General features: G+C 39.9%; 3 protein-coding genes across 6 annotated transcripts in view; 1 reads left to right on the forward strand and 2 right to left on the reverse strand.

The window, feature by feature from the left end:
- Window positions 1-6,490: 6,490 nt before the first annotated feature.
- On the reverse strand, window positions 6,491-21,886 carry plac8l1 (PLAC8 like 1). Of its 4 annotated transcripts, XM_037545778.1 has the most exons (4): window positions 20,786-21,175; window positions 15,809-15,945; window positions 12,568-12,703; window positions 11,249-12,147 (listed from the first exon to the last, which is right to left on the reverse strand). In XM_037545778.1, exons 1-3 carry the CDS (start codon window positions 21,012-21,014, stop codon window positions 12,572-12,574), a joined length of 498 nt encoding a protein of 165 aa, XP_037401675.1. In that variant the 5' UTR covers window positions 21,015-21,175; the 3' UTR covers window positions 11,249-12,147; window positions 12,568-12,571. The 4 variants fall into 4 exon arrangements, with proteins under 4 accessions (XP_037401676.1, XP_037401675.1, XP_037401677.1 ...); XM_037545779.1 differs by lacking the exons at window positions 11,249-12,147; window positions 12,568-12,703 and adding an exon at window positions 6,491-7,835; XM_037545780.1 differs by lacking the exons at window positions 11,249-12,147; window positions 20,786-21,175 and adding an exon at window positions 21,679-21,886 and having other exon boundaries at window positions 12,179-12,703.
- A 3,930-nt stretch (window positions 21,887-25,816) lies between these two features.
- lars1b (leucyl-tRNA synthetase 1b) lies at window positions 25,817-53,180 on the reverse strand. The gene is made up of 32 exons (XM_017701109.2): window positions 53,046-53,180; window positions 51,360-51,481; window positions 51,179-51,266; window positions 50,978-51,058; window positions 50,725-50,862; window positions 48,442-48,603; window positions 46,482-46,594; window positions 46,336-46,399; window positions 46,163-46,230; window positions 42,976-43,201; window positions 41,964-42,051; window positions 41,316-41,392; window positions 41,153-41,206; window positions 40,902-41,042; window positions 40,701-40,778; window positions 39,821-39,906; window positions 39,283-39,348; window positions 38,125-38,207; window positions 37,411-37,549; window positions 36,024-36,236; window positions 35,533-35,590; window positions 35,344-35,407; window positions 34,310-34,493; window positions 33,305-33,395; window positions 32,805-32,945; window positions 32,106-32,246; window positions 30,664-30,774; window positions 29,608-29,718; window positions 27,512-27,616; window positions 27,098-27,193; window positions 26,516-26,648; window positions 25,817-26,363 (listed from the first exon to the last, which is right to left on the reverse strand). The coding sequence occupies exons 1-32, from the start codon at window positions 53,049-53,051 to the stop codon at window positions 26,158-26,160; spliced, it is 3,534 nt and encodes a 1,177-aa protein (XP_017556598.1). The 5' UTR covers window positions 53,052-53,180; the 3' UTR covers window positions 25,817-26,157.
- Window positions 53,181-54,120: 940 nt separating this feature from the next.
- Window positions 54,121-71,521, forward strand: part of rbm27 (RNA binding motif protein 27) — a 21,968-nt gene continuing 4,567 nt past the window's right edge. The window contains exons 1-17 of the mRNA XM_017701108.2: window positions 54,121-54,316; window positions 55,024-55,142; window positions 56,214-56,344; window positions 56,818-56,888; window positions 57,777-57,985; window positions 59,805-60,098; window positions 61,837-62,064; window positions 64,589-64,747; window positions 65,585-65,731; window positions 65,971-66,112; window positions 66,556-66,709; window positions 67,909-68,112; window positions 68,655-68,783; window positions 68,874-68,999; window positions 69,121-69,195; window positions 69,497-69,664; window positions 69,892-69,951. Of these exons, the coding sequence (XP_017556597.1) occupies window positions 54,258-54,316; window positions 55,024-55,142; window positions 56,214-56,344; window positions 56,818-56,888; window positions 57,777-57,985; window positions 59,805-60,098; window positions 61,837-62,064; window positions 64,589-64,747; window positions 65,585-65,731; window positions 65,971-66,112; window positions 66,556-66,709; window positions 67,909-68,112; window positions 68,655-68,783; window positions 68,874-68,999; window positions 69,121-69,195; window positions 69,497-69,664; window positions 69,892-69,951 (2,475 nt within the window). The 5' untranslated portion in view covers window positions 54,121-54,257. The remainder of the gene's footprint in view (window positions 54,317-55,023; window positions 55,143-56,213; window positions 56,345-56,817; window positions 56,889-57,776; window positions 57,986-59,804; window positions 60,099-61,836; window positions 62,065-64,588; window positions 64,748-65,584; window positions 65,732-65,970; window positions 66,113-66,555; window positions 66,710-67,908; window positions 68,113-68,654; window positions 68,784-68,873; window positions 69,000-69,120; window positions 69,196-69,496; window positions 69,665-69,891; window positions 69,952-71,521) is intronic.

Raw genomic sequence — 71,521 nt, forward strand, 5'->3', positions numbered from 1 at the left:
TTCATTGATATTGTTCTTCAGGGGTGGGACCACACTTTTAAATGTGGCGAGGGCAAAAGCTGAGGAAATTCATGCTGTTGAAATCTGGCATCACATCCCTTGGGTTCCCTACGCATATCACAGCATGACACAGGCCAGTTTACCATTCTTACCCACAAAGGGCCGGCGTGGCTGCAGGTCTTCATTCCAAACAAGCAGGAGCTCAGGTCTTCCTGCTAACCAGCTCTTTGAAGACTGAGGCCTACTAATTAAACAGGTGGAATCAGATGTGCTTCTGCTTGATTGGATTAAAAACCTACAGTCAAACTGGCCCAAGACTGCAGTCAGGTAAGCCCTTGTGAAGTTTACAACACCAAAAACTTTTTCTGTAACTGTTACTGTTACTGGCAAAAGCATACTGTCCTTAAACCATTGGGTGTATTAGGTTTTATCTTCAGTATCTTTAGTCATGGAGCATAATTGTACTATAATCCATTGCATTTATATATATGTTTAAGTTGCATTGACGCCAGGCTTTTTACCTTATTGTTTTGTTTTACAACATTAGGTTAACCCTTTATTGCATGAATTATTATGGGCAGCCCTGACGGAGTCCAACTCTCACTGGGAACGAGTCTGACTTACTGCCAGCCATGCAAACCAAACTCCTGCTTTGTTTGTACAGGGCCTGAATGGCTCGTAGCAAAGAGCCATGTACCCTGTACTCCTGAAGCACCTCCCACAGAATACCCCGGGGAACACAGTCGAATGCCTTCTCCAAATCCACAAAGCACATGTGGACTGGTTGAGCAAACTCCCATGCACCCTCCGGAATCCTGGACAGGGTGAAGAGTTGGTCCAGTGTTCCATGATCAGTGCGGAACCCGCACTGCTCCTCCTGAATCCGAGGTACGACTATAAGCCGGACTCTCTTCTCCAGTACCCCTGCATAGACCTTACCAGGGAGGCTGAGGAGATTCCCCTTTAGTTGGAACACACCCTCCAGTCCCCCTTTTTAAAAAGAGGCACCACCACCACAGTCTCCCAATCCAGTGGCACTGCGCCCGATGTCCACGCAATGTTGAAAAGGCGTGTCAGCCATGACAGCCCCACAACATCCAGAGCCTTGAGGAACTCAGGACGGATCTCATCCACCCCTGGAGCCTTGCCACCAAGAAGCTTTTTAACTACCTTAGTGACTTCGGCCTCAGTAATGGACAAGCCTATTCCTGTGTCCCCAGACTCTGCCTCCTCACTGGAGAACATGTCAGTGAGATTGAGAATGTTCCACCACCCAATGATGCCCAATTTTTCGTAAAATTGAGAGAAAGTAATTGTTGCCATATGGCAAAACCATGCAATAGAGAGTTAAATGGCACAAGTACGTAACTTTTCCTCAGGAAAAAAAACTTTTTTGAGATACATAATGTGCCCTTAAAATCATTGTTTGGGAGTACATTCACAATCTTTGTAGCTTGAATAACAAATAGAGACCTGAACAGTGGCTTTATTTCTGAAAGCATAGTTGGTGTTAACCATCTGTATAAACCTGTTTACAGGTTTGCATGTAAAACCATGTATTTGTTTGTTTGTTTACTTTTTAGTATAATTTAAATACTTTGGCATTGTGTTGAAAATACATGATGAACAGACCAAGAGAAGTGGCTGAAAATCTTCCATAACAAGTTAAGAATGTTTTCTCCTTCTTGTATAAAGCAACCATTTTGGAGATCTGTGGTTTAGTTTCTACAGCAAAGCTACATCATTACATTAGAACATTAGAATATTTTCTTGCCACTGTCACCTTCGGCTTGCCAACTAAGGGGCCAAAACTCAGATTTCTCTCAAGCTGCTTTGTAACAATGTGAGTAAAATGTGCTATACACATACATTTTGAATGGAATTGAGAGCTGCAGTCCTATACAGTTCATGTTTTTCCAGTTCTGTGAAACTAAGCTCGACTCATGAAGGCCTTTATGATTACCTCATGAGTTGAATTAGGTATGTTTTATGAGGTTGGGTGATAAACCCTGCAGAGCTGTGGCCCTCCAGGACTGGAGTCAAACACTCCTGAGCTAAGGCTACTGCTTAGCGATTGGTTTCTTGTTATACTAAAGCTTCATCCATGAGGCCACTGCAAGTAGAGGTCTGATTAAATGCCATCACCTAACTAAATGTCACACAACACAACCCAATACTTATTTTTAAAGAAAGTGTATTCAGCAAAAAATGAATACCAGATTTCTTCAGTCATGTTGAGCATATGTCGTGGGTACCAACATTTCCACAGGTATATTCTTATGGACCACTAGAAGACCGTTGAAGCATTTGTCACTGTATCTCTTCTCACCACTCATCCTAAAAATGTCCGTTGGTGTGTGCTTTTGCCTTGATCTTAGAATGGGAGGAAGTGAGACCTGGAGGAATGACTAGAATATTCATGGGATCACCCACAGTTCCTGACCTCCAGTCCTCTTCACTGTGTGTGAAGATATATAGCAGCTGGGTGTTGCACCACATGCTTTAAAGAAAGTGAGATGGCGACTGCTCAGGAGAGAAAGGTGACTTCAAACAAACTCCCCAGCCGGCAAGGAGAATCAGGCAGTCAGTGCTGTCAAGCGATAAGCTAGCCTCTTTGGTAAAGAGGAAATGGACCACAGAGCAGGGCAGAAAAGATTCAGCAGATTTTAAATCCATGCCATGAATGGTGCACATGCAGAACAGTTAAAAAAGAGAAAGAAGAAATAAAATGAAAAAGTTATCGCTGATGACCAATGCAGCTTCAGAAAAGTGCTGCAAGGCATGCTTTGGCAGCAAGGTTTCACATGGCTTTTGGTTTAACCTGAATTTTAGCATTGAATATGGAGGCTTGTATGATTACTATCTGTAGGATATCTGTGCTGGAATGCAACATGCAAAGAAGAACAGGCCACGTTCAGTTTGTGGAGTAGAGTGGTTATTATTGAGTGATTTCCTATTTATAGTAGACAGCCAGGCCACGACATCATAAAATAGCAAAATAGTGTTCAAATGAGGATGTCCAGTAAGCAGTTTATTGAAGTGCCCTATATAGCCAAAAAAATGAGAACACTATTATTAGTTATTGAATTCAGGTGTTTCAGCCACAGCCATTGCTAGCAGGTGTATAAAATCAAGCATATAGCCTTGCAATCTCCAGAGACAATTACTAGCAGTAGAATGAGTCGTAATATAGAGCTCAGTGACTTTAAACATGGCACTGTCATAGGATGCCACCTTTGCCACAAGCCAATCTCTGAAATTTCGGCTTTGCTAGATCTGTTGCATCACTCACTGCAAAGTTCCAAACTGCCTCTGGAAGCAACATCAGTGCAAGAACTGTGCATCGTAAGCTTCACAGAAGCTGCACACAAGCCTAATAACACAATGCCACACATTGGCTGGAGTGGCATAAAGCACCCCCGCCACTTGACTCTGGAGCAGTGGAAACATTCTCTGGAGCAATGAATTATGCTTCACTATCTGGCACTGTTTGGGTTTGGCGGCTGCCAGGAGAACACCAGAATGCATAGTGCCAACACATTTGGTGGAGGAGGAATAATGGTCTAGGGCTGTTTTTCAGGTTTACGACTAGGTCCCATAATTCCAGTGAAGGGTAAAATTAGTGCTACAGCACAAAAAGAAATTTTAAATGGTACATTTTGAGCCCCGACCTCAAACAAAGTGAACGCATTTGGCATAAATTGGAGTCATCCAACATCAGTGCGTGACCTCACAAATGCTCTTTTAACTGAATGTAAAAAAAAATTCCCACAGACACATTCTAGTTCTGTGGAAAGACTTCCAAAAAGAATAGCAGCTCTTATGGGGGGTGGGGCAGCTTCACATTATTGCCCATGGTTTTAGAATGGGATGTCCAACAAGCTCATATAGGTGTGATGGTCAGGTGTCCACAAACTACATAGTGGTTCAGAATCTAGGTTCCTGGGCTGGAAACGAGGACTTTACTTTCATTTTATCAAACTGTTCAAAGTCTTAGATAGGAGATTTTTGATGTCCCCAGTAGATTCTTTAAAGGCATATTTCTTTAAAAAGCACTTGAAAAAAAATGGTACATTTAAAGGTGCTGCAAGTACTTTCATCTGTATAAGGCAGTCCTGCTGACTAATAGATGTTAGAGCAGGAATGTTCCAAAGAGAAGAAATGTTATGAGCAACCTGCCATCATTTCAGATTTGCAGCAATTTTAAAGATAAATAAGATAATTTCCAAAATGCTTTCAATCAGGGCTGTTCCTGGCTATAACCAGTATAAGCAGTCACTCAAGGCCCCCTCAATCCACCGGTGGACCCATATGTTTTTTTATATAATTATAACATTATTTATTTAAATGTATTTGTAAAAAATTGCAGTGCCGTTTCTGTACATTGTTTCTAAGAAAATTAATTAAGAATTTTTTGGTGTTCTATTCGCACACACAGAAGAGTTTGATTGGGTTGGGTGTGTTGTGCAGCCCCCCCAAGGCTGCACAACACACACAGGATGCCCTTAGGGTGCAAAGTTCAGAAATGGCCTTGCTTCCAGTGTACTTAATTGTATTCAGAAATAAAAAGCTGCAAGCTTGTGAAAAAGTAACAAGAGACTGAAATTACAATGCGTGCTTTCAGGTTAACTGGGTCTTTGTAATTAACAGGAATATGATAAAATGAATGTTTCTGACTGTTGCCCCTGCCAGGCATATTTACCAGGGGTTTAGAGCTTTGGGGTTCAAACTTTGGATTTCCCAGGTTCTTTACTTCTGATATCAAGAGCATGGGCCAACCCTTTTGTGGAGTTGTGGCCTTGAAATACAGAATGCATAAAAAAGCAATGTCTCCAGCTCTCATCTCTTCTTCAGTCGCTCTGATGCAACCCAAGAACAAACCTAAAACGTAGCAAGGGCCTTGTTAAAAACCCTGACAAAAGCTTTGGATACCCATGTTTACTCTGCTCTTGAACTTCTTGCACCAAAGGACAACAATAAACAGGGCTCATGAAAGGAGCTGTGCGGAAGCACGTGGAAAATCAATACTGTACTTGATTAAAAATAAATAAATAAAGCTGCCAGTAAGATTCAGTACACTTCCGCGGCCTGCTGCTTTTAGGATCTGCATTTCCCCTGGCTTGGCCAAAGGATGCAAAAGTACATTAAACGTAGATATTGGTTGCAATATAGACACATAGCCACAATAATGCTTCAGGACTAATATGAGGTTTGTGCTGATTCTGCATAAAAGCGATTATATCTCTCAGCTTGTTCTCTCACTCATCTCCTCAGTCTTCACTTTCATCCTTCAGCAACTTCCCTCTGCATAGCAGGACAAATTTCATAAATTCAGTTGTGGCAGAGGTGGCATTCTATGGCAGTACCATCACTGAGCTGATCAGTACGACCCATTATACTACCAATATTTGTCTATTGAAACTGCAAGGCTATGTTGAGGAATGCTCAAAAAACACCTGTTTAGAACATTCCACGGGTGAACAGGTTAATTGGAAACAAGTGAATGTCATGACTGGGTATAAAGGGAGCATCCTTGAAAGGCTCAGTCTTTCACAAGTAAGGATGGGGTGAGGTTCACCACTTTGTGAACAACTGCATGAGCAAATAGTCCAACAGTTTAAGAACAACATTTCTCAACATGCAATTGCAAGGAATTTAGGAATTTCATCATCTACAGTCCATAATATCATCAAAAGATTCAGAGAATCTGGAGAAATCTCTGCAAGTAAGCGGCAAGGCAGAAAACCAACATTGAATGCCCGTGACCTTTGATCCCTCCGGCGGCACTGCATTAAAAACCGACATCATTCTGTAACGGATATTAACCACATGGACTCAGAGAAGAAAAGGCCAAAGAGGAAAAGGACTGTCTGGATTGTTATCAGTGCAAAGTTCAAAAGCCAGCATCTCTGATGGTGTGGGGGTGTGTTAGTGCCCATTTAACTTGCTCATCTTTGAAGGCACCATTAATGCTGAAAGGTACATACATGTTTTGGAGCAACATATGCTGCCATCCAAGCAACGTCTTTTTCAGGGACGTCCTGCTTATTTCAGCAAGACAATGCCAAACCTCACTCTGCACGTGTTACAACAGCGTGGCTTCGTAGTAAAAGAGTGCGGGTACTAGACTGGCCTGCCTGCAGTCCAGACCTGTCTCTCATTGAAAATGTGTGGTGCATTGTGAAGTGCAAAGTACGACAGCGGAGACCCCGGACTGTTGAACAACTGAAGTTGTACATCAAGCAAGAATGGGAAAGAATTCCACCTTCAAAGCTTCAACAATTAGTGTCCTCAGTTCCCAAACGCTTATTGAGTGCTGTTAAAAGGAAAGGTGATGTAACACAGTGGTAAACATGTCCCTGTCCCAACTTTTTTGAACGTGTTACAGGCATCAAATTCAAAATGAGTGAATATTTGCAAAAAACAATAAAGTTTATCCATATATTTCCATATTTCCATATTATCCATATTCATTTCCTTTGAATGTAAGTAAATGCAAAGAGGTTTTATTCCAAGCGATTTGGAGAATGTCTTTTCTATTCAATCATTACACACACAACAGAACAGCTGCTGAGCTCAAATGCTGTAGAAACGTTTCTCTTTGAACAGTGATGATATGCAGCAATATTGTACTGGATTTAGCAATCATATCTGTCATGAACTGGTAGATACAATAGATATACAGACCTCCAGTTGTATTGTAGTAGTCCTTTCAGAAATGCAGGTCTCTGATGCTAGAAATTAGTGTGTTCTCCATGACACTGAAGTCAATTAAGCCAGAAACATAATGAAGTGGTTTCCTGGACAAAGATTTTTCTCAATCTTACAGCCTGTCTCATTTTAAGAGGTTGATATCAGACAGTTCTGACATGCTGGACAACGCAATTGTCTGTGAATAATGAATAAAACTTTAACATCTAATAAAAAAGATTGCAAATCATTACTCATAGATAAGTAACCAAGAACCCAAGCCAATCTTGCTCTGCTTCTAGGCCAGTAAAGTCCAGAATAGCTGCAACAACTTTTATACGCCTTTATGCCGAATGTTACTCCATCTGTCCATCTGAAAAGCCTTGGCATTCGGTTCTGTCAGAACACTGAATGGATGAAAGTACTCAAGTAACATATTTTCAAAGGCAGTTATGTAAAATTGCCACTCTTTCTGTCTCTCTTTTGCTCTATAACCAGCTACGAACATTCTGAATGGTACTGGTGATTTTAGATGCTTAGTGAGAATCCTGGCACATCTCCAGTTCCTCGTAAGAGTGTGTGCCTTTGTGGCTGTTCCTGATCCATTACGTCCTATCACTGTTGTGTCATTAATCCCCTTGGGTGGTCTGTTGTCAGTGTTCTATTTTTGACGACCTTGCTGCCTAGACCTAAAATATAACCCACCAAAGACGGTCACCAAGCATGATTTTGTCATCAGAACAGAGATGCTCTTGGTAATAAATGAAGATATTTTTCAAATGGTGAGCACAGTTTCTTTGAAGGTGACCAAAGTCCTAATAAGGCATTGCTAAAACAGTGTCATGACCCACTGAAACTCTAAGGAGCAATCTAAATGGAGCTTCTCCACAGTAAACTCTTCTTAGGCTATGATTCTGCTTCAGACCGTTTTTGAGCATGGTCATATGAATTGCTGTAGTTTCCTCACAACGACAAACCATTAGTGCTAGATCTGCACTAGTCACCAGGAAGGGGCCAGTGTCTCTCCTGTGACCTATTCTTCACTGAATGGCCAGAACCACCCAGATTACAGCTACCGCCCAGCCATGAATCAACTGCGGAGGATGAAAGGATTGCAGCATCAATCAATGCAGGACCTTGGAAGCCTGTGGAGAAAGATAAAAGGCACAACGCGTGACCAAGTAGGTTTGCGCACAGTGCTAACAAACCTTCTACAGTACAGAGGGACAAAGCATCAAAGGTGTTGGGATGATACGCAACTTCAAAGTACACTTCCGCTGTGGTCTGCTGTGGAACAGTGGTCCTACCAATGCTTATTTCACTGTAAATGTTGGACCACAGTATCAATAGAATGATTTATATGACTATAATTCATTCTGATTTATAGGACTAGACGCCATTCCTGGTTGTGCATCCCAGTACCCCTATATCCCTTACATATATGGATTGTTTTAGCTACCAGCACATCAGCAATCAGATATATATCCCTGAAAACCTTGATTAAACAACACAAACAGCACAACAGCAACCTGCCCTACCAGTCAGGCCATTGCAAATCAGGGGAAAGTGATGGTTCTGGGGGTCACCACTGTAAAGAAAATTCCAGTATGAATTCTTGCATTTCAAGTGTTTTGATATTTTAAGATATTATCAGTCAAAAATTCTATTTCTGTGTTTTATGTTCTTATGAGGCATTGTTTATGTCCTCTTTCAGAGAAGGTTTTGGCTTAAAATGAAACTTTTATCCATTAATGGTGGATTAAGTACATTTGCTTTACATAATGTTGCAAGGCAAAACAGAACCAGAAGAAAATGTATTTTTTCAGGTTTATAACTATATATCCATGACCAACTTTACATTTAAAACTCACAAGAGACATGTAGGTTCACTGGTGGTTTTGGATAGTGAATAAAATGGCTATATTTGTGTTGTAGACATTGTGACCCCTGGTTCCTATCACCACCACAGTAAAGAAAATCTGACTTGGTAAAAAGAAAGAACAGCATTTCACATCAAACCACTCTCCACTGCATGTTTACATTTAGATCTAATTATGCATTTTAATAATTTCCCCGTAATGAATCTACAAATAAAATAGCACACAACGTTAATACTACAGAGTCAAAATAACGACCCATAAATAAATCGTGCAATATTCATGAATGCAGTTAAATTTATTCTCCCCTCAAAAAGTATATATATTCTGTAAACTTTGTCCAACCTTGCCCAGTTCCTGTGAAAGTACGCATTTGTGGGCAGAGTTTGCACAGGTCAATTCACCTGCATGAGTTGCATGCTTCTGGATATGGAACAAGAAGCTTGACCTTGCTTCATGCCAGTTTTTCCCTATTCCTCACTACATAACTTGAGGCCAGTAGAGGTGATAGACCTCAGTCCCTGAAGAATATCTAAACTATACAAAACCACTTCTGCACTCCCTGTATATCAAACCAACAGTGTGTTTCAGGCTAAAGGCATGACCAAGCTGAGAAGCAAACCCCCTCCCTTTGGCAGTATGGCTATTTGTCCCCAGTTTGCTACTCAAAGAGGGAAAAAAACAGCCTGCCTTTTGGGTCTGTTGGCTAAATCCAGTCCAAACAAGTGTTTGTCTTCCAGCTACAGAAGATTTTTCCCCCTCCTCGCTATAAAGCTCTCTGCTTGGTTGTGGAACATCTGATTGGCCCTCGCTCCAAGAAACAGCACGCTACACCAACCCCCAGGTGGCCTTGCGGTTGCCCTGGATGGAACAGTCACCAAGGGGATGCCTCTCCACCAAACACTCCTCTCTCTCACTCACACGCATATGCACGTCACGGACACAAAATCTCCCCAACAAGGGACATGGGAAGGAAAGTGAAGACACAGCTGAGGGGTAAAAAAAAGTGCACTTCTCCATTTTTCTCTTTGCTCTGTTGACTCAGTTCGTATTTCAGCATGGCCGCCCCATGGAAGACACAAACTGAAATGTATAGGCCTTGAAACAAATTTGACATTCAGCTAGGAGTTGCAAACTGCTTCTGTGGAATATGGAAGTGTAACAAGAGGAAGCTGAGCCTGCTGTTGTTTTTCTCTGTTTTCCTCCCCTTTTCCATTCCTCTCTAGGCTTGAATCAACAGCACCGAAGGCTCTAGTGGTCTCCCTGCCCAGGAGGCGCAGAGAAAGCCCTCAGCTGTACCTACTACAGTGTACACACATTTTTGTGGCCTGCAGAGGAAAGGAGGGAAGGTGTGTGCATGTGAGTGAGTGTGGCAACAGTGCCCTCCACTGGAATATACACAGATAAGGCTTTAGTAGCGAAAGGGAGTGAGATGTTTGGTCAGCCTATGTGTGTAAGATCTACTTACAGGTCCTCACTGCTTCAGTCAGTGGCTTAAATATGAAGAACAGTGCTTGGCCACAGCACAATGATTTGGAACAATAAATCCAGGTACAAGTCTTAATTTACAGTCAACATTTTACAGTGCCATATTTTTACACATTTTATATTTAAAATAATATATTTAAAAGAAAAGATGTTTAAATAGGCCATTGATGAAAAAAAAAAGTATGTTGAGCCTCATTTTCACCAACAGCTGCACAGTGGTTTGGAGGTATTGAGGCCCAGTTCCCTATTTACAAAAAAAAAGGGGTTTAATTCATGTACATTTCTGGATGGACTTCTTGAGCAGCTTGCTGTGCGCAACAGGACTCTCAAAATATGGACTTCCTTCTACTGGACACACTCTGCTGTAGATAACATTTTGTGTTTCTCAGTTCACAGTACAATAGGACTTGTTGGTAGGTAATGTTTTGTTTTATCCAAACATAGTACACTGTATAGTTACCAAAAAGTCCACCTTTTATATCATATACTATCAATCAAAAGTTTGAACATACATGTTTTTTTTCCAATTTATCACATTTTAGAATAACGAATACATCAAAGCTTCTATCTGATACTTCACATGGAATTGCTAGAATCTGAAATATTAGTCTTTTATCAAATATCCAATACCAATTCTACCCACTAGCTAGGTCTCCCACAATTACCTGATCCCACCAGTGGCAGGAGGGTGAAGGCTAACACAAGCTTCCTCTGAGTCTTGTGAAGCATGCTTGCATGTCATTGGACAGCTTGGAGGATAACGCTAATCACAAGTTCTGTTATGCCAGCTAACAGATGCCTGTGCTGACTAGCATTGCGCTGAATGATTGTGGGGCATTCTACCCAACCAGACAGGGCGAGGTCAGCTGTGCTCTCTTGGACTCCCAGCCATAGACATCTGTAGCATTATCAGAGATCGAACTACATTTGAATATTCATATTCAACTCTGAAACATTAAAGTCTTTAGACCAAAAGACATTCCAGAAGATTGTAATACATACGATCAAGTGTCCAAACTTACGACTGGTGGTGTAGGTCCAAAACACATTGGGCCTCATTCACAAACATCTGTTTTTATGTTTTTTCTTAAATTTATTCTTGAGAAAGGTCCTAAAAAGTCTACGTCAGAATCATTTTGTGTTCTTAAACCGCAGAATTGTTTGCACCTCTGTGCTCTTGAGTGTGTGTGGATTCTACTCTTATCTGAGAATAAATCCCAAATAACAAAACACTGGTGAATGTCAGAATCTTTGTGAAAACTGTGTAAGTGAGTTTAAAGAAGACATTTCTTCTTAAGAACAGTTGGTGAATGAGGCCCAAAGTTCCAGGAGGTTTTGTGTTACATTCATGCACTCTTTAGCAAACTTCCACCATGTTTCCTCCATAGTTACACTCTAGAATCACTCTTATTCAGATTTCAATGTAATATGTTTTAGTACAAGCCTGTCTAGATCCTTAGCTGTCACTAAGTTGATTCTACACTTACCCCTTTGCAGGATGAATTGCCATTAGCTGTATTTCTTCCATGTGTAAACCACTTTGCCTGACTGTGAGTTAGTGGAAGCCCATGTCATTGACCATACTGGACATCAGTAGAACTCTGTTGTGAAGATCAGGTAAATACAATTTCTATTTATATGACAGGGTAGGTCAAACCTATAATATAACCTATGATTAGAACTTATAATCGCACTACACTATACCACCAGTGGTTGTATAGTGGGCACCACTTCTGCCTTTTACATAGACTGGGGATCAATCCCTCACCAGGGCAAGCACCCTACACTATACCAATAAATGTCCTAATACTCCCTTCGCCTACCTGTATGGAATGATCAAATTGTAAGTCACTCTGGATTAGAATGTCTGCTAAATGTAGAACATTATCATTATCCAAAAGTGTTCACACACATTACCTATATACCAACTTGATTGTTTCACAGTAATGACAAGGTAATGTAAAATTGTGAGCAAAACAAGATTATATATAACTGTCCAGAGAAAGATAACATTTTAGGAGCATTTCATTCTACAATAACTGCAAAGGATTCTCAAAGCTTCCTCAAAACGGTGTTCGCTGCCATTGCCGGTCTAGGTGAAAAAAGAAAATTGCACATAAATAGTCATTGATGCATCACATTACACAAATGGATTTTATTTCACAAACTAATTTTAGAATAACATTTGTTTTGCATCAATAACCTGACGTGCTCCTTAATAAGTAGGGAAAACATATTCAACAAAGTTAACATTTGTAATGAAATAACCTACCAAAACACAGAACAAGGGACGGCATTCTGATGACACATCTACATTGAGCATTCATAAACAAATCCCCTGTTATCCATCCATTTGAAATGCCAGAGACATCTGTCTTTAACCAGGTAGTACTGGCAGGTCTCTTAATAAAACCCTGTCTGTTATTAAGAGTTACATATATACATGCCTGTCCCTCACACACATTTTCTCTTTTTCTCTCTCTCACTCTCTCTCTCTCTCACTCAATCTCACTCTCTCAGGAGCACTCCAGTGCAGTAGAAACAGAGTATATCTGACTCTTCAGCCTCCTCTTCATCTCCCGGTTCATCTGACAAAGAGCCAAAGGGTAGCAGAAGCATACTGTAGCCCAGTCCTCACACACATTGCCCTACAGACACAGATGGTACAGATACATGCAGACACAAAGAGAGAAGTGGATTTTAAAAGTCTAAAAATTAATACCATAGGCCATGATCTTCTTCTGAGTTTAGTGTATGCTGAGATGATTCAATACTCACCACTTATTTTCAGTGGTGTTTGTGTGCTAGTTACTCCTGTAGCTAATATTAGAATCAACAATCCATACATTCAGTATCAATTGCACCTCCATTGCAAGCAGCAACCATAGGGGCCCAAGCATTTAATGCAATGTTTGCGAACGTCTCCTTGTCTAATTTGAAGTAGCCATTATAGATAAGATATGCTAGAAGTGTCTCAAAGGGCAGTGGAATTCTTAGTAGACTTCATTTGAATAATTGTATTCATGTAAATAAAATGGGGACTTTCTATTTTAAGTATGATTTCACCTTTAGCAGTTGCATGTTTCAAATTGATACGTGATACGTCTAATAGTTAAATGGGCAAACTACAAGAACACTGGAATGACAGTGGCCAGAATTGAGTTAATTAACAAGCACTGCCATGACTTCACTTTTGATGAGGTCGGCTGTCCATTAGTTGAACCGTCTTTGTTATTAAGATATAGATGGTAAAAGTATGGTGTTATGCATTTGGCATTTCTTGAGAGGAGATCAAAATAATTCATATAGCCTACATCGGCAGAGCACAATGAGTGTGGTCCTTTTATTATAGCTAAAACCACAGTTTCACAAGACATCATTCACAGTGAATACCACAGCTATCAGCTAATTTATCTCAGGATGGGCTTTCAGGAACCTACCTTAAAGATATAAGGATTCAGAGAAGGCTACAATAGTGACCCCCCTCCACTCCCCGACATAGCAACTTTACCCACTTTGAATGTGAAATCCAGTGTTGATTCTACATTTAGTAAGTTTCTTGTCATTATATTTTTTAGCAGCCCAGCATGTTTTTTTCTTCCACAGTACTAGAACCTGCTAGAATAGGTTACTAACCGGATTCCGCCAGGTTTTCTTAGCTAAGCAGGAGAAGGGGGCAGAATAATATAGTGTAGTGGAAGCACTTGAAAAATGACTAGTAGGATATCAATGTCAACACATACAAGTCCTCTGCTCCACTCTGCTGTTTTTCAAACATGATTTCTCAGGAAATTATGCCATTGCTAAAACAATTACTTTTTGTTACCATGTTCTACATATTTGGAATGCAATGAGCAAATGAGTTTTTAATATATAATGTAGAACTTTCACTACCAGGGGCAGCCGTGGGCTGGAGGTTAGGGATCTGGCCCTGTGACCGGAAGGTTGCCGGTTCGATCCCCAGGGCCGACAGTCCATGACTGAGGTGTCCTTGAGCAAGACAACTAACCCCCGACTGCTCCCCGGGCTCTGTGGATAGGGCTGCCCACCGCTCCGGGCAAGTGTGCCCCCTAGTGTGTGTGTTCACTAGTGTGTATGTGGTGTTTCACTTCACGGATGGGTTAAATGCGGAGGTGGAATTTCCCCAGTTGTGGGATCAAAAAAGTATCACTTACTTACTTACTTATCCTACCAGTGTATAAAGTCCAGCTCTATCTTGCACAAGTATTCTTGCATACATGGTTTTAAAAGTATTCTTCTGTATTCTGTAGCTTGAAAATGTAGATGCTCAAAGGAATGGTTGACTGAAAAATCTACATTAAAAATTACACAATATTCTCCTTAGCCCACATAACCATTTTGCTACCATTTTAGTGTTAGGATTCCTAACAATGAACAAGACTTAAGTGTAAGAACAACATTTTAAATAAAAAGTTTATCTTGTGGTACTAGGCAGCAGAAACAATTTAGAAGACATCAATTTCTTTTAAAAAACTGAGATCAACTGAGATCATCACAAATATGGCATGACGTGAAATGGCAGAAAAAGAAGCTTCACTTGAAATGTTGGAACATTGCTGTGAGGATTTGATTGCATTCAGACACGAGAGCATTAGAGAGGTCACGTACTGATGTTAGATGATTAGTTCTGAATCACAGCATCACTCCAACTCATCCCAGAAGTTACTACAATGCTTGGGATTGGGAATGTTGACATTAGGCTCATGTGTGGCTGCTGCACATCATGCTATTAATTGAATGTGCTTTTCTATGGAGATTATACAAGCTGTGTGTGCAGGGAAACACCTGCATCTTGTGCATACTATACATACTTAAAAATGATGGTTCTTCAAAGGTACTTTAGTAAAGGAAATGGTTCTACACTGGACCATTTACACTTAAAGACCTCTTTGCATGATTAAAGTATTCTTTGCATCATGAAAGGGCTCTTCAGATAGCTGGATAATGTGCTCTAGATGGTTCTATATTGCGCCCAAAAAGGTTCTTCTACTGTTTCGCTGTCAAGTTTGTAACAATAAAAGAAACGTTTTGGGTGCTATATAGAAACCTTTTCAAAAAGGTTTCATGTAGGACCACCTAGAGCACATTTCAAGCACATTTTCCATCGTACATACTTATTGGTTCTGCAAGTGTTCTTTATTAAAGAAAATGGTCCTATATGAAACTATGAAAGCTCATGGAACCCTTTGAATGAATAAAGGGTTCTTAGCACTGTGAAAGGGTTCTTCAGATAGATAGAGATTATGGTATAGATTGTTCTATATAGAACCTTCCTGAAAAGAGTTCTGTATAGCACCAAAAGCACTAAGAACTTTTTTTGGTGTTATATAGAACCCTTTTCACCACAGCATATTCACCAACAATCTGAAGAACCTCTTTATTATGTAAAAGCCCTGTAATCATGCAAAGAGTTCTTGAGTTCATGGTTCTATATAGAACTGTTTTCTTTACCGAAGAACCCTTGAAGAACCATCTCTGTTTGAGTGTAGGACAGTGTATACACAAACACATTCTGATGTGCCTGAAAAGCTTTTTTGCTAGATGTGAAGGTCTTTCTGCATCATTGAATTTGAAGAAATGTCTAACCTGCATCATGATTTGCTCTGCAATATTTTCAAAGTTCAATATACCACGGCCAGGCTTCTGATTGAATTCAGTCCTGCATTGATTTGTCACGCTATTACTCTTTTCTAACATTTTTAATTTAGCATTTTTCACATGTGAATACCCACCCTGATTTTAAAACGTTCCCTGATGCCAACACGCATGGCAAAGGTGGAGCCAGGTAGCAGAGGCAGGCACAGGCACTCTCCAAACTGATGAGCCAAACTCAAATCCAAACAACAGGGCACAAACGTTCCCACCAAACCTATTGGAGAGAAAAATAGAGAAGAACAAAGTCAAGAAAGAGATTGAATTGAATTTTTATTCATTAGCATTTTCATACTGATACTACAATTGTGAAGAAGTAGCTGTAACTCCAATAATCATTATACTACTTACAGGTTAAAATTATAGCTTGAGCATCCCAAACATCCAACAAAGTAATTGCCACAGGGGTAGGGGTCTAATATGTTTATAATACCTTATAAAAATGTCACGTTTGAGTAAAGGTTTGTGAACATTCTGGAATGATTTGGCTTTATACATGAATGGCTCTTCAGACTTGATTTGATCTGAGTCATATAACAATAAACAAAGTCTATTCTGTGTTCAGTCTCATTCCCAAAGTGCTGTTGTGGCTGCAGGCTTTCATTCCTAAAGAATAGAAGCACATGTTTAAAGACTGGCCACCTGATTTAAAGCTGCATTATGTAAGATTTGGGGATTCGGAGAGCTCTCTGTTCGAAGAGGAACATTTTATAATGTTGGTTGTGCTTCGGACCCCTTCCCTGAGTGGATTAATCTGATGTTTCATCAAGTATCGAAACAAGACTTGGCGAAGGATGTGTCTTCTGAGCGAATGAGCTACTATTATCATCAATTCTTTATCAGTATAATGTATAACATATGATTTTGCGTTTGAGATCTAAACAAACATGAGGGACTTTCTTTTTAACTCCTTTGTGTGAAATCCAACCCGACACCTATGACTTTCAGAGTATTATTTAAGGCTTTACACACTGACTTCCAGCACATGCTGTATTTTAGCACATTTTCTTTTCTCCTGACTTAGTAATGCTACTTCTTTCAGTTTAACAAACAAATCTTACACAGTGCTGCTTTAACAGCTTTAACTGCTTGTTTTGAATGGTAACCTGCAGCCACGTTGGCCCTTTGCAGATAACAGTCAGGATCATTGATGGTAAATTGCACCACCCTCTAAGACAGTGTTTCCTAAACCTATGGTCTGTGATGTACATTGCCCTGCACATTTTAATGTTATTTCTTCTCCCAACACACCTGATCCAACGACATTAATGACCCCTTACTATGCTGAAGTGGCTGTGTTAAAGCATGGAAAGCACTAAAATTTGTAGGCAGTGTGCCTCTTGGACCATGGTTGGGAAACACTATTGTAATCGAATGAGCTCCGGTTGGGTTCTGTCTGGGTTTGACACTGCTGTGAACAGAAGACCTTTGGGTTTGGTATCACTATAACATCAAACATACGTTCAAGAGTTCAAAAGGGCTCAAATAAAAAATAGTTTTTTTAGAATTTCAAATGAAAAATTGTGTAATCTTAAGGATTGCAAAAGAATTTCTACTGGCATCGTTCGTCAGTCAACAGTCAGAGTTTACACGTTAGGAATTCATCAATGATGCTCTCCCTAGGAGTGTACATTCCACAAAGATCAGTGAAAGGACATTCTTTACACTAAAACAGTTTGATAAAGAAGCCTGTGGCACGGATATTCAGCTCCAGTCCTGAAAGGCTGGCATCCAGCACAGTTTGATATTTTCCTACTCTGACCTAGTCCGTTTATTGCCAGGTTGTGTAGGGAATTACCAAAATACTGGACACTAGCTCTCCAAAACTGGGGTTGAATACCTCTTTCCAGTGGTCACAGCCAAGTATCTCTTGTACCTGATATGGTAAAACATGATCATTAGTCTATTTTAACAAAACAGAATGAATGTGTAGCAAAACATTGCAATTCTGTTCCACTTCAACATCAATAAAGGAACAAAATACTATGGACAGATTGCACAAGTTGAAGTGTTTGGTAAATGAACACGGTCACATTTGGACACTTTGCAGAAACACTGCATACCAACACTAAAATCTCATCTCTACTGTGAAGCAGGAGAATCCCAATTACAATTAAATGTAACAAGCTGTAAGATACATACACAGAATAGAGTGGTTCAGAGACGAGCAGAAGAAATGAAATATTTTAGAATGGACAAATTAGAGTCCTGAACTAAATCTCACTGAACTGCATGAAATCACCAAACCATAACACAAAATACCAATACCACCAATATAAATAATCACTCTGCAGGATTAAGCAGCAGCTACAGAAAGCACTTGGTTGAGGATATGACAAATAAAAGAGGGTCTACTAGTTCCAAATGTATGACTTTATATACAGAATATTTTCACAATAACAGCATTGACTGAGAGGGAATTCAAATGATTTTCTCCAAATTTCAGCAATATTCAGTCACTGAGGTGTTTATGTGAAATTGTGTACTGAACAGAAAACGACCCACTTAGATTTCTTTACAACCTGTTAAATGCAGCCATTTTACAACCCCATTTCCAAAAAAGCTGGGACTCAAAATGTAAATAAAACCAAAATACAATTAAACCTTATATGTCATTGAAAACAAATCAAATGTTGAAACTGATACATTTTATTGTTTTTTTGAAAAATATATTCCCATTTTGAATTTGATGCTAATAATATATTTTTTTTAAAAAGTTGGATCAGAGGAAACAAAAGGCTGGTAAAGTTGTGCTAATGTAATGCTAAGAAAAAAAAACAGGTCAGTAACATGATTAGTTATAAAAAGAGCATCAGAGATGCTGAATCATTTAGAAATAAAGACGGGGAGGGGTACACCCTATGCAGGTAAAAAGAATTTTTGCTTTTCATCATCTATAGTACATAATATCATTAAAAGATTCAGAGAATCTGGATATATTGTATACAAGGCTGAAAACCAGCATTTGCTGGCCATGATCTTTGGGCCCTCACGGGGCACTGCATTAAAAACTGAGGTCGAAATCATTGCATGGGCTCAAGAACACTTCTGAAAACCACTGTTTATAAAAACAAGTTTGTTGCTGCATCCATGAATGTAAGTGAAAACTTAAATGCAAAGAAGAAACAATATAGAAACAGGATCCAGAAACGCTGCTGCCTTCTCTGGGCCCGAGCTCATTTAAGATGGACTGAGGGGAAGTGGAAAAGTGTCCTGTGGTCTGACCAATCAAACTTTGAAATTCTTCTTGGAAATCATGGACACTGTGTCCTCTGGGCCAAAGACCACTCAGTTTGTTATCAGTGCACAGTTGAGTAAATTAATGCTGAATGTTTTGCCAACATATGCTGCTGTCCAGATGCCATCTCTTTTCAGGAAAGGCCTTGCTTATTTTAGCCAGACAATGTCAAACCACATTCTTTATGTATTACAACAGCACTGCTCCATATTAAACATCTGCAGTCCAGACCTGTCACGCACAGAAAACATTTGGCTCATTAATAAGTGAAAAATATGATAAAGGAGACCTCTGTTGAGCAGCTGAAATCCTATGCTAAGCAAGAATGAGAAAGCATATCACTTTCAAAACTACAGCAATTGATCTCCCAAATGCTTGCAGTGTTGTTAAAAGTAGAGGTGATGAAAAATAGTGGTAAACATGCCCTGTCCCAACTTTTTTGGAACGTGTTGTTGGTATTAAATTCAAAATGGGCATTTTTTTCAAAAATCAACATTTGATATGTTGTGTTTGTATTATTTTCAATTAAATTTAGGGTTTAAATCACATCATTGCATTTTATTTTCATTTACATTTTGCACAGCATCCCAACTTTTTTGGAAATATGGTTGCATTAACTATCCAAAATTACCAGGGAACCGACACATCTTCTGAGGTTTATGTTATGGGTACTATTTCATTCAATTAGTGACCAGTGTCCTAAGGGTAACTCTCCACCTTGAACAGCTTTTACAAAAAACTACAGTAAAATATGTCTCCCTAGTTACGTGGGGTTGGTAAATGTATTTGTAACCATTTCTGTAAAAGCTTTTTGTGATGTAGTGTTTAGAAGCATTCAACACTTCAGACCTCTGCTTCCTATCAGCGCAACTGTGCAAACTTCTCAATCAAACCATTAAAGTATTTCACATAAAACCACCCTTTTCCCGGTTTCCCAAAAGCATCTTGCAGCAAGCATTAAGATCATCTTTATTGGTAGACAGCATTCATTGTGATGCTCACTGTACCATTTAGGAATCATCTCCATACTTTGGTGAAACCCAGCCTTGAATGTGTTGGTTTGCAATCTTAACAACTTAGGCCTATATTACAGAAATTGGTGGAAAGTCTCTTCAAATCATTAATTAAAGATGGCATATAGGTTAATCAATGCTTTATTATCGCTTTCATGAAGAAGATTTTTAAGGACATCTAGATAATTCCCAAAAGAGCACAAATTCTCTCTCACAATTTTACCTTTTTTAACTGCTGTTTCTCTGTAGCATTTAATGTTACATAAAAAAAACTTTACTGAACGTGTTATGAATCAGTTTTTTGAGGACTTACAATATGTATTGTGGAAATTGAGTTCTTTTCTAGTCAACATTAACTCCTTTATACCTGATGCAAATATTGCGCATTTTGGTTTCCTGATCAAACTTCGGAAAACATGAAAATTCTGGTCCGTTTACTTCATGATATTTCTTTTTACAAATCTCAAAAAGAAATCAATTTACCCTAAACTCATTTACCCTGATATGTACAATCTAACACCACCTTAAAGGAATAAAACATGCAACATTTCGAACAATGAATGGAAGGTAAAAAGCACCGATTAACTTGATGATATCTGCACAATGATAAACGGTGGACTTGGCCTTTTTTTGTCTGAATGACTTCTTTGTCTAAACCTTTACAGATCACAGATTACAGGTCAGTTTTACAAAAGTAAGTCCATTCTTTCAGACTGAAAAGGATAAAGCTACATTTAGGTGGTCATGTATCTGTTTACCACAAACCTCTTCTCACAAAGAGAAACCTACTTTTGAACACATCTTACATGAGCTGCTGTCACTGCACACTTCAAAAAGCCCCGTGCTCCAGTCCCCTCCTGTTTGTGTGATGGTGGTCACCGTTGTGGTGGTCACTCCAAGGCCTGGCTGAGTAATCACAGGAAGTTCCATCCTGTCACCGTGTGGTGACCAGCTTCCTGCTCCACGGCCTCCAGTTTCACGTCCACCTGAGTCTTCCCTCTTGTGCTCAGAAGACAGAAGAGGTAGCTGCTGCATGGCAAAACCACAGAGGCACAGCCTGGTGTCACAGGCAATGTGCTTTCGAGGAGCAAACGGTATCAGCCCAGTACAAGAACATACACCTGACCTGAATGTTTTGACAGTGTTTTGACAATGTTACCCTCCACACGAGTGATGGCTCCTGATAGGGGGCGAACACTTACATGGTGGTGGGTGTTGGGGCGTCGGCGCATAACAAATTCCTCAGGCTGACAGGGGGCTGAGGGAGAAGACAAGGGTGAGTTTTCCCATAGTGACAGGGGTGTGCTCCTTCAGATAGCTGCCTGGCCAAGGAGCTAAACCAGCCAGCTGCTCTGGACTGATAAGAGACCAGCTTCTTCCGAGTGGCTAATACACAGCCATACAGGCGAAAGCACACTCAAATTAGAGAGGAGAAATACACAATGGAGAAGTGTAGACGCAAGACATTCAAATCACAACTCCAAAGCCAATTAAGATGCACACAAACAGCAGACCATACAGCTGACTTGCTCAAATAAACATCCACCTCAACTCAATAAATTGGCATTCAGCACAAAACAGCACACAGTGGGCCTCCCAGACTTACATAACTAGCCTACTGAGCAATCCACATTCATACAACACAAGAAGAGAGACAGAGAGGAAAAAAAAAATACCACCAGTGCCATAAAATACACACCCAACAATGGATTTACTACCATAGCTCCTGTGTCTGAAGCTACAGCTCCTTGGCAAAATGCTCCTTCAGTATTCACTCAGATGAGGCAAAAGTGCATGTCCTCTTGAGGTTGACGTCTCGCTTCATTTCCTGTTTCTGTACGCCCAATGCACATTAAACAGATCACATCCATTTTTTCCGTGCTACATCAAGCTGTGCCTCCAAATCTGCTGTGGGTTTGCTTACAAGAAAACAAGCAACAACTCACTGGGATATCCCATAGAGGTTCACTACTAACGTGGCAGACAAAGATATGTTAGTATAGTGCACTGGGTAACACCTCTGCCTTCTATGCTACAGACTGTTTAAGTTTCAGTTTAAGTTTCAAGTTTATTTGTCATTTGCACAACACGTCAGGACATTTATGCATGGAAATGCTTGTGGTGAGGCTCAGGTAATCACTCTACCGAAAGCAAATAAATAACAGTAAAATATAAAAAACTAATTGAAATATATTAAATATACGCAAAATATAGTGAAATATACACAGAATATAGAGACAATATACATTTTAAAGTGGCGTAAGTGACTCAGTATTATTGTTCTTTAAAGTGACTTAGTGTTAGGTGTTGTTGTCCACAGCAGAGATATGATATAATAATAATGCTGACAGAGTGACTGAGTGAAATGGTAGTTGGGGACGGACCCATAGCTTCACAGCTTGTTCAGAAGCCTGACAGCCTGTGGGTAAAACTGTTCATTAACCAGGTTTTTCTAGCCGGGATGCTGCGAAATCTCCTGCCTGATGGCAGGATGGTGAACAGGCAGAGTGCTGGGTGACTTCTGTCTGACCGGATCTTTTTGATCTTCCTGAGGCAGCGGGACTGGTAGATTTCCTGTAAGGCTGGTAGTTTGTAGTCTATGATGGCTTCTGCTGTCCTCACCCCTCCTTTAAGGGCCTTGCGGTCACAGGCAATGTAGCTGCTGTACCAGACAGCGATGCAGCCCGTGAGGATGCTCTCTATGGTGCATCTGTAGAAGTTGGTGAGGATCTGAGGAGGCAAACCAAACTTCCTGAACCTACGCAGGAAGAAGAGACGCTGACGGGCAGGTCTCAAAATAGTGTTGGTGTGGAGGGACCAGGTGAGGTCATCAGTGAGGTGTACACCGAGGAACTTCACACTGCTGGCTCTCTCCACTTCGGCTCTACTGATGAACAGGGCAGAGTGACCACCCCTCTGCTTCTTCCTGGAGTCCACAATCATCTCCTTTGTTTTGCTCATGTTGAGACAGAGATTGTTGTCATGGCACCACTCTGACAGGGCGCTGACCTTGTCTCTGTAGGCTGTTTCATCTCCATCAGTGATGAGGCCTAGGATGGTGGTGTCATCAGCAAACTTGAAGATGATGTTAGATGTGTGTTTGGCTACAGGAGGGGGCTGAGCACACATCCCTGGGGAGCCCCTGTGTTCAGAGTCAGTGTGGAGGAGAAGCTGTTCCCAACTTTCACCACCTGGGGTCTGCTCGTCAGTAAGTCTAGTATCCAGTTGCACAGATGAGAGTTCAAACCCAAGTCTGTGAGCTTAGGAATGAGTTTGGTGGGGGTGATTGTGTTGAATGCTGAGCTGTAATCTATGAAGAGCATTCGTACATATGTGTTCTTTCTGTCCAGGTGTGTGAGAGCAGTGTGCATCGTTAGTGCAATGGCATTGTCTGTGGATCTGTTGGAGCGGTATGCAAATTGGTGAGGGTCCATGGTGGCTGGAGGCGTTGATCAGATGTGAGCTTTGACCAGCCGCTCAAAGCACTTCGTAACTGTAGATGTCAGTGCAACAGGGCAGTAGTCACTCAGGCAGGTGACAGATGATTTCTTAGGGACTGGAACAATAGCAATTTCCTTAAAGCACTTGGGAATCACTGACAGTGTTAAGGAGAGGTTAAAGACGTCAGTGAAAACCTCAGCCAGCTCGTTGGCACATGCTTCAAGTACACAGCTGTAGATGCCATCAGCACCGGGTGCCTTGCATGGGTTGACTGCCCTGAAGGATCTCACCACCTCAGACGGGAATGGCTAGAGCACAGCTCTCCTCATCTACTGGAAGTTTCTCAGCAGGTGAGGTGTTAGCTGCCTCAAAAAGAGCATAATGAGCATTGAGTTCATCTGCAAGTAAGGAGGAAGAGCCCCTATCCCAGATCACACCTTCTTACTAGTCAGTGATGGTGCGCAGGCCACTCCACATACGTCTGAGATCAAAGCCAAGATTCCACTCTGTCCCTGTATCTCCTTTCGGCCAACCCGATGGTCCTCTGAAGGTCATATCCAGCCTTCTTGTAACTGGTTTTGCCTGTTTAAGTCTTTGTATGCAGGCAGGAAAAGAATAGAGGTGTGATCAGCTTTGCCAAAGGCAGGGCAGGAGAGGGGTTTGTAACTGTCCTTGATTGAGGTGTAGCAATGGTCAAGAGTCTGTTCTCCTCGGGTGGGAGATTTAATGTGCTGGTAGTATTTGGGCAGAACCTTCTCCCCAAACACAATAAAAATAGCCTCGGGGTGAAGGTTCGTTCAAAACCTCCAATGCACGTGACTCATCTCCCTGAGGTGGGATGTAGACTGTAGTGAGAATGACTGAGCTAAAGTCTCTGGGCAAAAAGAGTCGAACTTTGACCGTTACGAGTTCAATCGCTGGAGAGCAGTGACTGGCTAGAACCACTACATCTGTTCCCCATCGAGAGTTCACCAAAACACATATCTCTCTGCCCTTACCAGAGTCTAGAGCTCTGCCCTGGGGGTAGATGGTGAAGCCGGTGTTGTGCCGAATTCGGCACTCTTGCCGCGAGATGCACCCCCTCACTGCTTTTGCTGAACAACTTTCATTTTGATCAACAAACACAATAAATCGCTGTTTTACAGAGCAGAAACACCCCGTTTCCCTGTCATTTTCTTTCTTCTGAGTCTACAATGAAATGACTTTAGATGCAGACTGGTGAGAAACATGACCTGATAAGTAGGTGAAATTCATATATTTTGTTGACAAATAAAAGCAACGTACAAGTGTTGCTGCATACCAGATCAATGCAGACGGCTATGCTGTGGAATAAGTAAGCAGAGGTCAGCAGTATGTGGGCTACACTACACGTTTGCGAGTCATTGCACTTTAGAAGAACATCTGGGGTGTTTCTGTTCTGTAAAACAGTGATGTATTGTGTTGTTGATTAAAATTAAAGTGATGTTTTTGCAAGTTCTTCAAATATATGAGAACGATATGTGTACAGTAAAAGCGGATTACGTCCGCTTTCGAGCAAAAGCCTGCGCGCGCGATGACGTGAGGGAGTGCATCTCGCGGCAGGGGTGCCGAATTCAGCACAACGCCGGCCGATGTGACGCCGTTGTTCGGAGAGCCGCGTCTCTGTGAGCGCTAAAACGCAGCGGCTGTCGATGTCGCGCTGAAACCTGATCCGCGCGTTCAGCTCGTCTATTTTGTTCTCCAGCGACTGGACATTTGCGAGCAGAATACCTGGAGGCGGAGGGTTGAAGCTCCTCCTCCTTGTCCTGCATAATATCCCGGCGCATCTGCCCCTCTTGCGCTTCCTCCTGCTCCGCCGGCGCGCGCGTAAGGGTAAACAAAGAGGCAGAGAAGTCGCTAAGGGGCAGTCGCGCGCGTCCGAATGGGCCAGCACCCTACACTATACTAATAAGAGACCTTGGGCAAGACTCCTAACACTACCTTCGCTTGCCTGTGTAAATCGATCAAATTGTAAGTCCCTCTGGATAAGAGCATCAGCCAAGTGCCATAAATGTAAATGTAGACGCGTGGATTAATTCGTAGTCACCAAAAAATAAATCCAAGACCTATGAGGATTCCTTTATTTTCAGCACATTCCATTCAACATCTACATGAAATTTTATGTGTGAAAAATGTTGTTTGAAATCAACAGAAAAGGGAGATGTTTCTTATTGAATATTCTTACAGTCACAGATTAAAACAGAAGTTAGAGAAGTTGGTCTGAACTGAAATACTGAGGAAAAACTGAAAATAATGTTCCAATTAGGGAGATGTGATGTACTATGACATAAGCCACGATAAACAGGACATGAGACATTCTTATATCCTATATGTAAATAACAGCAACCCCCCCCCCCCCCCCCAAAAAAAAACAACCCCCCCACCCACAGAAAAAACAAATAAAAGAAAAAAAAGAAAAACAGCGTTGACCTGAATGGTCACTGTTACAGTCAAGTGTGGCTTACCATGTTATTTTCACCAATTGCAGTCCCTGCTAACCTCAGAAAGAAAGAGTGGTTTTGACTTCTTTCCAGGCTATTTTAGCCTTAGTGCTCGACATGAAGACTAAGTGCTAGCTAATGCTAAACAGCCATTTAGGACAAACTATTTCTAGACGGCAATTAGAAGAAACTTTAGAAAGAATTGACCAATTAAAGGAGTAGAAACTGTAGAAACTGCGATGGCTGTCTTCACCCCCCCTCATTAAGAGTCCCAAATCTCACTGGACTAGGTAGATAAGAGTGTCTCCAATGTCCACCTTGAGGCCGTTGTCACTCAAATGTACCTTCTTGTCCTCCAAGTTGATGTGAAAAACAGACTTGTCTGAGATGGGGAGTTTACCCTGCTCTTCTTTTCCCAAAACAGGCACCCTGCGGGGGCCAAGCACTGGGTCCTCATACCGCATCAGCTTCACTTTGGATAAGTCTGAGCAAGACGAAAGCTGGACTTAATAACACTGTCCACAAGACAAAAGATTCCCAACTAAACACAGTCATCTGATTTCACCTACTAACATACCTGGGCCAGGTAAATACATTTTCCGAGAATTTAAAAAAGATGGTAATTTAAAGACTAACCTTTGACGGCTCTATTGGTTTTGGAAAGTCTGCGTATAATGCTGTCCTTGGTGTCTCCTTGGCGGATGTCGATTCGGGTAGAAAAGAGACCGTTGGATGGCTGAGGGTTCAGAAGGGACACAGACACTCCAGGCTATGGGAAGGAAAATAAATAAATACCTTGTAAATAAATAATAAAGATTTATAATGCTTTACTAATAACAGTCTGTGGTTTATTAAATATTATATTTATACAGAAGTCACAAACACTGGTATACAGCTTTTAAGCCTTATCAATGACAAACCCTAGGTGTATATACAACTATGTGCTTGCATGTGCTGTTGTGAAAAATTCATTAGATAGTATTACATCCTTTTTCTATTGTTCCAGCTTGTAAAAACACTGCAACCCTGGCACTGACTCAGAGGTTAGTGCCTGAATGACAACCAGAACTGTGTCTCAGCAGCATTAACAATGCAGAGAACGTTGCTAAAATTAGCCCGCTTATCTCACAGTGTGTAGTGGCTGATCAGCCATTAAAAAGAAGAAACAATAGACAAGGCCTTTTTTGTGTGGGTGGGCGGTTGCTGCAACAGCCATACCTCAGATCTGAAGACACTAAACGGTTTCCCCGGGCAACAGTCCTCCTTTACTTTGTCGTCAGCCTCAGAGGCAAACAGCACGTCTATGTGATCCAGCTACAGGCAAAAACAAAGAGAGAGGGCTGTAACAATCCCTGCTTAAATGTAACAAATTACTTAAGTACATAATTTATACAGATGAAAGTGGCACATACTTTAAATTAGCTGATTATGTTTGTGGGAGTAATTCTTTAAGCCTTATGAAGAGACAGGAAAGTGCTTAAGAGGAACAGTCAACTAATTATTCATGTTATTCTGCTAAAATGCAAGCACTTCAAGGGGTTTGGGCTTACGCAGTAATTTATGGTGCTACATCAGATTCTTGACTACTTTTCAGAAATACTGGCTACTCTGCACTGCTGCCCGCCTGCCTACCTCCAGAGAGTTCGTCAGATACACGATGTTCTCCAACAGAACTGCTCGCTCATCAAACTCTAGCTCCAGATCCAGGACCCTTGGTCCGCTCTTTTCCAGGTTGTCCTGTCAAAAACACACACACACCAAATTTAACAAGTGTTCTGGTGCTTCTCCTCTACAGCTCATAGATACTGTGAAATATTAATTACACTAGGGCTATCAAAGTTAAGATCAACGCCACTGCAAAGTAACCACTCCTCGAGAGCCACTGTAACATGAACACACAAGCTGTAGGAACAAGACCTAGAGGCCAAAATTGCAGAGGAGCTGGAAACATTGACATGTATGTATGTATGTATGTATGTATGTATGTATGTATGTATGTATGTGTGTGTGTGTGTGTGTGTGTGTGTGTGTGTGTGTGTGTGTGTGTGTGTGTGTGTGTGTGTGTGTGTGTGTGTGTCTGTCTTTCTGTCTATCTATCTACCTATCTATTGCTCATTGGTTGAAACAGGGAGCTAGTGCTGGAAAAGCATTTCCCTAGTTCCCTAGCTGGTCTGAACAGCATTTTACAGGCATTGATTAGTTGGCCATACTTCAGAGTGAACAACGTTTACCTTTCAGAATTAACCATAATATCAGCATATCCATTATTGCAATTCAACATAAATCCAACAGGTGGCAACAGTGTATTAGTCAAGTTGAAGCCCATCTGTTCAAATGCTGTGTGTAGCCCTCTCCTTCAAATACAGCTTAGTCACTTCTATCACTTGTGTTTGTGGTTCATATGTCTAGACATGTGTAGTGAATTGATTCTAATTTTATCATTTTTAGGGTTTTCACTTTGTTGCTTTTATTTACTTTATCTGGCAAGTTTGCCATTTTTATCATGGAACATTTCCCTCATTCACTCACAGAATTCCCCACAACAAACAGTTTAAGACTATAACCTTCTGCTTTTAGCATCACCCTCACTGGAGACTAGTGGTACTTGGCTAAATATCACTACACTTGCATATCGCTGCTGTTGGGAAAGACGTCTGGTTCCACTGACTTGCATTAAAAGTAAAGTAGGTTTTTTCCTTCTCCTGTAAAGTTACCATTTTGGACATAGAAGGTTTTCTTCCCGAAAACAGCGATATCGTTATTGCCCATTGAAAACCATGCATCTCCATTTTGGCTGATTTTTTTTTCTACATCAATTCAACTCACCAGTTGTCCTTTACATTATGCAAAAAAATTAATGAATGCATGGACCAATAGAAATGCTCTAAAATCACTTGGGACAAAATCTTTTTACTTTTACTTGCACTGAAATGTTTTTTTTCTTCAGTGTTTTTGCTTTCTCCTGTAAAGTTACTATTTTGAAGTGATGATATCGGAGATGATTCATCAAATTTGTCAGTCCCCCATAGTGACCCCATAGTCCAGTGACTTACTGGACATTTTGCACAGAGCATTTCTTATTGTCCAATATTTTAAAGTGCTCCCCTGATCTATAAGGCTATTTGCTATTCTCAAACCCGAGCCAAACACGTTACTAATGTATGTTTTTGTGGCATGCTCCCGCCCTCCGGGCCCCGATGGCCGAGTGAGCCAGCAGAAACACTCAGCGGCAACGTATCTGGGGGAGGACGCCAGGGAGAGAGCCGCGAATGTGGAGGGGGCGGAGCGTAAAGCCTGAGCTGCCCCAGCATATGCGAGTCACGGGAGTGATGGCGGGAGGAGGGTGCTGGTGCCGACCACTAGAGGCACCAGAGGAGCCCGGGCCCCTCCCCCTGTAATACAGCGTGGCCGCTACGCTCAATCTAGGCGGCTGAGCTGCCAGCTAAACAGAGCGAGAGGGACGAGCAGCAGAAAAAAAAAAAAAAAAAAAAAAAAAAGAGACTGAAGAGCTGAAAAACTCAAGACAAAGACTGAAAAGTCTAGCTTAAGCCACCGAAAGCCACTGGCTTAAGCCAGCATTGGGTTGGTTTTGTTTATTTTGTTTGAAAGTAAAGTAATGGCTGCTGCTAAATCCTGCCTCCAGCGTCCTCCTTCAGCCCGGGGTAGCACATGCCATGCTACAGTTTTGAAGGATGCAACTTTTCTTTGAACAAATTGTGAGCTTATACCTTTATCATGGCCACAAATGGCATCAACCGCTTCATATATTTCTTCAGTTCTGGCATGGCACCCAGCTCCACAGCAATGACCTTGTTGTCAGGCAAAGTTCCATTGTTGTTCTAGGGATTCAACAAGATGTGATACATACAATGAAATCCAAATCACCCAACATCACCTTTCACAGAGAAGCTGACATTTCAAACAGTACCAAAAAACAACTGAGCTTTTTGAAGAAGACACACTCCTTGCACATGCTGACCTATGAAAGACTGCAGTGAAGTCTGACAGAAGAAAGATGATCCTTCGAGTGAGCCAGTTTACTATACTGGTGAATTTTGGGACAAAAGCAACAAAAACAGCCTGCAGGTTTTTGATTTAATTCCAAAGCTGTGAACAAATACTGAATAAATGTTCATACAAAATTTAGATCATTTAATTAAACAAAAACAAACATCACATGCTAAATTCAACTCCAACTGTGCTAAGAAAATCTTTAATATTTAAAGATGGCTAGTATTAGCAATGCCACATTCTGCTTGTTGTCAAAATAACATCCCTTGTGTCCTTCAGGGAAAAACTACGAAGTTTGTTCCTGTGAAGAGCACTTCAAAAAATCCACTATTAACATCATAGTATCTTAAAACAATCCTGTAGACAGAACAGATCATCTGGTTCAAATCAATGCTCTGGAAGGGAGGAGCTGTCAGCTATTTGGACATACCAGCTGAGTTTATAGCCATGCAGTCAGCTGTGTTTACACAGAAATATTACAGCTAATAAGCCTGTTTTCTAAGAGCTCTGTTTATGTGAATGTATGATTAACATTATATGGCAGTAATCCTAGCTTTAAAAAGCACAAACCTCCCTGACACAATGGCTTGTTCTTATTTAATATTTTAATTCTGTGGAAAGAATGCATGTTATGTGACAGAACAGAAGTTGATCTTCTCTGTTGTTTTGGTAACAGAGCTGTTTTTAATTAAAACTCCATAAAAAAAAAAAAAAAAATTCTGTTTAAGAGTTGACTATAAGCCAGTTTGAAACAGTACAAAACCAAGGTTTACCTTATAGTGCTTGCCTAGGAGAGAGAGGGTGCCGTGCTGCCAGGGTGGGTAGCTCTTTGCAACATAGACTGTGCAGTGTGAGGGCTTGACTGAAGGTTTGTTGTCTCCTTTCTGTGAGGGAAGAGGAATGTGCAAGTTTGAAACAAAGGCATTAGCTGATTTCATTATTTACCTAAACAAGGTAAGCAAATTACTAGAAAACATAGCATGTTTAATAGGAATTTCTCTAAAGATTCTGAATTCTAAGAAGGTTTTCAAATCTACCAAACAGCAGCAAAACTCTGAAGCCATAGCATCACTCATTTAAACCATGTTCATTTCTGGATTTGACACAGATGCTTCATCCATAAATGTCAATCTGGCCCTGGCAATATTTCTGTTTGCAGCCATTTTTATGCATTGAGCCACTCAAACTCTCCCAAGCCCCCCTGTTCCCAAATGCTCAGCCCACTAACCCCACCTCCACATCACCAAGGCAACACCTAATCTAATCCGACGTCCATTACCACATGGCTGCAGTGACATGACTGAGAAAAGCCCGCCCTCCCCCGTTTCCCATTACCTAAGCTCTAGCATGGTTAACGCTGTCTGAAAGAGAATGGTGGCATCTTAAAAGCAAGAGGATGATACACTTCTCCTCCATCGAGGGAGCCATGTAGCTCGTGTGAGCATATTCTACATGACATGTGTCGTCTCTCCTCCACTCAGCCCCTCAGACTCACCCGGTGTGCTCTCTTGACTGACACTGGGCTGGGCTCTGCACAGCTCAGATATAAATACATCCAAAGATTGCAATGGATCAGCCTGTCCAGTGATTCTAATGGCAGAATCTCACAACGCATAAGGCTCTGGTTTGCACATTACATTTAGAGGGGCTATATGGGTGTTCTTAAATTTAATGCCGGGGCGAAATGCACCTCACAACAGACTGGCTCAATTAGGCTGCCAAATAGAGAAGCATTAGAGTAAAGTGTGGGGAGATGCTGACAGGATGCACAAAGTGAAATTTACTATTAATAAGCGGCTGAGTGTAATGCGTTGAACACGTGGTGATGGTGGAAGAACGGGATGAGAAAACTACAGAAGTTAGAATGCTGGCTGGGATTCTGCTCCATTTTGAGGAAAAAGAATCAATATTGGTTAGGATTTGTGTCAAAAATAGGGTTATATAAATTTAAAAAATTTATGAGGAAGCAATGTGATTCTTGAATGACTGGCACAGAGCCAAGACTAGACCAAAACAGCAAGCATTAAACATTAATAAACAGGCACCAATTACTACCCTGATTGCAAGGCAGTGCAAGTGTACAAAATATTTTACTGACAAACCACACAGCTTGTCAAATCTTTGCATCTGGCCCTTCTAGCTATATTGATTCGGATAATCTTACCTGATCATTTCCACATACAGTATCAGCATGCTGATCACACAAAGGCCTTACCTTGTTCTTGGGAGGTTGCATGTACGCTTTGAGGCGCAAGCGTAGATCATGGGCAGTCTCCATCAGGTACTGTGAGGATCGGATCAGAATCTCATCCACTGGACCAGCTACAGGCCAGCTAGTCTTCATCAAAGAGTCAGTCTATGGAGGCAGAGAACATTCAGGGAATGTAATATTAGTTTGAGTAACATGTTAATTCTTTAACGCCAACACAAAAAGGGACTATTTAATATGCTTTTCTCCTTTAATAACATGATTTCTGAATGCTGAAAATTGTATTCTGTCATGTTTTATCATTACTCTGATTAACAAATCAATACTAACTGCTTACTGCTTCAAATTCTCTTATGAATAAGCTTACATGCTCCCTCCATGTAAACAGACAGACAGACAGACCAAGAAAGGAGCCTTGTGCATAATTTATCCAGTGAAAACACAGCAGCACACAGAACATTCTGGGTAAGTGCCTGCAACACAACTCCTCTAGTGGCAGATTTAAATAAGATTTTTTTTTATTTGGCCCATTGGGTTAAGAAGTTTTAGTACCAATAATGCTAGTAAACACTTTCCTGACTAGCAAATTCAGTAATTTCCAAAAATGTGCATTTCAAGTTCCATGATGAATCTGAATGAAATCACCTGTTCCATCCAAATATCAGCTCTGCTCTGGAAACGGAGTTTAGAATGCAGGGTACTCACCTTCCCTAGAAGGGACCAGGTATATTCACAGAGGTGAGGGCAGATGGGAGCCAACAGCAGGGTTTGGTTCTCGATAAACTGGAACACTAGGTCTCTGTGCATGCCTTCGATTGCAAGTTCCCTGTACTTATCCTTGGCTGCCTAGAAGGAGAAGTAGGTGAAAAACACTTGGATTTATGGATAGAGAATACCCTCAGAAGCAGTGCTTCAAGGTACGACTATTAAGTTCACTTGGGTATACAAGTATAGAAGTTTAGGTAGTATACAAGTATAGGAGCATAGAAGTCTCTGTTAAGATCCATTCTGGGAGATGAAGGTACCAAACAAATGCTAAACTATTATATGTCTGTAAACTGTATTTTATAGGGTGCTGAGTCATGATCAATGCTTAACCAATGCCATGGATGCAGTCAAATTAAGTACTTAGATCAACAGTTCCCAATAATTTTGTGATACATTTATATGTACATGCATTTGTATGTGCGTGTGAGTTAAGTTACCTGGAACTCAAAGAAGCCAGTCTTCAAGGCATCCTTGTACAACATCCTCTCATAGTGCTGCTCAGTTTTAATGATACCAGAGTTCATTTCACTGGAAACAAAGAATTAATCAGTTTCATATATTTGCACCAACTTCTAGATCAGGGGTGCCCAATCATGGTCAAGGAGATCTTCTACTCTGGAGAGCTCAGATTCAGCACAGCTGGCTCTAATACTCAAATCCAACAGAAGGACTTCATGAGCTAGATCCAGAGATGCAAAGTCATCAGCTTTTTGCAAAATTTGCCCGTTTGAGATAAACATAGGCCACCTACTAGAATCATGCAGATCTGAAGTGAAAATTTTGTTGAGAGGTGGGTGGGTTGGTCACTCCCATGACTGACAACAGCAGAAGCTCAGAAAGACTTATTTACTTTTGCTGGACCATACTGGGCAATATGGATGCACATCTCACCATCAGGTACCATCAGCCATAGAATATAGTTTTATATTTAAAAATGTGTTAAAGGAGATCTGGGGGACCCAGTTTGAATGGGCCTGATGCAGCTAATAAAAGTAATAATAGCACTTTTATTTTTCATTTTAAAAATTCTTTGTACCTCATTCTGTTCTGTACATTTTCTTAGACTAACAGGTGAAACAAACTGTTTTGAAGGAAGGCGTTGTAGTGGGAACACTGTATGGCAACTGCAAATGGTTTACATTGCTCAGGGGTCATCCCTTTTGCTGAATTTGGCTCCAGGGAAGTCAGGACCAACTCTGAGAAAAATGATCAATAACCCTAAAGGTATGGCAGATGTGTGTTGATCCAACATGGTTTGCTGGATATATTGTTATCTTAGACCAGCTAGCCAACTGCGCAGCCTACGGTGACATGGTAGAGAAATGTGAATGTCAACTCCTGATATGCTGGGTTTCGCAACTTGTAGATAGATCTCCAAAACCAGGACTGAGTACCCTTGTCCTAGACACAAAGAAGTCATGTGGTTGGATTATGATGTTTACCTAGCAAACACCCGGTCATTGAATGTGTCCGCAGGTCCAGTTCTCAAGTTGTTCTGGTTAGCAATCATCTCCTTGACCCATTCCACCCAGGTGTAAAGACGTAGAATGCCAGCATCTGCCATGGCCTCCACAAAGTTGGCGTCTTCTACCGTGTCCCCAGCATCAGCAAGGACCAAGCGCATGCCTGAGGAACAGAGAGATCAGTTTAACATTATTCAAAATTATATTGGTCATCAGATGCTTGTTAACTGCTTATTAAATATGCATTTTATCATGATGTCCAGAAACAACTCATCAGATAATGAGGACAACAAGCTAAACGTTAAAATTTGCAAGGTATCTATTTGGCTAAATATGGTAGCAATTAGGATTTGTTAATCCCAGAGTGATTCAGGGCTCACATGACACATCTGCAGAATGCATACTGGGTATTGCAGTGAAAGAACACTGATGGGGGAGATGGGGGAAACTTAAAACTGACATGAAATTGTTAATTCCATCAAACTGATAAGGTTGAGGCATACAGTGCTGCACTACAGAATACTACATAAAGAATTTTTTATTTATCACTACAATCCTAACTTTTCACACAATGGAAAATATGTATTACATGCCAGTGATAAGAGCTCAGACTACTTCCTAGCCCTATTAGACAGTCATATTTTCCTATAAATAACCAAGGCAAGCACACTGCACAAACACGACGCACACACACGCCATCTGACGAGAGCTCATCCGACGTCCACAGTTTTCTCCAGATGGACTTTTTCTTTCTTTTCTCAGACTTCTGATGAAATTTAACAGAACTCAGTCATCAAGATCCATTCCCTTGGGGTAATCTTATTTGGTTCAATCAGCCTCAAAACGTCAAAAACAAAAATGCCTTCTGTCTTTTGTGCTTCAAGAAAGGAAACAGATTTTGCATCTGAAAGCAAAGCCTGAACACTTCTTGCCAGCTTTTGTGAGCAATTCAGGCCAAATGAGGCCAATACAAACAATGGTCAAGTGTGGCTGGCAAGTTTTCATGGACTTACCATCTGCAGAGAACTTGGTAATAGCTTGACTCAGGGTGAGGAAGTTGCCAGTGGATTTGGACATCTGGTGAACACAGATAGAGCTCATTAAGAGGACTTACTACAGATTACAACAAACAATCACACCCGTACCCACAAATAGACAAACCAACAGCAGCAAAAGACTGAATGTAAAGATATACAACCCACCTTCTCAGAGTTTAACAGGAGATGTCCATTGACACGGATTGCTTTTGGCCACTTTCCACTGCAATAATACAAAGTTGCCTTTGAAATCTTTGCATTAACCATTCAGCCACAGAACTGAGTATGACAATATGGGTACATGTGGAACCTTTTAAATAACTGAGGTACATTCATTTCAGAATTTCTTAGTACTTCTGCTTTAATGAAAATGTCGGCTGAAGTTGGCATAAACTGCAAGTTTGTGCAAAGTTTCTAATGGGTAGATCAAATCCACCTGAGAGTCATCTGAACACGTGCTTCAGTGGATGTGTTTAAAAACAAACAAACAAAAAAAAAAACACCTTTTAACCTTGAGTAGTAACCAAGAAATACCCATAATTGTTAATTATATTGAAGTTATGTTAACCTATATAGAATATGAAGAAAGACCTGACTTTCTTTTTAAAACTTCAAATTTAAATTAATTGTAAGTTCTTGATTAAACAACAGCCCACCTATCTTTAGGCCACATTGCCACATGGTTGTACAAGTAGTAGGAGAGATGGTTGGGCACCAGGTCTTTTCCAGATACACGGACATCCACAGGGTACCAGTACTCAAACTCCGTCCTCAGCCTCTGTAGGTGCTGCTTGGGGATGGTTGTCTTGGGGAAAGGTGCAGTTTTGAAGAAAATATAGTCCCACACCTCCCTGGTCATGTGCTCTGGTCTACAATAAGGAGATACACATTATTTTATTCAGTGTCTTAACATAACCAAAGGATAATGTTATATATTTCACTCTTTTGTTAATAGTCAAAACAATGGCATGGTATTGACATGACAATGGTATTCATTAAACTTGTGCAAAAAAGAGCACAGACTTGACTATATGAGGTACACTGTACTCTGTATTCATTAAACCTCAGTACAGCATGGAAAAAAGCACAGCTCTGAATACTGACGAAGAATCTGCCTGAAACCTGCGTGAAATAAAGCGACAGCCTACCAGTATCTCATTTACATACTGTTTACATGAAGCACACCCTAATTCATGCATGACAGAAGTAGGTGATTGTGTAGTGTGATTATTTTCCTAAAATAATATATTTAGATGCCATATCATTGCTGTGTATGAGATGCTTTTTTGGTGTCAGTAGCATAAAACAAAAGCACAGTGTGACGTCTATAGATGGAACATGAAGTTGCAAAATTTATTTAAAGCAATGTGCAAAAAAAATAAGATTATTTAACTTTTTTACTGGACTGCCATATATACTAATTATTGGTATTATTGTTTTTATCTATTTTTATTGGTATTACAGATCATATTGAGTTTGGGTTACTTAACTGCAAACCTTAACCTTTTTTTTTTTTTTTAGGTTAAACTACGCTTAAATTTACGCACTCTTGTTACAGACGTGAGTTTGATTGTAAAGATACTCCAAATATGCAACTGATATAACAAAACTGCTTCTGATCAGATTTGGCTTTACACGTCTGTAAAGAATAAGGGCTAGTGTCTTTTCATCATGAAGTCTTGCATGTTTTGACAGAGCTTTATGAAAGTGTTTTTATTTTAGTATCTCTCTATATAGACTTCACAAAAACACATGGCAATATTTTAAAAAGACTGTAATGAGAAATCTTTGAGAAAATGTATTTATGTAGGAGAAAAAAAAAAGACTACATTTCTAATGTTATACAGAAAAACAGTGTTTGCTAAACCATTTTTAATACAAAGAAATGCAGCTTTTCTTGTTCAAGTTTTGTAACACTAGGTTTCATTAAAAACAACTGGCATTAGCTTAAAAAAAAGCCAGGTTATGCACAATATTTATGTGATTTTCCATTTGTCTTTTCTTCAGTACAATGTCCACGCAGAGAATGGACACACAGTGTACCTGATTCCCAAAGGAGAGGGTCCCTGTCCATTGAGAACACCTCCCTGGAGGAGGTGTGCCACGGTGTAGTAGGCCATGTAGATGGTGGAGTCCGACAGGGACTCAATCAGCCACTGCTCATCCCATGGCAACCTTGTTCCTACGGGAACCCACACAAAAAAAAGTTAAATCAACAGGCACTCAGGGAAAACTGCAGGTGAACACTTGAGTGGTTCTGGACCACAAATAGTGTCATTATGGGTACATAAGGCACTTCAGATGAGAGCAGTGATTGCTCATGGCTTCAAATAGAAACAGCATATGTGAAAATCACTCTTTCATTACTAACATCATAAGAAACAAAAGAACTCTTCACAATCATGTATTGATTAGATGACAGTAGTATTGAACATTTAAAAAAAAAAGAAAAAAAAAAAGGTTTGATTGTTGGAAAGCCGTTCCTGCTTCCATTGTATATGAAGGTGGTACAAAACCTCAAAACAAGCATCCTTTAGACTGGAGGTGTTCTCCTAAGCCAAAGCGGATTCTGATTTTAGCATTCTGCCTCATTAAACACACCCGAGTCAGCAAATTAGCAAGGCCTTCAGGAGTTAAACTCGCAGTGCTAGAGGAAAACAAAATCCCTGCAGAGCTGTGGCCCACAAGGAACCCAGTGTGACACACCTGCTCTAGAACAATGTTAAACAGACTGACTCGCAGGAAAAATGGGCTTACCTAAACCATATGTCCTAGAGCAGGCATGCTCTTGAAGCCAAGCAAGTGCAGCCTCAAAGTTCTTCCTGGTCTCATCGCCGAATCTAAAACATTGATAGTAAGGGACTGTCAAAGCAGCATACAATTTAAAGCAACAGGTCAGCAAAAATTCAATGTTACCCATTATCGAAAAAATGCAGTCCATCAGCCAATTTTATAATCAGAGTTTGTCCTTTTTTTGCATTGCTGCTTCTAAGCTAATGCAAATACCTAGTAACAGAAGCTTTTTTGCCAATGACCAGCACATCAAACTCTTGCTTCAAGTATCTTAAGTTGTGCTCATCTCAAAGGGCCTTGTTTTTTTTCTTTGTTAAAACTCTAACCGAACTTCTGAAAATACTGGGCCAAAAACTGAAAAGCTAGCAATAAACAAAAAATAAGTAATTCACCATCATTAACAACAAAGAAAAAATGTTTTGCTCTTTGTCATTTGTGATGTTTTATCACTTCTGTGGTAATACACGTGTAGGGACTCAGGAATTTTCCTTTCTGCTCCTGTTTTGCTTAGTATAAAGTGGGATGTCGTGTTTTAGGTATTATCAAACCTCCACTGGGCGGAAAATGAGGGGTACAAATAGCATTTTTAATCCATATTTCTCACTTTCATTGCAATTAATATTATTTGTAAAGTTAATGTTTTGATTCTGATGCTTCATTGTAGGCCCTATTAGTGCATTCCTAATAATGATGAACAAATGTGCATTGCACAGCTAAAGACAGTCATACCAGGTAGCATCTTGTTTACATTTTTGTCTGTTTTTGTAGATAACATTTTGTGAAAGTGTCAGAAACCACATACGCAAGTCTATTTAACATCACCTAACAACCCAGTTTGAGGCAAATAGGTGATGATTTAAGCATGTAGTTTGCCTAATGCTTACTGGTAGGATATATATGTCCCTTAACTGTTAGCTACATTAGCTTCCATTAACCATTCCATTAACTTTGGACACAACATCTGAGGGTAAGGGGAAAATGTTAATGATGTTTGGTAGTAAGGTGTTGTAACATTTAGTATCTTTGAGTGGTCACTCTGGAGGCCAATTGATTCTGCCTTCAAGGCGGTGTTTCTCGATCTGTAAAACTTATAAAGTCCCGATGTGTCTGAAGTGAACTTACGTCTCCAGAGGCTCCAGGGCGTTCATGGCTTGCTGCTTCCACTCTTTGTCACCGTAATCCAGATACCTGTCACAGATAAAACACCCAAGTCAATGTCTAAGGAACAAAAGAATAGACCAGGGGACACAAGTGGGAACAGCCACCGTGTTACTAGCCAGGATAAAGCCCCGAAGGAGCTCTGAGACAAGATCCAATTCAACCCGATCGTCTGGATCACACCAGAGGAAGAAAAATCTCAGACGTGTAATTGGGTAAGGGTAATAACTTCAAAATACCATGAGGTTTGCTATCAAAGTGAGTATTTCTCTTCCTTAATCTTGAGTTTCTCTGTATTCTGCTGAGGCAGGTACCAGCAGAACTACTTTCAGGAGGGCGTTTCATTATAATTGTGAATTTAGCATTTTCTACTTTCTGAAGCAGTGCGTTTCAAGCAGTGTATTTCCTATTATATATTATAGCCTATTTTAGCTTAAGCAAGCTTAACAAATAATAACACTAATGACAAACTGCACTACAATATCAGAGACATTTTACTTACCACTGGTCACACAGGGCCACCACGCACTCATCAGCTGAGCGAGAGATCACTTGCTTTTCAGGCTCCATGTAAATCAATGCCTCACCCTGATACAGACACAGGTAAAGATAAAGATGTAGCTATTAATTCCTTTTCTTGATCCCTTTTTCAAATTTGAAGTACAAATATCTGTTTAATAATAATATCTCTCATTCTGATGTAAATCTGGAGCTTTGCAGTTGTAGTTAATCTTTCTAACCACAGGTGTAAATATTATATTTACGCAGTAGTAGGAGGGAGCGTGTTTTCAAACACACACAACATTGACTGTTCTGTTGCTTTTAAACAACAATTTAGCAAAATAAAGAAATACTAACATTTAAGTGTAGTGTAAACCTTGTAGTTATTTAGCAACTGGTAATCAGTTGGAATGATAGTTTTTGTACTGTATGGGTGCTTATTACAAAGGATTTTCAATGAAAGAGATTTACTTGGTGGGTGAAGCTTGTTTAACTTCTTTAGGAGAGAAGCATATTTGCTAGTTAACAGTAGTAGTTACACTTCCTGCCTGTAGATGTTTAAATGACAGATTACAGTCCTGCTTATCAACAGGGAGATGTGCTGTCAGAATAGAAGAAAGACAAAAAACACCTTCAGAACCCCCTATTTACTGTGTACAAACAGTAAACAAAAACCAGCGTAGGCAAAACACTTCAACCAATCCGATTACATAATCAAATAACTGCTGTTTTGTAATCTTTAGACTGTACATGGAAAAAAATAAAAACTGCAGTATCAATTAGACGTATTCTCATGCTTTGAGAGGTATGCGTAAAAAACCTCAACTGCATATTCCGTATACATATAAAAAAAAGAATAAAAGAAAAAAATATATATAAACCTTGTCCACCATCATCTTCTGAATGGACTTCTTCACATCTTGAACTTTTTTCCCTTTAAAACCATCAACCAACATGATCTAGAGAATAAAAAAGGAAAAAATATATTCAACTTAAATTCTGCAATACATCTACATGGTAACATTCATTAATAATTCATTAATTCAGAATTTCCACTGCTGGGGTCAATGATGCATCCTCACCCCTTCATAGAAGCCTTTGACGTAGAGCCTCTCTTTGGCCTCAGCTAGCTTCTCTCGGTCGTTCTGACTCTGAATCTTCAGTTCGTCACATATCAGACAAGCAGACAGGCTTCCATAGCCTGGGATCTCAATGATGGGCACCTAGCATACCAAAGCAGAGACAACTTCAGCCTCCCTGAATCACTAATCAACACTCTGAATATGAGCTTTTGCTTTGAAGTTGGCCAGACTGGTTCAATGTTCCTCCTTACCGGTTCAAAAGGAAGGACCATATGATCTTCAATTCCATACTTTTCTCTCAGGGCCTAACAAGAAAAAAAAACAGCCATTTACATGTGACATCCAACAAACAGTTTTGCTCACTCCTGGCTTTGTAAACCAGGATGATGAAGTACATAAGCAAGACATCTTCACCTGCTTCTTTTTGATGTCTCTTAGAGCGGCAAAGTCATCAGGAGAGTCAGACGGCACGCTGCTGACAACTCCGGTACCTACAGTCACAAAGACGCAATCAAAAATCTTCATTCACTCACATTCTCACAAACCATCTATTCACAGGTTCTTCATGGAACTCAGTGACTCCTTTATGGCATTGTACCCAAAAAAAAATTATATAACTTTAAGAACGTAGAAGAACTCTGCAGTCAGCTAAAAGCAAAATCACAACCACTCTTTTAGATGAAGAAAAAAAAAAAAAAACAATGTTAACATTTTCTGACAGTTCAATTTCAGTATTTCTGCTATGGTGAGGACATTGGAACCTGGGGCACTGCGGGAGCAAACTATTTCACCGGGTTGAGTCACACCGGGAGGAAAGCAGTTAAAGAGAAGAATAGTGTAGCTGCAGGGCCCTTTGTGTAACATCTATAATGCATCTCCATATTCCTTATTTCTCCATATTTCTACTTATTTGTCTATGCTTCAGAATGACTAATGCCATTTTCTGCAGCTATTACCAACAAGGGGAATCTGGCGGTGAGGCCATAAAGAGAACATCTCATTTGGGAAGGGTAATGAGGTGCAGGTACAGATGGAGAGAAGAGGATGGGTTCTATTAGATACCTTTGTCTTCCTTGATAGTGAGCATTGGCAGGGCGTAGATGGTCTTGTTTGAAGTGAGAGGGGCACTCAAAGCACAGCCAAGAATGTCCTGTTAAAAGGTAATGGAGAGTTTATAGAAGTGCATATGTGAAGAGCACCAATTCTACATCTGTTGGAGTGTGTACAGTTAAAAGCTTGCTGCATAACCAGCTGGTCTACTTGATAGGTATCTGCACATCTAATCACTGTAGTCATTAAAAATCAGACATGAAAATTCTTGAGGAGTAAAAAGATGACAAACTCAGAAAACAATCCCCTGTAGCTGAGCCCAGTCTCCTGATGAGAACATTTTAGTGAATTTATTTTATTCGAAAAATAAAACACAGGGGTAAATGCTATAAAATAGTTATATATTTCATCCACGTTGTTCAACAAATAGCCATGTCAAGTACTGTACTGTGTTCTTGGTATTTTAATTTATTTTGTGCTTACCGTACTAAGATCTAGGCATGTACTGGTATTCAGAAAAATCAGCACAGTAATTACCTCGGCTTTTATCACAGTTTACGATGTTATCATGAAACTGCATTAAACATAGAACATTTTTTTTTATGTGTGTTTCAAATATAACTTCTGAATTATATTTTTGTTTTGAAAAGGGGTAAATCTGTGAGTAATTTTTGCAATAAATTATCATTTAAAATAAAAATAAAACCACATATGTTCTCCGTGTATTATAATCATACATGATTATTTGCAGTAAGTAGTAGAATTAAAAACACTGCCACTAATGCGAGTATATTGAGCCTCCCACACACATTGGTTCCAGCAGACCCGACCCTCTAAAATGAAAAACTCTTCAAGTCTACACCGATCACCTAAACAGCATATTTAGCATTTAAAACTACTGTGAATTTCGCCAATAGCAGACCATTTTACATGTATGAGAAACGACACGTTAACATTAGTGCAGCAATATTCATAAACTGGTGTAAAACGTGTAGCCTTTTCAGTGTGTGTATGTACTGCAAACCTGGCCCGTGATTTGCATGACAACAGGAACCACTCCGTTCTCCTTGGTAAAGCCCTGGTAACCCATGTTCCTGGCTGACCTCTGAGTGCAGATGAACACGTCGCCGCTGGCTGTCTCAAAGGCAATGTATTTCATATCAGGCCTAACCCAGCAGTTGGTCTGCCCGAACATGGTTTCTGGCCTTAGTGTGGCTGCCACCAGAAACACATTCTTGCCTTTCAGAGCACTGGACAGAGAAAATGAGGACATAACAGTGCATTTGAGAGAAAAAAAAATAAAGCAACCAATTTAACTAGGTTAAATTAACAGTCGATCTCCTTTTAAACCTAAATGTTTGTTAGACACTTGTGTTGAATCTGAAATTAGGTAACAAGGTTAGGCATAATACTTTGAAGCAGTAGTGATGGCTGGATACTGAATACACTGTGCTTAGTGTATTCAGTAATGTATTACATTAAAATAAATTTCAAAAGTAATGATCACAAGGAAAACATCCAAACAAAGTGTTACCAAAGTAACATTTAGAATACATTTAGAAGAATCTTGGTTAGGCAAAAACTTTTTTTAAAACTTGCACTTTTTTTCGCTGTTACTGGTTGGCAATTTATTCTGTTAATATGTTTCATGACAAAATAATTTGTCATTTAAATGAGGTTCTGAAAATTATCAAATTTTTCTCTCATAGCCTGCTTTAGTCCACTGCTGCTCTCATAATGCTGATGCTAAACCTATCAGTCACAAATATGTCCACTACTGTGAAGATTACTAGTTTTATCATAATTCAAAAGAGATGAGATTAATAACCGACTCATCACTTTAATTTATCAGTCTACTCAGGCTTTAGTGAAGTTCAGTAACACTGAGGTTAATAACTGGCTCATCACAGTGGTATTTTCAGTCTTTAACAGGAATTTCAGTGTTGGCAAAGAGGCCGTTAATTGAGGTCCTCTTTAGAGATTGTCTAATGTGCAAGGTTGCTACATGCTATGCACTGATTCTAAAATAGTTCATAAACAAGCATTCATGGTGTTTCTTTAAAGGATTGTAGGTTTTATTTATTTGAGTGGGTAAGTATTCTACAACCCCAATTCCAATGAAGTTGGGACATTGTATAAAACAAATAAAAACAGAACACGATGATTTGCGAATCCTTTTCAACCTATATTCAATTGAATCCACTACAAAGACAAGATATTTAATGTTCAAACGGATAAACTTATAATTAACTTTAACAAATATTCATTCATTTTGAATTTGATGCCTGCAACACGTTCCAAAGAAGTTGGGACAGGGGCAACAAAAGACTGGGAAAGTTGATCTCAAAAGCTCAAAAAAACACCTGTTTGGAACATTCCACAGGTGAACAGGTTAATTGGAAACAGGTGAGTGTCATGATTGGGTATAAAGGGAGCATCCCTGAAAGACTCAGTCGTCCACAAGCAAGGATGGGGCGAGGTTCACCACTTTGTGAACAACTGCGTGAGCAAATAACAGCTTAAGAACAACGTTTCTCAACATGCAATTGCAAGGAATTTAGGGATTTCATCATCTACAGTCCATAATATCATCAAAAGACTCAGAGAATCTGGAGAAATCTCTGCAAGTAAGCAGCAAGGCAGAAAACCAACACTGAATGCCCGTGACCTTCGATCCCTCAGGCAGCACTGTATTAAAAACCGACATCATTCTGTAACGGATATTAACCACATGGGCTCAGGAACACTTCAGAAAACCACTGTCAGTGAACACAGTTCGTCGCTCCATCTACAAGTGCAAGTTAAAACTCTGCCATGCAAAGCGAAAGCCACATATCAACAACACCCAGAAACGCCGCCGGCTTCTCTGGGCCCGAGCTCATCTGAGATGACGAGTCCACATTTCAAATTGTTTTTGGAAATCATGGACGTTGTGTCCTCCGGGCCAAAGAGGAAACGTTTTCAGGGACATTCCTGCTTATTTCAGCAAGACAATGCCAAGCCACATTCTGCATATGTTACAACAGCGTGGCTTCGTAGTAAAAGAGTGTGGGTACTAGACTGGCCTGCCTGCAGTCCAGACCTGTCTCCCATTGAAAATGTGTGGCCCATTAGGAAGCGCAAAATATGACAACGGAGACCCCGGACTGTTGAGCAACTGAAGTTGTACATCAAGCAAGAATGGAAAAGAATTCCACCTATAAAGCTTCAACTATTAATGTCCTCAGTTCCCAAACGCTTATTGAGTGTTGTTAAAAGGAAAGGTAATGCAACACAGTGGTAAACATGACCCTGTCCCAACTTCTTTGGAACGTGTTGCAGGCATCAAATTAAAAAATAAGTGATTATTTACAAAAAACAATGAAGTTTATCCGTTTGAACATTAAATATCTTGTCTTTGTAGTGTATTCAATTGAATATAGGTTGAAAAGGATTTGCAAATCATCGTATTCTGCTTTTATTTATGTTTTACACACCGTCCCAACTTCACTGGAATTGGGGCTGTAAAAGTAAACTCTTAAACATGTAAAAAGTAACTGTATCCTTTAATACTGCCTTTATAAAACTTTGACTGAATATAAACTGTTACATCCCAACCCTGGTAAAAATCCAGATTAATGCCAAAAACTTTCGAAGCAGTCAACAGTGGTTGAGCTTTCAACAGCGGTATGGCTGGTTTAAAAAAAAAAAGTTTACACTTTTTGCAGTTTACACGTTTTAACAGTTTAGTGAGAAACTAATATAGCTTAAGATCCAATCACAGGATGAAACTACACTAGCCCCTGTTTAAAAACTGCTCTGTAGTGGTCTTTTGGGGTCTTGACCACTGAAAAACATGGTAAAAGGGGCAAACAATATGTGTAGAGAAACAGATGGACTACAGCCTGTAACTGCAGGCTCATATTTGGTAAGTGGAGCTGATAAAATGTACAATGAGAGTAGATACAAGGAGGTGTTCCCAATAAAGTGTTTGGTGAGTGTAGGTATCTGCACAGCCAGCCGTTTCTAGCAGTCTCTTGGGTATCTTTGGACTATCACTTACTTGTACTAGCTAAGGACACATCCTGGGCAACAAAGAACTTTTCTAAGTTGCTCTAAATTAGCAGTGTGTCTCCTAAATGCCGTAAATGTATTACAGATGCACAATCGTAAGTTCTTCTCGATCGATTTGAAATGGTGAAACTGTTTAAAGTGTTTAATCGATTCTGTACCTTAGTTTCGCTGGGTATGGTTCAACCATCTTCATTTTAATAAGGGTGTACTCTTGAGGGCCAACTCCCTGCAACAAAGAAGCTTACATTTAGGAACAAAAGTCATTTAAAAGTGGTCCTTCATCTAAGACTATTAAGTGTTACACTCACACTAGCTAAACATAGTAACCCACCTCTCCAGTCTGTCTATCATGGTCCATACATGGCTGTCCATCCTTTGGAGAATAAATAGTATACCTGGAGTATTGGATAGCAAAGTTTTATTCCATACTCTCATAAATGACAAAAGAGAATATAAACACTGCTATAAAAAGCATACCTCTTTCCAAACTTGATCTTTTTTCTCTCTTTCAAAGTGACAAACTGCCACCTCACAAAGGAGTCATAGAAAGGGTTGATATCAGTTGTGATAAAGGAACGACGCCAGTCCACCTAGAAAGCACAGTCTTTTTTAGCTCAAAATCTTACAGAAGCTCCCAACAGAATGCCTCTACTTTATTACTCCAAAACAAGTTAATCACAGAAAAAATAATCCATCAATTTGCGTAGTTACAGTACTGTGCAAAAAAAGCAGAGATCACCTATCCTCTATTTAATATCTAGTCAAACTGGCCATTAAGCACAAGTTACGCAATTATTAGCATCAGCGAAATAGCAGAAAATATATTTAAGGAAGAATTATTTTATTAATTATCCATTAATCTCATTTTTCTTTTCAGGAGACTCCCTTTCAGTCTCTCAAAGAAATCTGCACGGATATTTTTCACATCTCTTAAGTTCAGTCTTAGAACTTTTTCCTTTTTTGTTTGATTTAGCTGTTTTTTTTCTTTTTTGATCCATTTTCTTTTCTTAGTAACAGCTGAAATATATCCTTTCAGACCCACAGTGTAGTGTAGAAAACACCTGCGACATGAAGCATAAGTGGAGGTTGATTTTCTTCTTTCTCTAAAAGATGAAAGCTTTAAGTACTGTTTATGTAATAGTAAAAGGTTTAGTGGTCTACAGTAAGGTTTAGTGTTGTACAGTAGCTAGAAGTCAATCCATGCCTCAATCCTTTAATAATGTTTGAAACTTCCTTAACTAAGTGAATGACCTTATATCTAATTTTCTTAGACATATCCCCTAAAATAAATAATACTGTATAGCCCTACCCCTCCGTTTTGCGTGTTCACGTCTAGTGGTAGGGTCGTACCGATTGTTGTTGAGATGGAGGAGTAGGGTGAAGTGTTAGGGCTACATGGCCCTTCAATTGGAGATTTTTCAGAGGCGGGGGGTTATGAGAAAATTCCCAGAATGCTATGCGAATCATCGGCAAGATGGCTGCACAAGCGACCATTAATGTCAATATTTTCTCTGTTAAAAAGCCCTTGTATTGTAAGAGAACCATTGTAATAGTGTTTTATGGTAATTTCCTTCATAACGCGCATAAAATTTTTTTTTTTTTTAAAAATCGCTAGTAATACACTGATGTCTCGGTCGAAATTTCCCATTCTACCTTAAATGGTGCAGCAATTGCATTCTGGTACCCGAGGTTGCTGCACCACTTAAGGTGGAATGGGAAAATCTGATCATGAAACTGGTGATTAGAAAGTTCAGCTTCATTTCACCAAAGATTTCTTGGTGGCAATAATAAATAATTGCCCCCCTCTTTGATGCCCTAAATGTATTTAAGCAGTGAGGAGCTAAACTTTACCCCCCTCTGCTGTCACTGCAGACTGGTAGGGTTGCCTACAGAGCAGCGCTAGTAGCTGTCAATGAAGTGATGCAGGTTTTTGTTTGTGCTCTCTCTTATTCAGTGATTCGTTTGATTGATTGAGGCGTAAAACAGAAGCTGTGAATGAATCGCGAGCGCCCTGCTTTCCAGTCTCCTTCGGATAAACGGCAAATGTCAGTGTGATATACCATTATTGCTATAGTCTGGAGACAAAGCAGGAAAACATGTCTTGATTATTTTTTCCAGACTATTTTAAATATGAATCACCTGTCCTGTGACATACAAGTGAGATCATCACAGCTGGAGGCAGCATATTGGAAATGGCCGGAAAACCTCGTCTCGTCTGTTTACATAAAGGTCGCTAACGACAACTGATGACGTATCCAGTTCTTGAAGGGTTCTTCCATTTCATAGGGGGAAGATTTCAACCACTACCCCTCGTAACTCAGTTTCAAGGGGAAGGGTTACACTCAAAAACAAGGGGTAGGGGTAAAAATAAGAAATAGAATTGGACCTATGTGTAGTCAAAACCACCATAATATCAACACATGCACTTCATTCTTACCTTCAAACCCATTTTCTTCAGGTCCTTCACTGCCAGAGGAGGGAAATAGTCCAGCCAGTGCTCTGCATTGGCAAACTTTTCTATCTCCTTGTCAGTGAGTCCAAGCGACTTCATGATATCCCACTGGAACTTGGAACCTCCAGCCTTTGCAGCTGCTTTACTCTGTGAAAGTAACAGTGAGAACATTTTGGTTGATGCGTACTTCATGAGTTTAAACTTTAACATATGGCAACACACCAAGTCCATGTACTTGATCTGACAGGCTTACTTTACACACATCGCTCATACAGTAGCCCTTCTGCAACAAACAGTCTCTCTGTATCTCCAACATGCTAACTACTTAGAGGATGGTAAAAATGGGGCCCATATCTTACATGTTTCTGCTGTTTTTCCCCTTTGACATTCACAGTTGTGTGAGTGTGTGTGCCACATACAGTCATAATTACTTCTACAAGACCTTTTTCAACCCCTTTTATCCTTTAGAATCAAGACTACGTTCAGTGGTTTATGCAAATGATCTCTGTCGGATTGGCTGCCCTCACATCTTGTTCAAAAATCAGCCTGGAATCAAACACTCCTTATAACTTCAACGTGAATGGACAGGATAAACATTTACATACAGTATCTCACAAAAGTGAGTACACCCCTCACATTTCTGCAAATATTTTATTATATCTTTTCATGGGACAACACCATAGAAATGAAACTTTGATATAACTTAAAGTAGTCACTGTACAGCTTGTATAGCAGTATAGATTTACTGTCTCAACACACAGCCATTAATCTGTAAACATAGCTGGCAACACAAGCAAGTACACCTCACAGCAAAAACATCCAAATTGTGCCCAATTGTGTCGTTGTCCCTCCCTGGTGTCATATGACTCGTTAAGAGTTACAAGGTTCCAGGTGTGAATGGGGAGCAGGGCTGTTAAATTTGGTGTTTTGGGTACAATTCACTCATACTGGCAACATGGCACCTCATGGCAAAAAACTCTCTGAGGATGTGAGAAATAGAATTGTTGCTCTCCACAAAGATGGCCTATGCTATAAGAAGATTGCTAACACCCTGAAACTGAGCTATAGCTCGGTGGCCAAGGTCATACAGCGGTTTTCCAAGACAGGCTTCATTTGGAACAGGCACTGCCAGGGTTGACCAAAGAAGTTGAGTCCACGATTTCAGTGTCATATCCAGAGGTTGGCTTCAAAAAATAGACACATGAGCGCTGCCAGTACTGCTGCGGAGGATGAAGAAGTGGGAGGTCAGCCCGTCAGTGCTCAGACAATATGCTGCACAATGCATCAAAGCATGGTCGTATTCCCAGAAGAAAGCCTCTTCTGAAGCTGGCGCACAAGAAAGCCCACAGACAGTTTGCTGAAGACGAGCAGTTCAAGAACATGGATTACTGGAACCATGTCCTGATGGTGTCTAGCATGTGTGGTGGCGCCCTCGTGAGGAGTAGCAATACAACTGTCTCTTGCCTACAGTCGAGCATGGTGGTGCTGCAGTTCATTGAGTGAAACATGAATTCCAACATGTACTGTGACATTCTGAAGCAGAGCATGATCCCCTCCATATGGAAATAACGACCCCAAACACACATCCAAGATGACAACTGCCTTGTTGAAGGTAAAGGTGATGGACTGGCCAAGTATGTCTCCAGACCTAAACCCAAATGAGCACCTGTGGGACATCCTCAAGTGGGAGGTGGAGGAGTGCAAGGTGTCTAATATCCACCAGTTCTGTGATGTCATCATGGAGGAGCGGAAGAGGATTCCAGTAGCAACTTGTGCAGCATAGTTAAAGCAGTGCTAGATAATATTAGATGGTCACACAAAATACTGACACTTTGAGCACAATTTGGACATGTTCACTGCGAGGTGTACTCTCTTGTGTTGCCAAATATTTAGACATTAAAGTTGTTTGTTGAGTTATTTTCAGAGGACAGTAAATCTATACTGCTATACAAGCTGTACACTGTCTACTTTAATTTATATCCAAGTTTAATTTCTATAGTGTTGTCCCATGAAAAGATAATAAAATATTTGCAGAAATGTGAGGGGTGTACTCACTTTTGAGAGATACTATGTATGTAAATGTGTTCGTTGTAACATCACAAAAACAACTAATTCAAACAGGCAATGTAAAGGGCAGCAACTACATTCCAGATGTTCAGCTTATTAATCAATTCATCTTTAAAAATATGAAAATGAACACAGAAGTACAAAACAGCAAGTCGTGTTAAGGCTCATGCAAGCATCTTCATACACCAATAGAATTTGTACCTTCTTGCCCTTTGCCTTGTCCTTGATGACAATCTCTTCGGCTGCCTTTGGCTTCTCTTCAGTTACCTCCTCTTCATCAGGAAACTGAGGTGGGTTGCCATAGAGCTCCATCTCTCGTTTCAACTTATCTGCACAGGCCTGTGATAACACACAGCTTTTTAAAACAACATACACATCTCATGTCTGTACAGGCAAGTGATGACAGCACATACTTCTCCTGATGAAATATTTGCAAAGGGTTTAAACCACTTACTTTGATGGGCATTCCAGTGCAATGCAGTCCAAATGGGAAAAGGCATTGCTTCCCTTTCAAACGCTGGTACCCCATTGCAAACTGCAAAAATCACATTGTAATAAACAACCAGTCTTTAGAGCCCACACATACTATTTACAGCCAACGAAAAAGTGCAATGACTCATCTATAAACATTTTCACAATCATCCAACAAACTCACTTCGCACTTAGAGAGGCAGAAGGTGTGACCAAGATGAAGCTTTCCATTCATGTATGGGTAAGGGAACGTAGCAAAGTACTTGCTTTTACTGTGGAGCCAAAAGACATGAAAGGATGATTGACAGTTATGGTCAGTCACAGAACTGGACTACAATGACATCTATTATCAAAGGAATCCTCACTTTTGATTCTCCTCGGGCATCGTTGGTGCATCACACTCAAAAGCTTTTTCCTTTTCCCATTTCTGCTGGATCTCCTCTTCGATCTTCCTCAAGAAGTCGAGCTTCGCTGTTCCTTTTCTTTCCTGGAATGGTCAATGAACATGAACATGACTAAAAGAGCATGAAACCTAAATGGTAGTAAAGCAGGCAGTTTTATTGTTGTTTGAAACAATTGCTGTTTTCTTTGGTAGAAAGAAAAAGGGAACGTGAACAGGAATAAGGAAACGCAAGGATCTTTAAAAGAACATACCAAAACTTGTACAAGTTCATTCAGATTTGATATGAAACGGTTTGATATGAAATGCACCATTCCAGAGAAACCTACTGTTTCAGAATTGTTCACAGCAGTGGTGATAGGAACCAGATGGCTCATAGAAAAGTTAGTACATGAAATGGTTACAAATATGCTGCCTGGGACACTGTTTTGTTATAGTTTTGAGAAAAAAAAAAAGATATTGGCATAAAGCTTATTTTTATAATACTTTAAAGAACGGCATTATAGTACATGCAGGTCGTTGTAAGGAAACATCGTACCAAAATAACTTTTTTTCATATTTGACAGTACTGTACCATTATTAGCATTAAAATAATCAGAAGACATATGAAGGTTCACTGATTCTTTGGGACTGCAGATAAAGGTTATGTGTGTGCTGTAGAGAGCAGGAACCCTGGTTTTCATCACCACCACTTTAAAGAATTCAGAGCCAGTAAATATCTCTGCAATTAATCATTTCATATCAAACCACTAATTGACTTTGTTTACATCTTAACAATTTAACTGTGGCATTTCCACCACTGGCCAAAAATGTATAGCCACTTAGTAAATCATAACAATGAGAATATTTTCCATAATAATAACGTAGAATCTCATTATTATGACTTACAATCTCATAGTAATGAAATTCTATCATAATTACGACATTGCATCTCAAAATAAAGACTACATCTCATAATCTTGACTTGCTATCTTATAATTATTAGACTTACCTTCTTAAAATGAGTTCTATCTTGTGGCTCAATATCTCAATTATGACCTAGCATCTCAAAATGTGTCATCTCATAACAATGAGATCCTATTTCTACTTAACATCTCATAATTATGACTTCTCTTCTCATAATCATTAGAAAATTTCCCATTATGAAACTAAAATAATCTTTATGAGATCGTTAGTGATGAGATCATCATGAAATCATAAATATGAGACGCTAAGTCAAAGTACGGAAAATGTCCCATCATTATGTCTTCTTAAATGCCGATGTATTTTGCCGTAGTGGAGGAAACAGGCTCCAAAACTCTGAATGACAGCTGTAGCTTCTCTCCTTAAAGAAAAGCAACAGACTCCCACAAAGGCTAACTAGCTAAAAGACATTGAGACACTAACATTATCCCATTCCAACCGCTAAAACATATCGCTGAACTAATCTACTTTTAACTTGGAGAGTAGAGTATAAACCAAACATTAAAACACAGTAGGCAGCTTTCTAACGTTAGCTGGAGCACTTTAGCGTTAGCTAGCTTGGCAGCTAACAATGTTGCACTTAGCATAGCAGTAATTAACACAGCGAACTTCTACTTTTATCTAATATACAATGGATACGACGTATTCACAATACCGCCCATGTGCGTAGCTAACATGGAAAACATACCGTCATTCTATTTCGGTTGTGGATAACTTTTTACACACGAATCAGACAGAAGACCCACGCCGCCGGCTCCTGCACACTATGCTGATGACACTTTCGGCAAGAGACTCGAGCGCTGGTCATTCTGGGAAATGTAGTTGTGTTGCTGACACGTGAGGTAACGTGCGTGTTAGGTTATGCAGTCCGCCCCCAGTACTATAACACGGCATACTGCAAGTTTATAACTGTGAAATGTAGCGATATGTTGTCATAAACATTGAGAAGTTGTTATGAGTTTGGTATACGGAGTCTGCGCGTTTCAGACTGGCCCACTGGCCAGTTCAGCGCGCCCTCTATCTAGAAATATTGGCTCGTGTTCCGCTCCTGCATTGGGAAGTTCAGTTTACTGAATCGATTCAAATCGAATCGAACATTCTAAAGCCCAATGATTCATTGATTCACAAGTCAAGTCAACTTCTTTAAAGAGTCTAAAGAGTTTCGGTTCAGCCAGTGATTCTGATGTCGGATACTTGATACTCCTGATACTTTTTCCATGTGAACCCTTCTCTTATTGCTTTTTTCTTTTTATAGTAACAACTGTTATTTTTGTATTTCACATCCTTGCAATTTTTGGACCTCTAAAGTAATACATATTATCTAAAGTTTTATGTCATTCCAGTTACCAAATAGCTCATTTTAAGTACAAATGCCCGGTTAATCAGCTATTTTTGTATCTTATAAACACTGCAACTACAATATCTATGTTTTTAAGTATTCTAATAGTTGCAAAAAACATAAATAAATGAAAAATAATCAGTTTGACTCGGAATGCACAAGTCACATAACAGAAATAGTAACATTAAACCAGTTACAACGCGAAAATGTGAGCCATAAAAAACATGCAGCTCTTAAGAATAGATGTTGAATCTTTCATAGTGTGATTTTAGATCAAATTGTTAAAGATGTATTACATTTTGCCTACAAGTCCGACAACATGGTGCATGCAAACGGTGAATCGGTTCGACTGATCTATTGAAAAAGAACTGGGTCTAAAGAAGTGACTCGTTCAGGAGTCCGACGTCGCTGTTACCAATGTGTTTGAACGTAGAGCCGTTCGTCAGACGTGCGAGTGATTAAGAGGCCCACGTTGAATTAACGCTATACTGTAGACGATGAAAGTAGGAATAGCGCTGAAAAAACTCCACGTCTAGTCAGTATTGTTAAGTGCTCGGCACGATGATTATAGATAATGTGGACGCTCTGAAATCGTGGTTGGCAAAACTCCTCGAGCCGATGTAAGTGAGGACTCGGAATGACATTTTTTAGCCAGTTAGCACTTGCTAACTAGCACATATTAGCTCGTTAGCTTGCTAGCTAACGTTATCCTCGGGCTAGTTTTACACCTTTATATACATTCTAGCGCTCTATTAGCCCTCTGTAGTGGTCGTCAACTTTAAAACGATGTTGTTGAGCCCCGTAAAAGAGATTTTCACGACCCACAATGAGTCAGTTTCTACACTCTTCTTTAGCTTGAAGCTACCTAAAGCTAGGCGAGGGGGCTATGCGATTGATATCTAGTCAGCAGCGTGATTTATCTTATTCTTGCTAGGCCAGGAGAGGGCCAGATGAAAAGTTATTCTGCATATGGTGTTGTTTGGCACGCTTATTCGAATTGCTGAGGTCCCATGGTTTTGCACTTTAAAGAAAGAAGTGAGACTCCGTGCTGCTAGCAAAAACATATGCTGTGTGCCTTGCCAGCTGCAGCACTCCCTGTTGATTTGGTATTCTGGGGATGAAGGTTGGTGCTGAGTAAAGCTTGGAGTCAAATACTGCAGGCACAAACTAATTGTTTATTGAGGAGCGTTTGAAGCTTGCACGTCTTGCGTGTTGCACTTAGCATATTCAAAGCACCGGAGTCTACTTGTTCATATGCCAACCCAAACAAATGCTATGAATATGAAAATATAGGTTAACTCACTCACGTGTTGTCTGATTTTCGCAGATGTGATGCTGACCCTTCTGCATTGGCAAACTACGTGGTGGCTTTAGTCAAGAAGGATAAACCAGAGAAAGAACTCCGAGCCCTCTGTGCTGACCAGTTGGACGTCTTCTTGCAGAAAGGTAAACGCAGTTTAATCTATAGGAGATATGTCTTCATCTTGCAAACTATTGTGTAACATAAAAGTCAGGATTTACTTGTGGTACAGATTCACTTATGGTCTCTGATTTCTGGATATATAAATGGGGAATGTATTAGTCACAAAGCTCTATTAGCTTCACAAAGCTCTTACCAGATGATACAACTGCGAATGGGATTTCATCTTCTGAGAAAGTATGGAAGTGATGTGATCATGAGCCTCAGCATAAGCTGTATCATGTGACATGAATTAAAAGGGAATTACATCAAATTTCCCTCATTTTCTGCATAATGTAATAGTTGAGGTGTGAACAAAGTCATTCAGAGTGATTTTATCTGACATGGTTTGTGGAGACACTAATTTTCTTACCCTGGTTGTGATAACCTGGGTTCGCTGTGGTATCAAATGCAAATGTTGATGTTTTAATTACCTTCCAAGATGACTAACGAACCAACACCTATTCTCAGCATTTTTATTTGTAATATTGACAATGGTATAACAGTGATTGTATCTGGAAAAACTATAAGGTTTTGGGGATACTATTTTGTTTAATAATGTGCTGCTTAGGTTTCATCTTATTTTAAAACTATTGTACAACAATGTGTCCGGCATCAGGCATTTCTGGTTTATGTAATGGTTTCCTGTAAACATTAAACTCTTCAATCATGTGGCTCCTATCACCATTGCAAACAATTCTGACTCAAAATGTTAATCTAGAATGGAGCTTCTGGTGCCAAACCACTCTGAATGATTTTGTTTACATCTTAGATTTCATTGTGCAGAAATTTTGAAAACCTGTGGCATTCCCCTTTAAAGGTGTAGTAACAGGTGGGAAATTTGACCACATTTTATCAGTACTGCTGATGCACTGTGTCTGGGGATCTCTATATATATACATTCATATATTTATATGTGTGTCATCTATTAAAAATGTCTGTCTTGTGATGTGATGTTTTTGCCATATTGCCCACCCCTAGATATATTGTATATCTTTGCAGCATAAGTTGCTCACTGTGTTACTGAAGCTAATTTTCAGTGCACCTTGTGCCCACAGAAACCACAGTCTTTGTGGATAAACTCTTTGAATGTCTAACCACCAAAAACTACTTGGGAAATCCACCTGCTAAAGAAGTTCCTAAAGAGGAGACGAAGGCTCCAGCACAAAAACCTGAGGAGAAGGAAGAGGTAAACTTGTGAAGCGGGCGTGGTGGGTAGCGCTGTCGCCTCACAGCAAGGAGGGCCTGGGTTCGATTCCCCTGCCGGGTGACCAGGGTCCTCTCTGTGTGGAGTTTGCATGTTCTCCCCGTGTCTGCGTGGGTTTCCTCCGGGTTCTCCGGTTTCCTCCCACAGTCCAAAGACATGCAGTCAGGCCAATTGGACGTGCTAAATTGCCCCTGGGTGTGAGTGACTGTCTGTGTCTGTCTGTCTGCCCTGCGATGGACTGGCGACCTGTCCAGGGTGTATCCTGCCTTCCGCCCGAAGACTGCAGGGATAGGCTCCAGCACCCCAACCCCCCTGCGACCCTGACGGAGAAGCGGCTTAGAGGATGGATGGATGGATGGATGGATGGATGTTATTTTACAGTTTGCCTTAAATCTTGTCATTCTTCTTTTGATTTAAAGTCATTTCAGGTCCGTTTACGCTAACTTTGTTTTCAGGCTGGTCATGTTGAGGAAAGCCGAAGAAGGAGAAGTCCTCTGAGGACTCGTTCGGACTTCAATGAGTCAAGGTAAGTGTCTTCATGCCATATTCTGTTGTATTTATATTCATAGGCTTTCTTGTTAAGTGGTGCTCTTTGGTAGTATATAGTTGGTATTATAAAATTATATATAATAATATTAGTTTCAGTGTTAAGACATGTTTTTAATAAAAAAAAGTCTTGTGCAGTAATTCCAATTTATAAAAGTTCTCATGCAGCCTGGTTTGTATTAAAGGTAGCTCCAAGGCAGGTTTGCATTCTAACAGTCTAGTATAAACTGCATTAACACCAGAGTAGTGTGATCTGTGCTTAAGTATTTGTGGTTGCTCCATAATTGCTTATGAATTCTGAGTATACCTGCTTGGCTTGGAAAATACCAGAACAAGTGCTTCCAGCTGTGCTACCTGTGCTAAACCAAAACAATTGTTCAAAAACATGATGCCCCAGTTTTTAAAGTGGTAGTTTACTGATTTTACCCAGGTTTTGAGAATGTGAGAGGTACAATTTTATTCCATTCTCCAAAAATTACAAAGGTAACTTAAAATCTAGAGACTTAAAAAGGTTGAAAGACTGTCTTAATGGTGCTTGTGGAAAATAAAAATGAATTTGCTTTTATGTTGCCCCAAGATAGTAATTTATGAGCACGTGTTAGATTATAATCTGTGTGCATTTTTGTTCTCTCCACAAATATAGTAGTTCTGTATTTGCTGAGCCTTGTGTTAGCATTTCAGCATATCTAAATTTTCTCTGACTGTGTACTACAGCTTGTATTAAACTTTTTCTTGAAAGTTTTATCTCTGGTCTTTTGAATTACTGACGTATTTAAATACATTCCTGTCTGAAGCTCTGACAAGTCAATAAGTGACCAGTCTGTGATATTAGATGTCCCTCTTATCGTAATTGTGTACCTCACATCAGGAGTCGGGACGAGCGGAGGCGAGACGACCGCAAACGGCGAGAGCCTGAGCGCCACGGGAAGGGTAGCGAGTCATACCGGGAGCGGCACGAGCGCAGGGGTGTGAGCTCTAGGGGACGCAGCTACAGCCGCAGCAGGAGCCGAAGCAGGAGCCGCAGTCGCAGCAGCAGCCGAGGCAGGAGCGGAGACAGGGAGCACGGGCAGAGACGAGGTGAGTGTCACTTAGCATTGCCATAGCGTTGGCCTCCAAAATTGCACCTGGAGTACCGTTCCCTGCATGTTGTAGTGTTTTTCTGCTCTAAGTAGTCCAATCAGCTTAAAAGTATTGGAGTAGAGATAACTATGGCATCATGCATAAGAGACATAGTAAACACATTCAGTATAAAAATCTGTGTGTCTGTGTGTGTGTGTGTGTGTGTGTGTATACGTATATAGGGTGAGTCAAAAGTCACAGGACACTTTTATTTTACTATCGACTTTTATCTCTGGGGTCATCTCAAACAAATTTTGCAAGCTGAGAAAATCAACAGACACCACCTTCAGCACCGCATCGTGGAGGCCTGTGACGGCATTTCTCCAGAGATTCTCATGCGGGTTCATAACGATTGGATCCTGTGCCTTCAGCTCTGTGTTCAGCACCAGGGACAGCACGTTGAACAAGTCAAATAGCTGTACGTCACAGGCAACGTTCCCAGTTGTTGTTGCAAATTTCTGTGTTGATAACTTTTGAACCACAAGAGATATTGCAAATCTAATTGCGGCAATCGATCCCTGAGACAGTTCTGGTTTTCTATGATATGCTACATTACCCCCTTCCCACTGGAAAAACTTGCCCTTGATCCAGTATGGTGGCGTTCAAGGTGGGGGCCATGTTCCGGACATAGCCTAAATGATAGGCCCCCCTCACCCACTACTTGCTGGGGTATTCAGATATGTCATTTTCCCTTTCGTTTCTGAAATAAAACGGTGTCCTGTGACTTGACTCATCCTGTGTGTGTGTGTGTGTGTGTGTGTGTGTGTGTGTGTGTGTGTGTGTGTGTATATGTGTATATATAAAATAAAGTGTGTAGATATAAGCTGAGGTGTATTTACCAACATTATGCTTGTGCCGATAGACAGACTCGTTAAATGTTTTGGGTTACAGTGTTGATAACATTGCTTGCTACAACCTCCTGTTAAGTGAAGTCTTTTATTTTATGTATGGATGATTGCATTCACATTGTCAGGTCAAGATCAGAGGGACAAAAAGGGCAAAGAAGTGCGACTAAAAGAAAAAGGAAGTAATGTCAGTGCTTCGTATTAATGCTTGTCCGTTTGTACAAGCAAAAGTTTGTGTTGGACGGATGTGGATGATGAAATATGCTCTTTGTGGAGTGAATATTTTTAAAAACAGTAAATTCAGCTTATGTATTAAATGTGTAAGCTGCTCAGGAGATAGCAACAGAAGCAGTTTCTCTTTGAGAAGGTAGTTTCTCTTTCTCACACACATTATAAATGTCCAATTTTAACAATATAATAAACTTATGCTGTGCAGAAGTAATTTGCAAATGCTATTGAGAATTTCCCAGGGACACGTGCTTAATGTTCAGACAAGTGAAATGTGGAGTTACTTGTTCTTGGAACAAATGCTTGAAAAAACTTAATTTCATGCCCTGTAATAACAGCAAGTTGCCGTTAGTTCACTTTTAGGGATCATTGCAGAACTTTGGAAAGCACTCAGATGTGCAGGGCATTGATACTCAACAACCAGGATTTAGAAGCCCTGGCTTACAGTAATATCTTGTGTTTATCCTGTCTGCTTGAGGTCATTTGAGTTGAACTTGTGGGAATAAAGATTTTGTAAGAATACTGAGGGGAAAGTCAGATACTCTCTGTTGTGACTTGATTACAAACGTAGTGTTACAAACTATATTAAAGTTCTCAGTGTGTTAAAAAAAGCTAAAAGCAGTATCTGGCACCATTTATAAAGTCAGGCGGAAAAGCCACAGCATACCTCCACCGTTCCTTTAAGCACTGTTTCCTGTCCACAGAACATAGGTCCAAATTCGAGCAAGAGAGAAAGGACCTGGAGCAGTACACTCCCTCTCCAGTCCCCTTGAGTAACCCTCACCACCAGCAGAAGCAGCACCCTGCCCCCCTGCTCCCTCTGCCCAACCCCCAGCCACAGTTCCCCCCTTCGGGGAGCCCTGGGCTCCCCAGCGCGGTAACGGCAGTGGCTCCAGCTCACCTGCCTGACAGCACCACAGAAAGCTGGTCCACTTACTACTCCAACCACAGCGAGGGGAAAAGCGGCTTGCTCAAACACCGCTGTAGGGACTACGACGGTAAGAGCTTTATTTAAGACTGTGTTTTTATTGCTTACAACTGTGTTATTAGTTGGTGTTTGTGTTTAACGAAGATTAATGGTAGGATGTTTTGCAGGAAATGTTTGTTTTTTGGGGTGAAGTTACGTATAAGTAGTTCTTGTACTTTTTTGTGTAGATATGATGAGGATTCATTTCCCTCAACCTGATGTTGCACTTTTATCTCCTAGCTATGTCCTATGGGTTTGTGACTGTCTTTCATAACCTATGAGAGGGTTTGATGTGCCGTCATTGTGCAAGGCCACAAGCCAGATGCAGTTGTAATCCGTTTTGAATTTGAAAAATGTAACCACCAGTTAGGTCTGTCACATTCTTGAAATTTTATCTGACAATTCTTCTGTAAATAATTGATTAGTGATTTAATTGTCTGTTTTGTACATTGTATTTCAACTAATGAAGTACAAGTCTAAAACTGCTAAATTGACTAATTAGCTATCTTGCTTAGGCTCTTTTTTGCTGTTAACAAAAGATGATACACTATTCTGTGTGTAACAAGTGTTGATTTCACGGACAACCAGGCCACCAGTTCATGACGTTTTTTATCATTTATTTTATGTTAATCAAAATTAACATTTTGTTCATCAGTTTTGTTTAGATGTTTTTAATTGGATCTGTAAATGATGCATCAGATAATGATCTATTAATGATGGATTCCATTTCTGATTGCCTAGTTGTTTTAGTGCCAGAGTGAATAGGCTGTTGTCTTTCGTGCTGGTGATAAATCTACCTGGCACTGCTAATGACCATTACTAATGACTTTTGTGTAAGAGTCCTTCCATTGAATTCTCTATAGAGCTATTTTTCAGTCAGTGTCAGTCTCAGAGGAGCTTTCCTAAAGGGGTAGTGTGTATATTTACCCTTCAGTCTCTTTGGTGCTGGGGTATTTTTCATACTGGTGGGAGATGGCTGAGGTTGTCTGTAGGGACCGAGGAAATAGGTTGTTTAACTAAGGTGTCTAATGATCTCTTAAATGGCTACTGACTGTGACAAACAGATATCTCTGAAGTGTGACAGATATGGCTGATGGCAGGATTATTTGACTTTTTTGTGCTGTTGGTAGATGAGCTTATTCTGTTATTCATTTAAAGATATTGTGTGGTTTGCAAATCTATTTCTGGAGTATGCCTGTCCTGCATATTTTAGTGTTTTTCTGCTGCTACACACCCACTTCAACTCAAAAAGGGCTTGTTAATGAGCTTTGAATGAAGATGAATCTGAATATTGAGGATGTTTTGTTTTTTTGTTTTTGTTTCTTTTCTTTTTCAGGCATATATGTGTAGTAGTGCCATTAAAAATCCTATGAATACAACGATTTGTATTCAACATTTCACATATTGCACTGTACTGAATTTATTTTACTGCATTTGTATTGCAACAAAGTGTTACATTATCTGTAGTGCTAATCAAGGTAGATGTAGACCCAATTTCAGTGTATTGTAAATGTGTATGTATCATTGGCAGATGTTTAAAAAAAAAAAAAAAAAGTGGACACTGACTTCAGCCTACAATTCCCTTTTTCCACTGCTGATACATATACATTTATTAAATCCTTTATTAAAGCTATCTTGTTCGAAAATCTCAGCCATCTATTAGACAAAAATAGACAAAAGTTTCTATTATAGTGTTTGTGTCTTCAACTTCAAGGATTCTGCTGGGATGTGCCTTACTTTAAAAAAAAAAAATCATTTTCTCCCACCAGAGAAAGGATTCTGTGTGCGTGGTGACCTCTGTCCCTTCGACCATGGCAACGACCCTCTGATTGTGGATGACGTTGCCCTGCCCACCATGATTCCTTTCCCACCTCCTGGCATGCCACCCACACGCATGCCTCTTCCCCCCATGACGGAGCCACCTCCTGGCATGCCCATGCCCATGCCCATACCGCCACATGGCCAGCCTCCACCACCGGGCATCTACCCAATGCCAGGTGAGTAAATGTGCGCCACGTTGTTTTGATGTGCCTGCTGCTTGTTCTGTACATATGGCCAGGATGAGTGACCTGATGGAAGATGAATAGGTCTTGTCATTGGAACACAGACCAAAAGCAGAGAAAGCCTTTTCCAAATTGACTTATTGGCTCCCTGATGGCAAATTAAAGTATGGTGATGGTCTGCCTCACAAAAATGGGTTACACACATCATAACTTGCGTACTTGAAGGATTGGCCAGAAATGATATTCAAGCTGTAATTAGCTGTCCTGAAAAATGTTATTTGTTGGAGTTTTTTCTTCTGTGAAATACAATATCTTAGTGTTTGGAGGTTGTCAGTGGAGTAGTGTTGGGTGCCATGACAATGAACAGTGTTTTACCCCAGAGTGGCTTCTTATGTGTACGTCTTTGTTTGTGACTCCTTGCTAAGCTGGTTTTGTATTTGCTCCTTGAATGCATTTTTTGGGGGGGTGGGTGTTGGGGGGTATTATGGTTACCCTTGGAAAACAGTTTGCAACTTGGATTTTGGCTTCTTCATTTGTTTAAATGCCACTTTATTTGGCCATAGACAAATAAGTTAACACAAGGTTGATCTTAAAACTAATATGCCAGTGCAGCACTATGGCTGTTCAGGAATCTGGCCAAAAGTTTTGAGGCACCCCTTGTAATTACTGAATACAGATACTGACACTGGTGTACACACAAAATGTGCAAGCACCATAGAAAAGCATTAAATGGGATGCTCTGAAACAGCATCCTAAGCTTGCCTTGCTCAAGGCCCACTAGCTCTAAACATTAATAAGGAACATATAAAAAAAATGAAACAAAACACAATAATAATGATTGCCCTTTTTTTGTTACAAGCATTGTTTCATTTTCTATACTGTGTTGCTGGGTCCCATACAAATATTGATAGCACTGACACTTTTATTTATATGCTTTATTCAGTCTTTAAAGCATCGCTGCTGTGCTGTTCTCTGAGCATGGCTGATGCACTTTTTCCTGTGTAGCTATATTGGGCTAACACCAGTTTGTCCACACAGACCATTTTTTTCTGTCAACAAACTTCCATGTGAATATATAAAAATACAAATGACTTTCTATGCCATTTGGTATGTAGCACAGTTTTTCCTGCCGTTTTTGTAATGTCTGATGATGTTAAAGTGAACATACGACAAAATCTTCCCAGCCATTTTCTCAGAGATCAGTGAGACGAGTGAGATCTTTTCCCAGCTACAAAATGTAACCTAGGTTGTCTGCTTCACAAGCCAGGGTATTAAATTAAATTGGTGATTGGTCAACAGAGATTTAATGGTTGAAGTTCATTAGTGCAGATTCATCTGTCTCCTATTGAAACCTGAAGATTGGTTTGTAATAATTAGGTCTACTGGCACCCCAACAATCTCTGATGATTCATCATAAGCTTATCTGACACTTGGGATTTCAGTATCAGTCATATCAGTCTGCTATCATGACAGTCTACACCGTTGTCTACCAGTGGCTTCAGGTGTCAAACACAATGTTTGTGGGAAGACTTCAGCCTTTGTCAGTGAAATTTAATTTCAAAGCCAAGCCAAATAAAACATTTTTTGGTTAAGAGAAAACTAAAATTATCTAGGACACCTTTCCTCAATACATAGCTAACATGTAGGAATTCTTGCTGCTCCTTCTCCTGCTGTCTCTTTCATTCTCTTTCACACTCCGCCACATTGTTCCTCCCACAGCTCCTGAGCTGTGTTCATGTAGCAGCCAAATTTTAAGTGCATTGTGTTTTTTGGAAAGGATTTATAAGAATACTGTATATATTTTTAAATGGCTATGGGCATTTTGTATGTGGGTGCACCACCAAAGTATGACATATGTGTAGTGGTGGACGGTGTTGAATTCATCTGGTATACCGGTTGAAATCCTCAGGTCAGGAGAACATGATACACAAGCAGTATAGACTATTTGTCTGAAAAGGTGAGCCAGGGACATTTTAGTCAAATGGAAATGCAGCAGATCTTTAAGGCCTGTCTAGTCTGTAGCAGGTTGATGAAGCCCACTTTGTTTTCGAGGTAGCACACATAAAGGACTGGTTGGTCTTTTGGGCATAGCCTTAGCCTAGCATGAACACCAGAGCACTTCTGGTAACTCTCATACTACATAAAACATTTTTTGTGTGAGCAAACACTGACTAATCACCCAACATTAATGCCTGACCTCATTAATGCTCTCATGGCTGAATGCAGTCAAAACCTCACAGTAATGTTCCAACATGTAGTGTAAATATGCCATTCCAGAAGAGTGGAGGCTGTTATTGCAGAAAAATTTCCTATTTAAACTATTGATTTCACAAGATATAGATGTTTACAAGCTTTTGGACATGTATCTCTATGTGTGTAATAACGGGAGCCTGGAACATTCATATGGTCTGTATTATTTCCTGCATTGTTGTTGCCCAAAACCTGCAGTAACAGTACTGGCCTGTCAGTTGTAGATTCTGTTTTGAGACTTGTAAATTTTGCATTCTGTTCCATGTAGGACCTCCTCTAATCCCAGCCAGTGGAATAGATACTCCACCCCATGCAAGGACAAGCACCTCCTCTCCTCTGGCCCCGCCTGGAGTGGGACCACCACCTCCTCCTCCTCCTTCCTCTGCTTCTTCCGCATCTCTCCATCCTCAGTACACTCTGTCTGAATGTAAGCCACTGCTTTTAACTTTCTCTTTCTTCCACATTCAGCAGTGATACTTCCGTTCAGCTTTGTGTTGTTTAAAAGACTTAGACGAAGCTGTATGTAGCTTAGTTTCCACTGTGGTTTATTAAATAAGTCAGATAATGACAGTAGTTGGCCACAACAGGTTTATTTTAGAGCTACACGTCTAGCTTTGCTGTCTGTAAATAGGAGCAAGTGGGTTTAATTATTAGGATTTGCCTAAATAACTGCAGTAAGTTTAAAAAATGTGTTATCATTGAAAATGCAGTACTTGTATTACTAAAATGTGATCATAGTTATTTCACTGCATTATGAAACTACATTACAAATTAACAGTATTGAATCAATGTGGTTTAAAATTTGGATTGTGTGTTTGTGTATGTGTTGGGGTGAGAGGTGTTGTTTGTCTCATTCATATCTTACTTTTTTTTTCCTTTGAGGAATGTAATGACAAATATCCACCAGGTAGTGGTGCTCTTAGCATATCTTGGTGTTTGAAGCATGCTGTCTCAAGTTGCATTTTCATGTCCGCCAGCAATGCAAGTGGTGTGTTAAGTGAAATTGATTATAAATGCATAATCTGTATGTCAGGCTGCATTTTCCCAGGTTGTTTTATTATATCTGAAAGAAATGCAAATGCTTTACTAAGAGAAACTTATGATGTCTGTGACTGGAAACTGCTGTCTATTTGACATTTTTTAAAAATGTATTTACTACGTTTATTTATGGTTTACGAGTTTATCATGCAAAGTCGATTTGTTTTTTGTTTGTTTGCTTGTTTGTTTATTTAAGTGTTTTTCTTATTTACTTTTGACTCATTAGATAGCTATGATCCTGAGGCATATAACCCAGAGTCTCCAGGCCTCACCGGGCCAAGCAGAATCCAGTACCGTCAGTTCATTCCTCGAATCCAGACCCAGAGATCCAACCTCATCGGTCTCACCTCAGGGGATGGACAGTCTTCCCGAGGTATCACAGATCTCTCACTGTTCAGCCCTACACATCTAACTTGTGCATAGATTTTTCCCTCTTACTAGATTTATCTTAATTGACTCTTAAGGTCTTAGTAAGTGGGTGTTCTGAAAAATTTCCTTACATACTACAGCTGTTATTATATTACTTGGCTGTCTGCAATTTAAGGAATCAACTCTCTTTTGGCACATGTTGAATACCACAACACTAAAAAGGAAATGCTATTTTCTGTTTAGCCGCAAATATTGTAATTCAGACGGAACCGTCGATAACGAATGTGTCAAGCAATGAGGCAAGATACAGCATGGAGCCCGAGAACAGGAAGAGAACCTTAGGCTCTGTTGACGGTCCTCAGGCCAAAAAGCCCTGGATGGACAAGTGAGTCTCTTCATTTATATCTGTTCAGTGTACAGAGAATACATGGTTGTTTACACAGCTACACTATGAAATTATCCTTGTTCTTAGGCTAAAGATGCATTTAAGTGAGCTCACTGTTTGAGCTTAATTGGGTTAAGTACATTGAGGCTGCACAGCAGTACTTTGGATTCAATTGGAAGTTAGATTAAATTGAAATGAATACATTTTGATGTTTGGTTCAATTAAAAGCTTGATCGAGTGAGCCAGCATCATATACCCACCAGATATCAGTAGCATTTTGTGTACCACATTGTACACAGTTTTTCTTTATCCAGTTATGTTATCCACTTGAGTGCAGTTGTATTCCTTCCAGTTTGAGTACATTTTCCCCATAGGCTTCTGGAAGGAACACACAGCTCATCTTTGTGTGCATTTAGTCTAACCAAAGAATTTTGTTCCCCCAGGCAAAATTTCAATAGCCAGCACAAGCCAGCCTTCCCGAAGAAGAACCACTATGTTAACACCAAACTTGAAGTTCGCAAAATCCCTCGAGAGCTCAACAACATTACCAAACTGAATGAGCATTTCAGCAAGTTTGGGACAATAGTGAATATCCAGGTACAAACCTTGTTTTCTCTATTAATCAACTTTGTCAAGCTTATCTACGTTCTTTATAATAATGGTGTCAAAAATGTTCTTTGGAATAATGCTGTAGAGCTTTTAGTTCCCATTAGGGGTGGGGATGTCTAGGCACCTCACATTTCGATTCGATTATGATTCAGAGGGCTGTGATGCGATCATAAAACGATTATCAATGCATCTCGATGCATTTTTTTTCTATACATAATTTCTATTAGTAGTTTTAAAGCAAAGTATTTGTAATGTTCTATAATGAATTTACTTACAATATCTTTTATTCATAAAAGAGTAAGAAACTGCATACATTTACCATTAGAAAAGGACTGCACAAATTTGACCTACATAGAAGGTGCACCAGGAGGCATCAGGGCAAGACTGAAGTTTCCTGATAAATATCTTGGCAAGGACCAGGACTTCTGGAACAGTATTATGGAGTCAAAGATAGTTATTTGGACACAGTACTTGAAGGCATGTTTGGCAAAAACAAAAGACAGCATTTTATCAGAAGAACCTCATACCAACTGTAAACCAAGGTCATCAACTATGCATTGTATTTCATACCATAGAGAGATACCATAGAGAATGTGTCTGTAAAATGTTGAAGTGGACCTTCCAGCTGGATAATGTTCCCATATATACAAGTAAATCCACCAATGAATCACTCAAAAGAAAGAAATGGAGAATTTTGGGATGACCTATTGAAAGCCCATATCTGAATCCCTTTGAAACACTGTGGAGTGATTAGAAATGGAGGAATGGGCAAAAATGTTGTTACTGTAGCCAGGGATGTACTTACAAAGTCAAATTTCGATGATATTTTTCCTATTACTTTTACGTCTTTTGTTACATTTACTTATACACACTGTTTAACTGAAGATCAAGTACTGATCTGACCACACAGAAAGAAAAAAGAGAACCATTTCATTGGGTGTGTGTACTTCTTCACATGGCTGTATATGGTTCTTACATAGCATTGCTCCAAAGAAGAATGAAACAACAGAAATGTTGTTGTATAGACATACTTTCTTGTTTCTATAAAAATGTATTTTTTTCTAACATAATATGAAAGAATTAATGTTTAATTTCCCATCTGTATTTTAGATGATCAGATGGAAGATTAGATCAGATTAGAATTTCTGTTTGGCAGAATTTTGATTTTAAAGTTGACTGTGTTATAGGTGGCATTTGGAGGAGATCCAGAGGCGGCTCTGATCCAGTACACAGTCAACGAGGAGGCACGCAGAGCCATCTCCAGCACTGAGGCTGTGCTCAATAATCGCTTCATTAGAGTGTACTGGCACAGAGAGGTCACGGTACCGGCCCAGGAGCAGGGTCCTAGCCAGAGCACCAGCCTTGGACCACAGCACAGCACAGCCCACAAGGTCAGAATGGGATGGTTATGAATGAAAGGCGAGGGTGTGAGTGCAAACACATAAGATGAGAACATTTACGGTTGCCCTTCAAATACTGTATTTTGATTAGAGAAATAAGTTGTTGCAAACCTTTTTATATTGGCTATGACAGAATATCTGAATTTAATTCAAGTCAGTACCTCACCTTTTGCCTTTTGAGGGTTATGTCAGTGTAATTATGTCTGTACCCATTTGCTTTGAGCATGTAAAATGAAGCACAGAGGGGCTGTAAGAAACCAGGAGCATGATTTTAGTCTCAAATGTAGAAGGCAGAACATGGATCACATGTCTGCATGATACATGTGGTATGCATGGTATAGCGCCATTTCTACTTAAACTCAGAAATGTCATATTTTATTGACAAGCTGAAAGTATGTCACATAAGAATGCACGAGAGTGAAGACTGTGAGCAGCCAACCTGAAAAAGCACAGAAATAAGTGTTGCTTCTTTTTTTTTTATCTATGACTGGTGTTTTATTAGGTCAGAATATCCTGATTTTCTTTATGTTTAGGTCATTAATAAGCAGCACACACCAGGGGCTTATGTGTTGAATAAAACCTTCACCAAGCACCCAGCCTCCTCTGGAACAGGTCCTCCAGGCAGTCTCGACACGCTCAATCCCAATGCAGAGTCTTCATCGGTAAGAAGTTTGTGTGTAGTATAGACTGTAGAAACTGACTCAAAAATAAAATCTCCTGCATTGTTATAATTTGTGTTGCTGTCTTTTAAGGCGGTTGCACCGGCCTCAAACCTGCAAAAAGGACCTTATTCACGAACAGTCGTAAAGCCTCCTCCGAAGACACTGGGGAAGACTGCGAAAGCTCTTGAAGCTCAGGAGGTTTTGAAAAAGAAGCAAGTGAGTGCTTCCTTTTGCCTTTTCAACTTTGTAAGGCGGCAACAGAGGTGTGACTTCCAAAGGTTGCGCAATCTAGAGTGTTCTAGTTAGTCTTGATTGTCTTATCTCTTGTCCCCTGTAGGAAGCTTTGAAGCTGCAGCAAGACATGAGGAAAAAGAAACAAGAGATGCTTGAAAAACAGATAGAGTGTCAGAAGGTAAGATGGGCTAAGTGCTGTTTATTTAGCATAAAATGTCATGCATAATCCCACTTTTTGTGTTAGGCTTATTCTGTGGTTTTGAGAGAATGGCAAAAAAAAAACCTTGGCTAAATTTGAAATTGCTCCATTTATCATATTTAAAGTCTGTTTTGATTGACTGACTGCCCTTTTTTTAAAACATTTTTTTGATTCATTACACTAAATTCACAATTAGTCTTGTCTTGCTATCTGAATTTCAAACTAGAGCAAATCGTCTTTATCTGAGAACGAATATCTTAACATTCGTTGTCATTTGCAGGTGTTAATAGCCCGACTTGAGAAAAACAGAGGGATGAAGCCAGAAGAGAGGGCCAACATAATGAAGACCCTGAAAGAACTCACTGAGAAGATCTCTCAGCTGAAGAATGAGATCAGTCCAGCTTCCCAGTCCATGGCTAACACCATGCAGGCCCAGACCAAAACAGATGTAAGACTTGATAATAATTGTTACTTTCAGTATTGGCTGTAAGAGGCATTTATTCAAGCACAATCAGAGTTTTGTAACAAAATCCTGCAGTAAGTAGTTACTTGTCAAGTACTTGTGGATATTTTTACAGTTTTCTGACATCACAATCACTTTTATGTGGGTTGGATTGGTTTTCAAATTAGCTTCATTGCTTGGACAATAACTGGAACTTTGATTTTCATGTGAAGCTGACAGCAGGAGAGGACACTACAGACCTGAAGAGGAGACTGGGTCAGCTGCAGGTAGAGGTGAGCTAGCAACTAACCTTTCTACTCAAATTACACTAAATGACTCTCACAAATTACTAAATGTTTTAAGATGTGTTTGAATATGAACATGGACAAACTATCAAAATGATGGTTATATTAAGGGGACTGCAGAACTTCATTTCCTAATGGCCTCTCTACTTTAACTTGTCAGTGCTCATGTCAACCCCAACTCGCTTCATCTCAGTTGAGACCACCACACAAACACACACACAAACATGTTCTGTGCTAACACAGCTGTCCTCCAAAACAAGCAAGAAGCTGGTGCCGCACTGAAATTAGTTGGCGTGAAAAATGCACGCCATTACCCATCTCCTGCACATTAAACTGCAGGCACTTACTGGACCCAGAGGACAAGGCCTAACGAATCTAGATGCTACATCGGCTTCTCTCACTGATGCATTTCACTGCATTAAAGTTTGATCTCCTTTCCCGTTGTGGAGAGGAAGAAGAACAATTAGTGGAGGAATGAGAGAAGCAAGGAGGTGACTTCTTCTCTGCACTGAAGCCCTCAAGCCCAGCACTTTACTTGCCTGCTGGCCTATGTTTGTGTAGTACAAGATGGTACAAGATGGTACAAGATGCCCAGTTTGGATTTTTTTTTTTTCTTTTTTTTTCTTTTCTTTCCATTTGTTTATTGGTGATGTGCTTGATTTATAATCAAAGCTGTAAAGGTTGGAGAATGAGGGAGACTAGTTTTAACAGTTTAACTGTTTGCCTTCAGAACTCTAATCTGACTGTCAGTACAATCTGGCTTGATTTAGACAGAAGCATTAACCCAGTATTTGGATAGCTACTCAGATAAAGTAGTCAGATACAGATTACTATTTATAATTTTTAAATTATTATTATTATTATTATTATTATCATTGATAATAATAATAATAATAATAATAATAATAATATTTAATGCTTCCTTGTGAAGGTCATTTTAATGTTTATCTCAAAGTTACTTTTTAGAACTCACACAGTTAGAAAGTACATGGGGAAAAATAGTAGTAGTGCAAACAGGCTGCCTCAAAATAAAATCTTCATGAGTACATTGAAAGGTCTGTTTAGGGTGAGGGCAGTCGCTTCAGCACTGAGATCCTTTTCCATGAGGTTCATAGTAGCAAGATTAGATACTTTGTCAGATTGTCAAGTTTTGTCTTGGATTGGAAATACCTGGGATAGGAGAAGGAAAAGACATTCTTAAATGTCTCTTAACATATGTGGATTTTTTTAAAAGTAATTTTGGATCATTTCTGTTGGTCAATTTGTCATGAAACATTTATTTAAAAAAAAAAAAAAAAACAAAGCTACCTGGTGTTTTCAAATGATGTAATTAAAAAAGAGAACAACCTGTGAGATTTGACCAATTGCTAGTGGCTACTGGCACAGAATCTCAGCCTGCCTTTCTCAACCCCTTGAATCACTTTATGGAGTAGTTTTAGAAATTATTTACATATTAATTATAGATGTTTCAGTCTGATTTCAGTCCGTTTATGACTAGTAGGGTTTGTAGAAATGCTGGCATTTAAAAATAAACTGAAACTACAGTTCCTTTTTCTCT

The sequence above is a fragment of the Pygocentrus nattereri genome, chromosome 16 (assembly GCF_015220715.1).
Source record: "Pygocentrus nattereri isolate fPygNat1 chromosome 16, fPygNat1.pri, whole genome shotgun sequence".
NCBI classification, from domain to species: Eukaryota; Metazoa; Chordata; class Actinopteri; order Characiformes; family Serrasalmidae; genus Pygocentrus; species Pygocentrus nattereri.

Bases quoted from the DNA above. Each gene is read 5' to 3' on its own strand.
- lars1b (XM_017701109.2), bottom strand. The intron at 43,202-46,162 runs GTACAGAATCGA...TTCTCTGTCCAG, and splicing joins CCATACCCAGCGAAACTAAG to TGCTCTGAAAGGCAAGAATG. The intron at 41,393-41,963 runs GTATCTAATAGA...TTGTGACTGTAG, and splicing joins CACTATCAAGGAAGACAAAG to GTACCGGAGTTGTCAGCAGC.
- plac8l1 (XM_037545778.1), bottom strand. From the start codon at position 21,014: ATGCAGCAGCTACCTCTTCTGTCTTCTGAGCACAAGAGGGAAGACTCA. The intron at 15,946-20,785 runs GTAAGATGTGTT...TCTCTCCAATAG, and splicing joins GTGCAGTGACAGCAGCTCAT to GTTTGGTGGGAACGTTTGTG. The intron at 12,704-15,808 runs GTGGGTATTCAC...CTGTGTCTGTAG, and splicing joins GGGAACGTTTTAAAATCAGG to GGCAATGTGTGTGAGGACTG.